This window comes from Tetrao urogallus (genome assembly GCF_951394365.1).
Source record: "Tetrao urogallus genome assembly, chromosome: 17".
Classification (NCBI taxonomy): domain Eukaryota; kingdom Metazoa; phylum Chordata; class Aves; order Galliformes; family Phasianidae; genus Tetrao; species Tetrao urogallus.
Genome location: NC_136830.1, coordinates 8,942,650 through 8,997,320, shown reverse-complemented (window position 1 = coordinate 8,997,320; position 54,671 = coordinate 8,942,650). Strand labels below are relative to the sequence as shown.

The 54,671-nt window shown below is 44.1% G+C and overlaps 4 protein-coding genes across 7 annotated transcripts in view; 1 reads left to right on the top strand and 3 right to left on the bottom strand.

The window, feature by feature from the left end:
- Positions 1–3,600: 3,600 nt before the first annotated feature.
- PIK3IP1 (phosphoinositide-3-kinase interacting protein 1) lies at positions 3,601–8,685 on the bottom strand (the record flags this gene model as incomplete). The annotated part of the gene is made up of 6 exons (XM_079543831.1): positions 3,601–3,808; positions 5,863–5,941; positions 6,076–6,261; positions 8,168–8,284; positions 8,368–8,484; positions 8,604–8,685. 6 exons carry the CDS (start codon positions 8,683–8,685, stop codon positions 3,601–3,603), a joined length of 789 nt encoding a protein of 262 aa, XP_079399957.1.
- A 12,639-nt stretch (positions 8,686–21,324) lies between these two features.
- Positions 21,325–38,231, bottom strand: PATZ1 (POZ/BTB and AT hook containing zinc finger 1; the record flags this gene model as incomplete). Of its 4 annotated transcripts, none has more annotated exons than XM_079543868.1 (6): positions 21,325–21,743; positions 23,209–23,346; positions 28,734–28,905; positions 31,250–31,321; positions 34,572–34,668; positions 36,952–38,231. In XM_079543868.1, the coding sequence occupies 6 exons, from the start codon at positions 38,229–38,231 to the stop codon at positions 21,325–21,327; spliced, it is 2,178 nt and encodes a 725-aa protein (XP_079399994.1). The 4 variants fall into 4 exon arrangements, with proteins under 4 accessions (XP_079399994.1, XP_079399995.1, XP_079399996.1 ...); XM_079543869.1 differs by having other exon boundaries at positions 34,605–34,668; XM_079543870.1 differs by lacking the exon at positions 31,250–31,321 and having other exon boundaries at positions 34,605–34,668.
- Positions 38,232–46,944: 8,713 nt separating this feature from the next.
- Positions 46,945–51,744, top strand: DRG1 (developmentally regulated GTP binding protein 1; the record flags this gene model as incomplete). Its single annotated transcript, XM_079544049.1, has 9 exons — positions 46,945–46,986; positions 47,112–47,235; positions 47,631–47,806; positions 48,198–48,267; positions 48,756–48,925; positions 49,559–49,689; positions 49,897–50,064; positions 51,042–51,164; positions 51,645–51,744. The coding sequence occupies 9 exons, from the start codon at positions 46,945–46,947 to the stop codon at positions 51,742–51,744; spliced, it is 1,104 nt and encodes a 367-aa protein (XP_079400175.1).
- A 2,840-nt stretch (positions 51,745–54,584) lies between these two features.
- Positions 54,585–54,671, bottom strand: part of EIF4ENIF1 (eukaryotic translation initiation factor 4E nuclear import factor 1) — a gene marked incomplete at both ends in the record, with an annotated part of 18,666 nt that continues 18,579 nt past the window's right edge. The window contains one exon of the mRNA XM_079543924.1: positions 54,585–54,671. This exon is cut by the window's right edge and continues 140 nt beyond it. Coding sequence (XP_079400050.1) covers positions 54,585–54,671 — 87 coding nt within the window.

The window sequence follows — 54,671 nt, the reverse complement described above, 5'->3', positions numbered from 1 at the left end:
CAAACAGGACTGTGTGTGTGTGTGTGTGTGTGTGTGTGTGTGTGTGTGTGTGCGTGTGCGTGTATATGTTTGTGCCTGTGTTTTCCAGAACAGCCCACTGACATTTGACATTGAGGATGGGAGTGTAAACAAGCCTAGGAACTGGGCAGCTCTCACGGGGAAGCATGTATGCGTTTTTGTTTTGAGGTTTTTTTTGTGGGTTTTTTCTTCCTCCGCCTTTGAATACCTCTGAAAGCCCACCTAGAAACACTAAGACTGAGCTCTACCTGCCCCACTGGATGGGCAGCCAGAAAATTAGCTTGTTAAGCATTTTCAGACTCTGACCCTGTACAGTAAGTCTGCCCGCCCAAGGACCTTACCCCAGGTGAGAGCATTTGAGCCTGAATGTGTAGAACTGCACTAGACAATGGCTGTGAGCATCCTTGGAAAGGCAAAGCTGCTGGAACTTCTCAGCCTGTGGAAATGAGGTGACAGGATGGCAGAAGGTGCTCTTCGGAAAGGTAAAGGCCTGAAGTGGCTCACACTTTGTGCATAGATGATGATAAAGTGAGACGTGGCCAAGGCTACTTAAAGGATGAACTTGTAAGTAAACAGAAGAGTGATGGAGACTGCCCCATCTCACTAGGAGTAGCAGCTGGAAAACTAATCATTCAGTTGCCATTACCTTATCCTTCCCTGCAAGTTGCTCCCTTTGAAGGTTCTTGCAACTGCTGCTGCTGCAGCACCTAGGCTGATTGTCCGAGCAGAAACTTTCCTTGGGGTCATTCCCTGCTTTGGGGAGAAAAAAAGAGCTTGGAGTCATTGAGAGGTGAAGTATTTCTTCCTTCAGATGGAGAAGGAAGAAAGCTACTGCTTCGGTGGTGGCCTAATGTGGTTGTCAGAACCAAACAAAAGGTTTGCTCAGAAGTTCTACAAACCTCTTGGTGTAACTTGATTTTTTTAGTGTGTTTCTTTCTCCCTGCACCTCCCCAACCCTTCAGTACTGAACTGTGGGATGTGAGTGTGAAGTCTTTTCTGTTAGCTTCATTTCACCCCACCCCCCTCATGTTTACCCATGAGTTCAAAATATTCTGTACAATTACATGGGACCAGTCAGCACCTGACACAAGGTGTGTGTGTTGGGGTTGTTTGTAGTCCATGGAGTGGTGTTTTAGAAACACGCAGGGCTCCTTGCACTTTGAGTCAGTGGAAGAGCCTCTCTAAACTGAGTCCAGTGGATTCAGGATTGTTAATAGGATTTGTCCTTTCCTCGCCCTCCCCCAAGGCTGGATTTGAGGGGACCTCGAAGGGAAGAGTCCTAGGTAATGTGTGGGTGAGATTTATGAACTGTGATTTGCACAGCTCCACATTCTAACTAAATTAAAGAAAAAAAACAGTACATGTATGCTGTGGAAACAAGATTGTGCTGTCTGTGTAAAAATGTAATAAAGCAGGAAACTGCATCTTGAGTTTCTCTTGTCACAGAAAGGCAAAAACAAAACGACACCGGTCAGATATTGAAAGAACTCCTTGAGCCAGGGGTTCTGCCCCACACGGGACTACTGAGATGCTGTGCAAGTGCTCAATGATAACATTCACCTGCAGTGATGCAAAGGGAAGATGCTGTCTAGCTGTTCTGTATAAGACTTGACAAGAGCCAGCAGAACAGGGAGTGTCTCCACTTTCCTGAATCAGGGGTAAAAATACAGGCCATTCTTAGAAACATCATATTCTGAAATACACAGTTCAAGAGGCATTTGTTTATGCCAGCTATGAAGTGCCAGCTTATGAAGAAGAAATTCCAGCTATGTCAGTGCCTCCTGTAACCTGCTATGCTGTCTCCTTGCTTTCCAATGCAAGGCCCCGAGGGACAGAGCTGCTGCTGAGCAGCCTCAAAACAGAACTGACCTGCGTCACTGCAGGAAGGGGCTGTAAGGGAGAGCAGTCTTCCCATGAGCCAGCCTACTTTGTCAGTCCAGTTCACACACCCACAGCTGCTTTTTAGGAACACTGCCCAGTCATGGGCTAGCTGCTGGCAGCACCGAGACATGTCCTGTGTCCCTTGTCTGTGCTGGGGAGCAGAGGCACTGCTTGTAGGGATTTACCTTTGGGCCTGACAAACTGTAATAGCATCATCCCCTCTCCTCAGTTGGAAGGCTGCAACGAACAAAAGGATGCTGCTCTGGCAGGCAAGAATATAGAGATGAGCCACAGTCCACACAGGTTTACAGAGCGTTTTTCATTGAAGCTTTAATACAAGGTAGCACAATCTGCACCTTCTCATAATGAGGTATTTAAAACATTTTACAAAGAAATGGTATTCAAAGGCATTTAAAAATAAAACATTTCCCTTTTTTGAATCAAACATTAACACTAAAACCCCTGCTGCCAAGTGCTATTCCCTGTTAGGCCCTCAGCTATAAAGCAGATGGCTAGAAAACTTACTTGAATGGCTTGATTCCCCTGAGGTGGGGATAGATGTTTCCCTGAACTGGCCTTGCCTCGGTGCCATCTGGGAGACACTGCAGCAGCTGTCCTTTCCAAAGTCCCTGGAATGCTGATAAAAGTTGTTATAAAAATCTCTCTAATAGGGCCAGGTTTGGTAAGTGAGCAGTCGTGCAGCACAAGCTGAGCGTGTGCGAAGAGGGCTGGGCCAGAAGCCATGCTGTGAATTTGGGATCTTACAAGAGCAGCAACTTTGTCCTGCCTCAGAGCAAGGGCAGCTGCACTGGGATCCACAGCTGGCTTGACCATTCCCTCCAGAGCTGGCACTGTAGAAAGTTATCTGTCCTCAGTGCTCAACCTGCTGTAGGTGATCGAAGGGCAGGGTTTTTTCCTACACTCCAGAACGATCTGCTGCTAGCCTTCTGGTCTGCTGATCTGTGTAAGTGAGCAGGAGGCAGACCACCTGGACACCTACAACTGTGGCTGTGCATGTAGCACCACAGGGGAATGGAGATGCGCCCTCAGCCCTGGAAGACCTGGATTCGTCAAGACCTTGAGAAGAGCTTTTCCAAATTTACACTGGGGCTAAACATACCGTTATTGGTCAAAGCCATCCTTCAAATACATTCTTTCTTGGGGGGGAAAAAAAAACACCACCTGTTCTAGTAGCAGGATTCTGGATAGGATTCTCCAGCTCTCAGCCATTAAAGCAAAAAAGACAGGAACTATAATCAGTGTAATTATCTAGGTCTGCCATGAAGCTCCCCTCAGTCCCTGCAGTACTGCTCCCTCCTGGGCTTCCAGGCTGAAACATAAGTAACAGTGCACACCGTTAAATAGGAAAGGAACAGAAAAACAGGAAGCCAAGACCACACTCACGGCTATTGATTCTGTGGCCAGGTGTGAACCTGGCCCGTCTTCCCCTCCAGCTCCTTGGCACTCCATGGAGATAGGTGGGAGGAAGCAGCAAGATCCACCACACCAGTCCCCAGCTGGTCATGCACTGAATGTTGCCCTCAAACAGTGATGAATAGCCCATTGCTCTGTCCCTCTGCATCACCTTCATCTGGCTTTCATCAAAAAGAAAACAAAATAGAAATGAACACACGCAACCCCCACGCTCACAGTGGGAAGCTGGAAGCTTCACTCAGCCTGGAAGTCTCCTGCCCCAGCTGCTCAGGCACCAGGAGTACCTGCCTGCCCCATGAGCGGGCCACTGCCATCATGTGTGTCCTCCACAGGTGTCTGGTTAGTGTGAACCACAATTGTGTTCTCATCTACAAGCTCACAGGCAGGATTGGTGAACGCTGAGAGTGGCAGTGTGATGCGCTGCATTTCACGCTCATAAACTTTCTGCTCGTGTTTTTCCTTCAGGTCTTTTCCCCTAGATAAGAAAAAATAAATACATACACACATGGTTTGAGTGCCATTGCTTGAAGACAGAGTCAGTAAAGGTGATATGGCAGAAAAGAAAACGCAAGACTCAGTTCTTTGTTTCATGAAAGGATGTTCCAGCCACATACAAAGTGCCCAGAAACATACCCTACCACTGGCAGAGGACCATGAGAACCTTTACAAATAGGCAGCTAAGTGAAGTCTGTCCCTTCCCCATATTGTCTTATTTACTGATTAGTTACTTATTTACAGTACTTCATCTAAATGATGACTGGAAAGCCAAACTTCTACTAACCACGGAGCTGACAAATGTTTCTCAATACCTTACAGTCCCACAGCGTGTTCTGGTGCTGGACCAAGGGAGCAGTGAGGCAGCAGAGCCCACTGCTGCACAAAAGAGCTAGCTTCACCTGACAGAAACAACTACTGAAGCTGGTGATAGATTCTGCTTTTGTTGCAACAAACAAACTCGTGTAGCAAGTGATGCCATTACTGAATTTATTCAAGCCTGTTTCAGAGCTGGCTGTGCCTGCTGCGGCTGCAGCTAACAGCTTAATACCACAAGTGGCTTCTCAAGCCTACTTAACTTTTCAGCCTGTTGCTAAGCGAGGCAACACCTCCGTAATTTGTACTGAGGAAGATCCGCATGGCTTTACAAATGGGTGGCATTAATAGCATGTTGTCTCCAGAAAAGCTACGTATACCAAAAGCTATAGAACACAGAGGTTTCTCACCACACCCACCCAAACCTGCTAGCTTGCACATACAATTTTGAGAGCAAGGCATCCAGGAAGAGAGGAAAAGCAATCCTGTGCCTGCAGCCCTGCAGTGCATATTCTGGATCTGGAAAAGCAAAGCTGCATTAGGACAAAGTTCAGTATTGCTCCTTCCTGCCAAAGAAAGGAGTGAAGTGGGGCAGGCACCACTCAACACCTCCCGAGGCTTGTGATCCCCAACAGGCAGAGCTGCTGGGGTTTCCAGTCGGCACATAAGTGTTTTGGCAGCTTTTCAAAGCTGCCTACAAGTGTGCAGCAGCGGCTGCCAATCCTGCCAGCACACGAGACAGCGTTCTCTGAAGTGACAACTCAAATCAGATTCTTCAACAAGCAGCGCTCTGTGTTTTGCCCCTTATGTAACACTCCTCCCTCTGTTTTTTTTTCTTCTGTCGGCATTTATTATAAACACTTACATAAGGACGTGTCCTAGCTTGGGAAAGGGCTCCTTCTGCTTGGCTGTGTCAGGCTGCTGTCAAACAGCCAAAACAGAACAAACCTTCCCAGAGGAGACAGCCCGGGCTTTCACTTGCTGCAGCTATACTGGTACTTGCTAATCCTGCCCTGCCTGTTACAACTAACCTGCTTCCTATTACCACAAACCCTTCTGATGCTCAGATGCTGCTGAGCTACAGAAAGGTTTCTGTGCAGCGCAGTGAAGTGGCCAAACAAGTCATAACTTACACATCAATCAAAACTGACCATAAAGCAGACAGGAGCTTTAGAAAATGGAACTTTTCCAAAGAGTGCTACCCGATATGCAGCTTCACAGAATACAACACGTGTGGCAAAGGATTCACCAGTTATTTTTCTCCTAAAGTTACCTGAACTAGGGAAAGCAGGCGAAGAGGTGCCTGCTGAAAGGACTGCTCTTCTGATTGCAAAGTAAACTTCCTGTGAGGGCACCAGGACTCTGCTCTCTACAGCTACTACCTAGAAGTCAGCTCCTCTAGAAGCACCTGAGAAAGCCACATCAAGTCACATGCATCCACATCTCAAACCAAACAAACAAAAAGAGGGCTGTTTGAAACTTTAAATGTGACAGGATACCATACAGATGTATGAAATAGAGAAGAGTGGGATTAATTCTTTCTTTTCTTGTTGTGACAAGATAAGCTCTTGTACAATTTGTGATGTTTGAAGACTTACGCATCTATTTGTCTTTTCATTAGCATCTGGTTGGGTTTGCAGACATTCAGATATTCCTGATTTGTATAATCAGGATTTTATGCCTAAAACAGCTTTAGGACAAAGGAGAATAGCCACTGACCTCTTATAGATGTATCCCACGACAATGCCGGCCCCGATGGCAATGATTATCACCATCATGATCAGCCCCAGCACATACCCTGTGAAGAGGGAAAGGAAAGAGGCAGCATTGGAAGCATTAGATCCAGTTACAGCCGCACTTTCTGAGCCTCGAAACAAGTCCATCCTGACAGAACTACAGGAATGGATCCAGCTCACAACCCTGTGTTTTTACCTAGCGTCCCTAAGTCCTTCTTTTCTCTGGAGTTCATCTGCACTCTCTGACTTATCCCAATGACGGGCTGCACAGCGGCTGCCTCACTCCGGGAGGGCAAGGTATCAGCTGGTTCAAACACCTGGTTGACCTCCTGAGAAATATTAACTTCTGCGGTAGGGACTGGGGCTGTGGTAGCAGTAGCATCTGTTGGGAGGAAAAAAGAGACGTACAAAATACGGAGCATTGATGAGTACTTCCAAATAACATACACCATGTGAGTGGGACAGATCTAGACTGCTATCACCAAACCGTCTTCAAAACCCACTGACAAACACTTATTCCCATGAATAACAAGTTACTATTTACAGTAACTTAAGCAGTTACTGCCAGAAATCCTACCAAGAGAAATGCACTCTCCCTGTTTTCCTCTGACATGAATCCTGTAAGTGTAAGGCATCACCTCAGATGAGGCAGAAGACTGAACAGAACGAAACCCAAGTTCAGAGCATGAGTCCAGGGGATGCACAATGACTTCATTTAGTCTAGAGATCGATATACAGGCTGCAGCTTCAATCATGCTGAACAGACATGAAAAAAGATGATGAGAATCTCCATCTGAAATCTCCCAGGAGTCTATTTATCTCTCTTCTGCCTCAATCTTCCTGACACAGGAAGGTTTGACGGAAGGAGACTCCAGATGGTGTGAAACAACTTAGGACATTTTTACCCAGCCCTCTTTGCAGCCCCGCAGCAAACTCCTTTAGCATGATGGACAGGCTAAGTCAGAGCAACGCTTCGGGCAGCAGAGGCATTGATTTATCTAAGTACAGCATGGCCTTCCTCAGCCAGAGCCCACAGAAAGATGCATGAGGATGGATGCTCACAGCAGACTTTTTCTCAGCACTGCAGATTTTTATCAACCACATTAACGAGATTTTCAAGACATCTCTTTCTTTCACGTCACAGTAAAAGCTATTGCAGTAGAATGTATATATTTGTTGCCTCTCTTGAATAACAACAAAAAAAACCTGCTTTTTGGAAATGCCATGCACAGTTTGCATGCACACCTGAAAACTCCCTCCATCTCTCAGCAGGTCCTAGATCTCACCCCACAGCTGTCATTAACCCCATCTGGATTTGCTATCTGCAGCCATTTTGAGTCCTCAGTGGAATGTGAAATGGAAGTACAGATGAGGAATTAGAAACAGGAAATCAGGGTGCCTGCACTGCACAGTTATGTTACTTAAGGTCAGGCCAGAGAAGCTGAACTAAGGGGAGCAGCAGGACAACTATAATAAAACGGTGCCTGCTCTGAGACAAGAATGGCCAAACCCTCTACACATACAGATGGTGTACTGGATGGAAGGTCAGTTAACTCCCCAGATCCCAAAGCTGCAAGACTGTTCTTGGCAGCAGAACATTTGTTTTGCTTTACCTTTAGGGAAAAGCAGGCAACAGACAAGCAGAGCGAAGGAAAGCAGAGGGAGTACGTGTGAGGGAAAGCTGTTTACATGCAAGGCCAGTGATCCCGAGGGACAGTGCAGTGTGTACATCTGGAAAGGCTCAGAGATCTGCAAATAGTCCAAAAAACAAGTGCCTGCTTTGGTCTCAGCCAATCCTGACATCTCCTCTCCCAGAAGCCGGCTCTGAGCTACAGCTTTCCTCCTGGCAGGCTCCCTCACAGCCTGACATGTCTTACTGACACCCTGCCTGATGTTTTGTTTTTTACTGTCCTCTCATCACATCTTGTTTTTATCGAGTTTTTCCAACCCTACCTGTATCCAAACTCACCCTGGCACTCCTTTAGCGTCATTCCGACAGCAGTAACGTGTCCTACATTAAGGTCCTACCCACTTTCCGGCGGTTTCTAGATGTGCAGACCACTGCCTTTTATAACACGGCTCAACAGCCCTACATAGACCAGCAAAACGGGTGGAGGCCTTTTCTGCTGCCAAGACTAAACCTCCAAGCACAGGCTGGAGGGGAGCCCCGGGTAAGGGGCAGTGGAGATCGCACGGGGACCCCTTCCCGGTGACCAGCCCCCAGTCCGGGCAGGGAAGGACAAAGCCGGGGAGGGCGGCAGCGGGGTCCCGGTTGGGGCCGCTCCTACCTGGGCAGGGAGGGATCTCGCAGCTTCTGCGCTCGGGAATCCCGGCGGCGCCTCGGACGTAGCACCAGGGCGCGGCGTCGCCATTCGGGTTCCGGCAGCTGTCGTGATCCTCGGCGACTGCGGGAGGGCACGAGGCGGTCAGCGCGGAGCTCCCCGCGTTCCGAGCCCCGCCGCCCCGGCCCGCCACCGCCCGCACCCACCTGCCGGGAGCGCGGCGCCGATCTCGCTTCGCACCGCCAGCCAGTTGAGGCACGGGGCGCCGCCGGAGGCCACCCGCCGGTTCCCGCGGTAGGACGCGCCGTCGCCGCGGAGGCACTCTGCAGAAACACGAGGCCGGACCATGCGGGGAGGTCCCCCTCGCCGGAGGTTCCCCCCCCAAGGCCGGCCTTTGTCCCCCGCGACAAAGCCGGGCCCCCTCGGGCGGGCCGACACTCACCCTCGGCGCCGCGGGCGGCCGCCAGCAGCAGCGAGACCAGCAGCACCGCGCCCGCCGCTCGCAGCGGGCCCCCGCGCAGCATCCTCGGCGCGGAGGGCGAGGAGCCGCCGGCTCGGCCCCGCCGCTCGGTTGCGCCGCGCTCAGCGCCGCGCCGAGACCTGCCCCGGCGCTCCCCTCCCCGGTAAACAACCGCCGGGCTGCGCTCCCCCCTCCCCGCCTCGCGGCCGCCGCCGGGTCCTAACGCTAACGCTGCCGCCGCCGCCCGCCCCCGGGCGGGTCCCGGCCCCGCGGGGAGCCCCGGGAGGGGAAGGGGTCGAGAGCCGCGGGGCAGCGCCGGGGCGGCCGGAGGGCGCCTGCGGGGAAACGGCTCCGAACCCCGCGCCCCAAAACGTGAAAAACGGCAGGGCCGGGAGAGGGGGCTGCCAGCGCGGAGCCGTGTCTGCACCCCGGGTCGGGGCCGGGATGTTGTTCATCTTCCAGCCTCCCCTCCAGAGCTTAGAACTGAATTCTCCTCCCCCGATTCCTCGTTTAGGTTCCCTCAGCTTTAGAGACTGCGCCCGGGGGCGCGCGCGATCGCATTGCTTTTTGGTGACTCCACACGCTCGAACGGCTGTGTCTGTTATAGAAAAACAAGGTAAACAGCCTCGAATGCTTTAAATGAAGGGTACTGCAGTCTTTCAGCCACAGCAAAAAAGCCTTTCTACAGACATCTGAAACGGCCATGTAGGTTACAACGGGTACTTTTTCACCAAACAGGCACTGTTTAGATTCTGCAGTGCCGGTGGCTGTATGTCACCAACAAGGCTTCCACGTGACAGAGGGAAAAACAACCTCTGAACGCCTGGACCTGTCGGTGCGGGGCTCTCAGAGGGGGCTGGGGCCAAGGTGGGTCTGCAGCCAAGGCACAGGCTGGCAGCACCAGGTGCTGCTATTTGTGGCTTTTCCACCGAGTTCCTCCTGACCTTGGCCAATCTGCCCACTTTCAGTTCTGTGCTCTTTCCCCTTTTTTTTCCCTTCTAAATGAGCGATAGTCACACTTTCCTCCCCTGAAATAGACGTAGAAGGTCTCTTCTGTTGAAGTGCTTTGAAATCACATGCAATCAGTGCCGGGAAGCTGCGTGCTGTACTGTGTTTGATGAATTGCTGTCAGCAGCAGTCCTTCCCTTCCCAGATGTTTCCATCCTGGCAGTGCTCTCTGTCAGGCTGCTACAGGTGTCACAAGCAGGCACAGAACACCGATCCAAGCCAGCTTTTACCCTTTTCCTACCAGATCATGAACACGTTTGTGCTTTACAGCCAGGCTGCCCACAGTGCAGCCACAAAAACAACAACAGATGTACCAGCATGGCAGAGAGGTAATGATGGAAACAGAGCATTCAGCAAAACTATCACTGAGCATGAAACTGTAACCTTAGTGCTTATGTGATTCATACTTAACAATACGATTTAACAGGACAGTACTTCTAGTTTAATAATGAATTTAAACAAACAAAACCTGCAGCCAGACTTGCTAGGTTGGAAAAATCCTTTGTGTGTCAGCACTGACCAACATCACAGCTATGATGTCTGCTTTGTGCTATTCAGCTCATTGTGTGCACGCTCAGTTATTGCATTCCTGATGCTCTCCAGTTTTGCCCACTGTGAAGGCACTGCTGAATGGAGCAAGCAAGAATTCTACATGAGGGCTACTGAATCAGACCTTCTGTTAGTAATAGCTCTTGCTAAGAGATTTTATGGGACAAATTCCATTCAGTCAGAAGCTGCAGGGCCACACATGCATCCAAAGGCACAGTCTGCCCAGAATTGTTTGCAGTGGGCTGCCAACCTGATTTCTTTTAGTTCATTTTGTGAGACTAACTTGGCTTCTGTGCCATGTTGCACAGAAAGCACCTCCCCCTGTACATCCCGATCCAGGAACTGCAGGCTGGGCAGTAATCTCTGTGGAAACAAACCTCAGACCTCTCTCTGCTGTTATGTAACAAGATAAATCTGCAGTTCTTATTACACCCAGCCAAGCTGCAGCAAACAGTCGGAGTTTCTAGTCCACAGAAGAACAATAGGGAATCTGGGAGAAATGCAAAACCCATCACATTAACGGCAAAGATCAAAGTCCTTTCCACAGCTGACTTCTAAGCTTTTTTTCTCTTTTATCTCCAGCTTTCGGCAGGATGAGGAAAGATTTATGCCTGGCAGTTTCACACGGTTAAGTTTAATAGGATGCCAGTAGCAGCTGTCAAAGGCAGAGTCAATTGTTCTTCCCCAGCTTTGGGAATGGGCTTGCTCTTCTTGCCACACTCTGAAGAGATTAAACCTGACATGACTTCCTAGGACTTGATTTCCAAGGACCTGCCCAAACTATCACTAAGCAAATAGCTCTGTAGCTATATCCTCACACTGCACGCATGTACAAGTCAGTACGTACATACACATACATGCACCACGGGGCACACGCACATCCACAAACACCTCACAGAAGAAAATGTATGCTATTTCTAGGAACAGGGAAGGTCAGGCACCCTCCCTGAACTCCGTGTGAACCATTTCCAACCCTGAGCTGGTACCTTCTCTGCTGTTTGCCTGATGCAGCTTTTGGAATGAACGATGTCAGCTTTCTCTGTCCTGCCTCTCAACTGGGCTCTTTTTTTTTATTTTATATTTTCCACCTGTGGAAAAAATTGAAAATGCATGGAAGACTTTCTTTGAGAAGAAACATGCAAAGAAAATAACATGTAGCACAGCATGCTACACAGGGAGGCAAAAGTTCATAGTTTCCCATTGAAGTACTAATATGCTTTATCACTTTATCTTACTAAATAAGGGGAATAAGCAAAATCACCTTTATAATCTATTATTTTCTAGACAAATGGGTTGCTTAAAAGAGAACATTGACCACTGCCTTCCTTTTAACAAGGCACATGGCACATTCCTATCAATACCTATTGCTTCCTTTTGGAATAATTATTTATATATATGTTTTCCTCAAAACTGTTTTCTTTTCTTTTTTTTTTTTTTTTTGTAAAGCCTTCTTCATTCTAATTCATCACTTCTCCCATTTTTCTGCTTACTTCATTAATTGTGATCGTTAAAATAGTAAACTTAGGCCTCCTCTACCATGAAAAGAGTATTAGAGCAAATTGTGTTTCAAGCTTAAAATTGTAACTATCAAATGCCACCAAATACTATTAAATACTAAATTTCCAACAAAAGTGCTGTGTTTTTTTTAACTCTTCTGTTGCCTCTGGATCATAAAAAGAGCTCTGGGCCTCACCTGTGAAAAGCCTTCTGTAAGCAATGACGTAGGGGTCAGAAACAGATACGTTTTATTCCTAGCCTAGAAACAATCTGCGTAGAAAAAAACACTGGGGTTGGAACAAATGGATTGGATGTTGAGTTTATGAAATCATCAGCTGAGTATAACTAAAAATCAAGACAGAAACGGACGCTACAAAGGAGTCAGTGTGGAGCAATAGAAATATCTGATTGCACTGTTGCATCCCCCTGCTGACATGTTCAAGGAGAGGCTTCCCCTCCCCCTTCCATTTGACAGCATGAGCTATTGCTAAGTAAATGCCAGCCACAGCCTCCAAGGACTAACAAGGAAGTCTGCAGAAGCAAAACAACCATATGTGATATTTGAACTGGTTCAGACTGGTTCAGGGTTTGCTCTACTTACTCAAAGTGCCTTCTCAGATGAGCTTTCTGTGTGGGCTGTAATAAAAGGAAAGAGGCCTCAGGAGGGCAATCTGGGACCTATTGTTTACTGGGGGAGCAGAGCAGCTATGCTTCTCTTGCGCTGAGATTAGCAGTAAATACTCCCAGTAATCACTGACTTAAGAAATTTCACACACTGAGTCCTCTCTAGTAGCAACACCCCTTTGTCCTTTTTGTGACAAACTGCACAGGGCCCTGTCACAATTCCCTCAGTGGTTCTGTCAGACCCAGCTGCACACAGATTTGTGTTCACAGTGGTCCATTGGGAATGTTGTAAAGGTCTTAGCTTGGATTCATGGCTCTTAGGTCTCTCCCCTAGCGCATTCTGAAATCACTGTATGGATCACAGATAGCATTTTCCCAATGAATGTATCTCAGCAAAATACCTTAAAACTGAACAGATACTGCTAGGGGTATAGAGCAGCTGAAGAGGCTTCAGATCCCACTTACACTATTGTTCCGTTTCCTACAAATGCAGGCTGCTGTTGACAGAAAACAGAGCATGTATGTTTAAGGGTAGATGAATGGAATTGGAGAATACACAGGCCTATGAGTGAAGAACAGAGGCTTTACTCTAAATTCTCATACAGATTTGTTGTTTGACCTTAGGCAAGCTTCTGCCAGTTTGCCATATTAATACTACTTAAGTCACAGAAGGCAGTTATACTTGTGTAGTGCTGACTTAGATTAAGAGCACAAATAAACATGAATGTAGAAAGAAACATGAGAATGTGCTGTGTATTTTTTCTTAAGGTATTAAAGTGCCTTTGCAGCTTTTCTGTTTCTTAATTCTGTGATGTGCATAGCAGTAACTAGCAAAGCTAAGCGGTCAGCTAAACCCACGTTCTTCTTGGTTAGAAAATACTGATGTAAGAATAACAGGTTATCTACAGGTGAGATGCATGAAAAAGGCAGAATGAGATGTATGGAGATTTTAGTCAAACGGAATGAAGATTTTTGTTTAGGTTACAGTCATTAAACTTCTAGTGAATTGGACAGAACTGTTTAAGTGCCCCTCACTCACCATGGGAACAGATTTCATAGTCAAGCACAAGTGACTGTCCAAAACTGCTGTTTAAACTTCAGTAATCGAATATTATCAAATTCAGAGTTAGCTTTCACTGTGGAAAGAACGAGGGTGCAGAGTTGCATTTAAACATACAAGAATTCCAGTTCCTTTGGAAAACACACCACGGTTAAAATGCACAGCCACTCGCTACAGGCAAGCAACTCCCATATCCCTGCCAACATAAAGGCAGGGAGGTTATAAACTCGTACACATAAAAAGAAAACAAAAATGTTTTTCTTATCTAGCTAGGGTTTTAGGACTGTGATCAGAGTAGTCTTTGTAATTCAACCTAGGAGCAAAGACCAAACCTTTCAGTAGAGCTACCAGTGTTTCTGCATAAAAGCGCAGGATTCACAGACATTTACAGTGCAGGGCTCTCACCTCTGGATTTTATTTTCCTTAGCTGACCTGAAAACAGATTAAACCCATTGGCACATAGGTACAGTGAAAGACCTCTCTCTCCACAGGTGTTTGCCTGGAGGCTGTGGGAGGGGTTGTGTTTACTTTGGGAATTTGCCCCAGTCTTCTCTGCCTAGAATGGAAAACCTCTTTATTTTCTCTGTGGGTTGCACACATGGCATTGGCATGCAAGGACAGCCTCCTTCTGGCTCTTGTAAATGCACATGGACTTTTAAAAGTCTATTTACAAAAGCAAAGATCCTGTTACTTGAATATATTTACGATATAGGGCAAATCTTTGTTGCTGTGGTCTCAAGTTTGTCGTTCTCCTAGAAAATTAGGGTTCAAACTGGCAAAACCACAAGGAGGCTAAAGGAGTAGAAAGGAACAAAGGATTAATGAAGTTTCATCCCATACTTTGCTAGTCTTTAAAATATGACAGTGTTGAGTTGGAACACTGCATTTGACTGATGACCCAGCACCTGAAATAAGCAGGTGAAAAACCCTGTATGTTTTTCACTATCTTATCTTCCACATACTAAGGACAACCCCAAGTTTCATACAGATAGTTGCTATTTCATCCACATATGCTAAAAGGATGAAAGAAATTTCATCACAAAGACCCAGAGAAAGAACTTCCTGGTCAAAAGAAGACCATCTGACACACAGTGTTGCAACCTGCCTATAACATTACCTGTTTCCATGTGGAGATCTGCCAAGGCAGAAACCGTCTCTGGAAAGAGGAAGATTCAGAGATACAAGAAATACAGGCTGTCTCTGGATACTCACGATATCTGCTCTCCATCTCCAGGAAATGAATGCATGCAGCCTGCAGAGTTTAATTCTCTTTTGGTTTATTACTATTTAAAAACCAGTTTTTGCATCCCCTTCTACAGAGGCTTCACCTTCCAACAGAACATACAAAAAAATACACACAATAGAAAAAAAAAAAGATAGGTAGGTAAGTTGCTTTATACAAACAGGTCCCTAAGAACCCAAAAGGCTAAAACAGGCTCGGTTTCAATAGAAGCAGGCCCATAAATAGGCAAGAAACTTCATTCAAGTAGGGAAAGAGTCATCCATCCTCACCTAAGATCCTTTCTTGCTCACACTGAAGATAATGGGAGGATTCCCAACAACTTCAGTAGAAGCAGGATTGAGATTCATCAGAGCCAATGGCAAACTTTTCTGCTCCTTCCCTTCCAAGGCACTGTCTTGTCCACACTGCATGCAGCCAGGGAAAAATGCCAGTCTTCCTGGCTCATCCCCACACTCGTGTTTCGGTTGTTTGCTCTACAGGACATCTGAGAACAGCCTTTTATTTTCTCTTACACTGTGTATTAACACTAATTGCTGCAAACTTTCAGATTACAACAGTACTGAAGAGAAATTCTGATCCCAAGAGCAAGGCTTGGTTGATTATTTAAGAGCCAGCAGTCAGTCTGACAGATTTGCAGAGGGCATGTAGAAGTTGCCTGGAGAAGGCACCAGTTTGTAGACACAGCAGCCAAAAAGCTATTAGCGGGAGTGAGATTGATTTATTACAGAAGCACTTACCCACACTCGCTATGTGGCTGCAGGAAGCTCGAGAGCATTTATAGCTGCCCGTGGCTGTTTGAAGTGACCCCATGGTCCACACGGAACCCAGGAGCTAGGAGGGAGTCACTGAGACACCAGTTACCTCCTTCCTTCGGCACATCTCAGCTCAGAGCGCTTCCCAGTCTCCAAAACTGCAGTACAAGTAGAGAAGCCACCCAGGAAAAGCTTCATTCACATAAACCCTGAGAGCAGATCAATAACACCAGGCAGTCTTTAAATTTATTTAGATATTTCACTTTTCGGGAAGAACATAGCCAGATGCTTAACTTTGCATCGTGCCTGGAGTCAGTGGGGCCAAATGTTTGTAGCAGTTAAGTAGCACTATTGTGCAGGACAGTTTGGCACTTGAATCATTCTTACTCAAGGTTATCATCATCTCATTTTTCATATGGGAACTAAACACAGGAAGAGGCCAGAGATGACATAAGGTGTTAATTCTTTACAAAGAGGCAGTCATTACCCACTACCACAGAGCAAACAACTGTGGTTTTCCACTAGCATGCTTTAGCCATTACAGCCATCCCCACAACTCCTTATAGCCAGGGTTCTTGCTCCTGTTCTGCAGCACTTTGTAGTTATGTCACAATTATTATTTTTTTGTTGTTCTATTTAGCCAAATAGTTCTCCAGTCTGTTTTACAGGTAGCACTGTTAATCTGTAGAACTGTGTGGATCTGAACAGGTACACACGCTGGCAAAGGAATGTATGGGGGTGAAACTATCAAGGGAGCAGGCAGAAATACATTCTGCCAAAGCTGTTGCTGCTGCTGATTCTGCAACAGTAAAGAGTGGCTTCAGGCTGCAGCCCAGCCACTGCCTCCCTCTGTCCAAGGCTCAGTGCTCCTAAACACACAGCTTTCTTAAAGGGACACAGAGCAGCAGACTGGGCTGAAAGCCACATCTGTTCCCAAAGGCTCATTCACAACGGCTGAAGGTTCTCATTTAGAAAAGTACGTACAGGATAAAAAGCCAGGCTCAATCAGGAGGCAGGGGCATCTTCCACAATCTGCTTTCTTTTTCAAATGTTTCCTTTCTCTTTTCTTTTTTTTCTTTTCTTTTTTTCCCTCTTTGCTCATTTGTTTTGTCTCTTGGGTTGGAACTGAGAGCATAAGCTCAGAGATTCAATGTGAGCTTATGTTCTATTCAATTAAAACTCATGTACTGTGCCCATGCAAAAGGTGAATGGTATAAAGCTGGCTTAATTTACATTAAGATATTCGTAATGCTGTTAAGATATATTCATAATGCTGAAAAAGCCAATGTGTTCCATGGTTTTGTTTGGCACTTGCTCTCAGAGTTTCTGCCACCCTGAACCATCACAAATATTTCTGTTTATGTGGATGATACAGAAAAGCCTTTCCTGTTTCATTACATAAAATTTTGATAGTTGTGTTTTCCTTTGTCCATTCATCTCTCATGAAACCCACAGAAAGCTCTCGCTTTCCATCTGTTCTTCCAACACTGAAGTCTGGAGTTCCTTTGAAATTTACTTTGGCATCTACTTCCTCAAGCAAGCACCTTAAAAAAAATTAAGCTGGAAGTGGGACCCCACTCCAGACTCAGGACAAAAATTCAAATATTGAATTCTAGGAACAAAGATTTTGGGAAAACAAAACAAAACAAAAACAAGACACTAAAGCTACAACAGAGCCTACAAAATCTAGGTTAGATTTCATACTATCAATTCCATTAGTTGAGTTAGGTAGACATTCAGTTACACAGCTTTTCTATTCAAGTCAAGTCATTCCTTACTGCTGATAGCAGGTAAGGGAGAAACAATAATTTCAGAGAATACTTGGGAAATAACAAACATTCCCTTAGTCACTGGCACTCAAATGGGTCTAAAACTGTGACTGGGCATTTGCAATTATTCAGAAGATAGGAATGAAGACCAACTCCTCACCATCCTACAGTTCTAGGTTTAAAAAACCAAAACAAACAAAAAAAGACCCTCTCCCCATAATACTTTGAGCTATGATAGTTAAGGCACTGGATTGAGAGAAGGAAAATCTGAGTTCAGTTTCTGGTTCTGCTATTAATTTCCCACATTATCATGGGCAAATCACTTAAGATTGAGAGCTCACATGCCATCACATTGCCATGCATCAGATAAGTCACACCAGTCAGTTTGCAGACACCTAGCATGTGGCAAATGCAAGGTGACATGACTTCATGTAATTCGGTATTGAATAAACTCATATTATATATAAATATATTATATATAAATATATAATATATTGATACATAATATATACATACATATAATACATTATATATATATAATATATATATAAACCTGGCACTTGTGGTGGACATAACTTACTTTAGGCAAAAAGAAAAGCCTAGTGGTAAGTCTGAGCCCCTGCGTTCAACACAACATTTAAGCATGCAGTTAAGAGTTTCAACTCTGTTTCATTCATTCACTTATGAAATGCTCACATCTATTCCTGCCTTGTCTATCATTAATATCTAGATTATAAAGGTTTGAAGATATTCTCATACCTAATACAGAAGGGTCTGAACCACAGTTGAGGGGTTTAAGGACTCCCATAATACAAAGAAGTACTGCTAATCTGATTATCAGAATTTGTGTTAACTGAAGTTCCTTCCTTTGCAGAGCAGTGCACTGACTTCAACATTGGACTGCAGTCCTAGCAAATAACAAAAAGGATAGTTATCATCTATACACTGACATGTTAAAAATGTAATAGAAACAATCTCAGTGAGGTTGCAGCTTGAGGCAATTTAAGTATTTCCCTTTGAACCCTGAACTGATGAAGCTGAGTTTCTGTTTGGATCTCTTTTATGATCTATAAGCAGCAGACACTCCCCAGCGTGTGGGATTTGCACATAAGTTCCTATTTAGAACTGAATAATATGCCTCCGAAACAGGAGAGAGCTCTGAAAATCCATTTCTGCTGAAGATGTTAGTACTTGTCTGCACTAATCTGCACGTTGGTGAAAATCTTTCCCATTTACACTAGAATTGTCATTTCAGGATTGTTACTGCCTAATTGCTTCCTTGTTCACTAGGCTGAGAATTAAATAGCTTTCATTCAATTCACTCCTGACAACTTAGTAAGCATTTGCTTTGACGAGCAAAACGCACCGTGTTTTAGGAGGTTTCCTTTGTAGCTGAAGGCTTTTCATTAGTTTCATCAGGCCAAAATCTGTAGCTTTCAGAATGAAATTCCAATGTGCGTGGTGCCAAAATTCAACTCACCAATAACAGTAAAGTCAGTGGAACTAAAACTAGGATAAAAATAACCTGTATTCTGGAAATGGATTTTATGACTACCCCGTGTTCTCCAAGTGCTGGGAACACTGAGGACACAAACTTCGTGTATCTTTCAGAGCACAGCCTCAGTTCTACAGAAATCTTCCCCACGGCTCACTGCTCATTACTGAACACTGGCTACCTGCAAGTCGGCATGACTGCACTTACGTTTGTTAATTCCAAGGAATTGTCATGCTGAGTGGAAAGCCCGCTCGATCTTGAATTGCTTGGCAGCTTACAGGGTTGTCTCAACATAATCCAGATTTTGTTACTTTCTAGAAACGTCCTGTTTCTACTTGTCAAATAAGCTCATCAGTACACCTTTGTTTAAAGGGGGTTTTGCTGTTTTTTTTTGTTTTTCTTTCCCTTTTAGATGAGACTCACACCTGTTCCAGGGATTCTGGGGGAAGATGACTGGAGAAGAGCGTGTCATTCAGTCTTCCAACCCAGATTAATAGCAAAATGTCAAGTCCATATTTGCATGAAATATGCAAATTTAGAAAGCACTGGTTCTATAAGGAGAAAGTCTTTGATTATTCAACCTCAGTTTAAAATACTCAAGAGCAAGCTTAAAAAAGGAGCTTCCTATAAGAGAGAAGCTGCTGGTTCTAAATCAGTAGAGTTTAGAATGGCATCCTAAAACCTTTAACCTTACAAAGGGCTCCACTTCAAACACAAAACCAAAATAGGACTGCATCCCACAAGGTCTTGTTTTAGCTGCTCAGTTTGGACTGGGAGCACTTGGGCAATGCAGAGTGCCACCAGAGCCCTTTGTGGCTGCCTTCTTATTTCATATAAACACACCTCTTAGAGAGGATGTAGATCCTGGTCTGCAGTGGTTTATCCTGAACCAGCACTACACTCATGATGGGGACAACCATTATTTCACAGAGTGCAAGTTTGGTGTGGAACTTGGGCTCTTCAAAGTGGCCTTTCTAGAAACATTCAGTGCATACATAGGAGCTTGATTTGCCAAATCACTCCTTAAACCTCTGCTCATTACCCCTCACAGCAATTAGGTGATGTAGAAAAAACTTCTCACATACAGGAAATCAAGAAATTAATTCAATGATTATGCCGTTGTCTATGCAACTTTGACCATCAATAGCAGAACCATGATTAGAACTCAGGAGTATTCCTAGCTCATAACCCTGTGTTTAGTTGATTACATAACATTTATATCTGGATTTGCTACATAAAGAACTTGAAAAAATTACACGGGAAGAGGGAGGACCAAGAAAGGACACTATTTCTGCTCAAGTGGCATATTCAGATTAAACAGAACCTCAAACAGCCTAGAAACCCTGCTTCTTCACCTTCTGTAATCAATTCTTTTTCAGAGATCTACTGTTCACATTCTCTTATAGTAGAAACCTTTCTTGGCAAATAAATGAACAAGCCTGGCTTTTGCAAACCTGACTAAAGGTAGATCAGGAAAGCAAGACTGTAGCCAAAAAGCCCAGGTCACTGAGAGTGCAGTACAATGGAGAGGGATTAACACCATATTTACTGGTTCTCATTCGCACACCTTTTGGACAGGTGGCTAAATTGTTCAAAAACCAGACCAAACAAGGGGATGTAAAGTAACATACTAACTTCTTTAATAGAGTCCAATCCAATTAAATCAAAACCACTCTGTGAACCCCTGGGTTTATTCACACTAAACAAGTCAGTGGTACATCGTGTTAACCCGATAGCTGATTGCGTTTGTACCGGCACCAGGTCCCACATGAAAAATGAGCACCAGTCAACCAGACTGCAATGGTATTTTTTCCATTTTCTTTTCCCCCATAAAACTATTTCTTTCATAGACTTAAAAACAACCAACTAGCCAAGTTATTAATTATGGTACACCTAAAAAAAAAAAAAAGAATACTAACCCTAATGTGACTGCTGCTTTAAGAGTGCTCTGTGTCTCGCCTTAGACTGGCTTTTCAGTAGCAATTCACTACAACAGGTCCTAAAATAATAATAATAGAGAATTAAAAATCCGACAGCAAGTTTAATGGTTAAAAATAACAAAAACAACCTGTTCTGAATGGTGATTTTACTCAGCAGTTATGTCCTGCTGCAGCACTCACAGCCTCACAAATGGTAGAAGGGGTTCAAATTCTCTCACCTTCTTTATTTTCTTCTTGTTTGTTTTTAAAAGGACAACTGCATTGTAATCTGCTAGGTACCATGGGACATTTTTCTTAACGTTATGTTCAGTCAATAATGGGACTGTTTTCAAAACTTACTGTGTTTTCCTGGGGTGGGTTAGGGAAGATAGGAAGAAGAGAGAAAACAGAATACAGCTCCTTGTAGCTGTAGCTCCCACGTGCCTTGGTTACTATGACTGTCTCTAATTCTCAGATCAGTGCTCGTTTTTTTTTCTAGAAGATCATGATGAAACACTGGCTGCAACTTTTATAGCTCCACTTGGTGTTTTAAATCACGTCTCCTAACCAAGGTCACCATCTTCTGTAAATCATCAGCTAAGAAGCATTTTTTCCCTCTCCCTAGTGAAGGTTTAAAGGTGGGGTAGGGCATGAGACAAAGAGGGAAGCTAAAATGAATTTAAAAAAAAATTGCAGCTATAGAACCAAATTTCATTATTTCCTCTTTCATTCACAGCATCTTATCATTATAGCCAGACTGCTGCTTTGCTTTAAGGTCAGACTGATCTCATTTTCCCTCTGGCCCCATCGGTTGCTGGTCGACCTCTGGATCCACAAGGGATGATGCAAATGCTGACTGGACGATCTGAAACCCAAATGACTCCAGAAGAGACATGTTCTGTTGGGGTGAAAAGGGGGATCCCAGAGCAGGACCAAGGTCCCCCAATGGGCCACCAAGGGCCCTGACGTGAACTTTCTGTATGTGTTTGTTCAGATAAGACTTCGATCTGAAAAAGCTGCCGCATTCAGGGCAAGGGTACTTCTTCTCTGCCTCCGTCTCCATTTTGTTTTTGCTGACTGCCATGTCACACGAGAAGGAGCCATTGGTGCTCTGTTTCTCAGGAGTCTTGAGGTCACTGGTGTCAGAGAGATCTCCATATGAATCGGAACTTTCAATCGGGTCCGAATGTGAACATTTCTGTCCTTCTATGGGAAAAAGAAAAAAGTTTTCAGAAACTCATCTGCCAAAGTACTTCTTTAACATGCACTCAAATAGCTTACACTGTTTATCACCTGATTCAGTAATGCCTGTCATGGTGGAATGATTCACATGTAACACTGAAATTCCCCAAATTCTGAAGCCTTCAAGCACAGATCCTCTACAAACCAAAGGGCTGCTATCAGAGCAACATCCAAGTTTTCGTAATGGACTTGTAGTACTGAATGCATCTATTATGTGTCTCTGGGTTTTGAATCCAAAAAGATTATATCTCAGGCACTGCAGAAGCAGTGATCTGACTGACCATAGATCTGACTGAGTTTTCAACCATACAAGTCACTCTCCACACTTCTGAAATATAGTTGATACTTTGAGCCTAGAAATCTGATCTAAGACTATTGAAAGATGTAAAGAAATCTGGAGATATTTTACTCATTCAGTCAACAAAGCAGCAGTGAGTTACTGATGTTTCAGAGGTGCAACTCCATTTAACCTCGAGAAGCTGTTTTTTAAAAGTTAAGCACAGCACTGTTAGAAGTGAACTTTATTATCTGGAGTTGATCCATCCTCAAGCAGTGTAGTGAAAAACAGGAATTTACGACACTATTTTAAGCCATTTGGATGCATATCCTGGCAAAGTCATCAGCATGTCTGGAGTGTTCCTCACTCTCCTTTGGCAATATGTCAAGAAAGTTTGTCCACACTTTTTGCTCAGTTTATTTGAATGAGCGTGGGAAAACGAGACATACTCCCTAAACAAGTGTCTGAATACAAATAAGCTGTATCAACTATTAACTCTGAAAGACCAAAGACCCACTTGGCACCACCCAAAAGACAGATTTGCTCGGGACTCAGTATTATGAACCAAGCAGGATACGCATGAAATCAATACAGCACTGAGCTGGAGTAAATCTCTTGTTAAATCAGCACGCCACCCAGAACCAAAGGGCTTCTGTAGTAACTCTGCAGGGACTTCAATAGCAAAAAAAAAAAACCCAACAAAAAACCCACAACTGGAGCTTTCCATTGGCACAGACTTTGTTTAACCCAGCATGCTGTTTTTTCCTGGGCAAGAAAACAACCATGGTTTCATGGTTGCATTCTCGGGCTCTCTCTCTGCCTTCACTAGAAATCAGAAGCATGGTTTGGTTGACACAAGATGCAAGTGTAGTGGACTATGGACTTGCCAAGGATCTGCATCTCTCGGGTAAAATGCAAACACTGCTCCAAGGTCAAGATGAACTAACACAGCTTTTCCCCAGACTTATTAAATCACCTAAGTGACGACAAATGTTGCATGCTATGTGATTTCTCTGCATGTTCCTCAGATTCTTCCCAGTATCTTTCCTGTCCTTCCTCCCTCCTTCCCTCCCCTTTCTCATGCCCAGCCCAACATCCCACAACACCAGGTTCTGCACAGAGAAGCAAGGTGCAGGGCAGGAAGTCTCTTGCCTTTGATGCCATAGGTTCTGACGCAGTGGAATGCTGCTCCCCCATTCGGGATGGACTCCTGGTGCCTGGAGACCTGGGGAAGGGGAACACCGTGGTGGGTTTTAACATGGACCTTTAAGTAGGAGGCAGAGGAGAAACCTAAACAAGATAAAAGGAGATGAGATCCTACCATCAGCAAAGACACACATCTGTCTTCCCTGTTCCTTACATCTTTTTCTTGCTCTTATTCCCTATTTACAAGGTTACCATCATACCAGCTTGATTTCTGGTTACCTACAACATGTTCAAGTACATCCCTAGACATAATCAAACAATGCACACAATACATATCTTTCATTAGACATCATTTGCTTATTGGAGGTCATGATGAAAGATCAACAGCCTCCTTGAGAAACAAATCCTATACAACCCTAGCAGGAGACATGACACAAAAAGGCACCCACATATCTTCACCTTTTTTTATTTAATTTAAAATTCTTTTTATACTTTGCGAGACATTTCAGAGTATTTTACTTTTGCAGTTAAGACCTGAAGGAGTACAATTTAGTAACACAGCTCTTCAGAATTTACTTTGCCTTCCCTTAGTTTCCAGCATCTATAGTCACTCCCAGAAGACAGAAAGCTGAACCTATTCAGATTTTAAGAAACACAGTTTTGTTGTATAGTAATTTTCGAAGACTATTTTCCCCATTCAGCTCATCCTGAGTTTTGAAGACCATACTGAAAGTCATATTTTGTCTGCAGTTAACAGAAAAATATATATATATATCAAAATGAAATCTCAATATTTCTATTAGCTGCTTAGACCACGAAAATTAAAAACACATATTTAAAACAGTTCTAAATAAAACATTGTTTTAAATTTGCTCATGAGCTACTTTTTCTATTTCTTAACTCTCACAAACAAGAACTTTTTCTTTAATGTAATAAATTACCTAACAAATACTTTGAAACATTTTAAAATTCAGATTTTAATAAACTCGTAGGTAGTTCTAGAAGCATTTGGACCACACATGAGGCACGTGGAGGACAGAGTTCTGGACAATTTTTATGCAGGTAAGCCCACCAATAACCATGTTATAACACTTTCATGTTGGAAACATTTTCCTTTAAGAACAGACAGCAAACCACACGTTCCACAGTCACAGAGATCCAGGTTCCTCTTCTGCAAACAGGCAACCTGAGACTTGGATTAATTCTTTTTAAACCAATACAGCATTTGCAGCACCAGCCCTTGAAACAGAACTTTCATATCAGTGCTTCAGTTTATGACCAGACATACCATCGTACAGCCACTTTTACATTGACGCAACTGCACTGACATTTGCTGAGATATAATAATAATATATTAGGATAGATGCAAAATCAATGCTGGCTCACATGTTGGGTGCTGAATGCAATAACAAATAAGGAGAATTCCCTCTGCCTACCCAACAGAATACTCACTGCACAGCCATGATCAAAGACTGTTCAGCAGTTAAGAATTACATGCACAGGACATGCAGAGCAAGACAGAACTCCACAGCAACTTGCTGGACAAAAAAGGGGCAGGGAGCTGAGAATGAACAAGAGATAATTGCTGCGGATCCCTGAGTTGAAAATGAAAGTAAGGAAAATATATAAGATACAGCATATATATATATATATATAAGATACAGCAAGAAAACCATAGCAGAAGAAATTGCGAACAAAACTTGGAATCATCTCGGAAAAATCATCCAGGGAGCTAATGTAAGGGGATTTCCTTCTGAAGTAAGGCAAGCCTTATGCTCAGGCACAGAACGCTGCACTAATGTGTCACTGGGCTGCAAGAGAATCTGTTTTTCCAACAAAAATGAAAAACACACTGCAGACATGGATAGAACTGGTGTGTGACTGCTAGAGAAAAGGACCAATGTCCAGGGGTAACGGTGATATATGCAACTCAAGGTGTTTCCCTTATTTCCTACATGTCCAATGACTGCATGCATGCTGAGATGAGTTTCTGTAGCAATACATTAAAATCCTACTGCTAACCATTAACAAAGGACAACACAGTTATTCAGTGTGTTTCTATACTACAACTGACACAGGGAAATCTAGAGTTGTAATCTCTGCTATACAGTCATTTTTCTGAACTCTGCAATTCTATTTGTAGAATACATTGTTTTATATAATGAAAGCTGCCTGCAAAGTGTGTTAGCTCCCCTTTCTGTACTTGGCAGATGAACATGTGAGTCATCAGCTTCTATCAAGGCAGGAAGAATGCCAGCTACTTCATAAGAAGCTGTTTGAAATGAGATTTTTTTGGCTTTATTCTATTTTTTTCTGAAGCACTCAGTACTGCTTTTTTTTTTTTTTTCCCATTAGGCCTTAATTAGGAATAGCTGTCCTAGGAAGATGGGGGTGAATTCACAATCAATAATCCTTTACTTTTTAAAATCTCTTTAAAAACAAGACCAAGCTAATGCAGAGCACAAAGTGGCAGTACGTTTCAAATAGAAGTATTTATTGCTTTACCCATACACAGCTCACAGCTTTGCGGAGCAGATTATTTCTTCACTCCAGACTAATCAACATTAAAAACATGCACTAAAAAAATCCCAATGTTCCTTCATTTCTCAGGTAACATCCACAGGGAGACAAGTACAGAAGTAGCTGTAGGATGCTCCTTTTTCAAAAATTCTGATTTGGACTTAGCCAGAACATTTGGAGAATGCTTCTAGCTTCAGTCAGCTTAGTCAGCTCTGTATCCAGCATTAAAAATACAGTAATTCACTTTATTGTAAAAGTAATAATAATAATCTAACTTGTGATTAGAACATGCACTCATCCCCAAACTCCTCTGATTTCTGTGGAACAAACAATGCCTGTGTCTGAACTAGAATGTGGCTGTTCAACTTGAACCTGACAACAAAGCATCAGCTTCAGACTTGCTGAAGTCATGAAGCTTGAAGTTCTTTGAAAAACCCTCACAAGCAAATGAAGTTCCTAGGAAGGGTAAGAGGATGTTATGTAACAACTAAGCAGGAGCAAGGCTTCTGGATTTAAACTGATTTTAAAAGTCTTTAAAAGTGAGGATTAAGTTTCCATAAGCACATTTTCCATTACTTTTTAAAAACAAAACAAACAAATCACTAAATCTCAGAAAAGAACACTGCACAGCTCCCTTGATTAGAGAAGATTTAATTGCTTACATAATTACTCTAAGCAAAAAGACCCTTAGTAAGAAAATAACCTGAAGAAAATCAACTCACAGATGGTAATTTTTGGACATTATAGTGCCACTTTGGTAAAGTACATAAAATTAGCAAAAGGGCACATGAGTGACACGGTAAACAACTGCAGCCACTTTCAGTCAGACACTGAGATTCTTTTCTCCTAAACCCACCATGCCTTTAGGAGAACACAAGACACTTGATTAACTTCTACAGAAAAGCCTTCAGCCTGATAGGATGAAGTGAGGATTCTGAGTTGATTCTGACTCTGATTTTGACACTAGGATGAGTTCAGCAGTACAAGTCACCTTTTTATCCACTTCTTTTATTGCTTTTTTTGGTGGGCCAGCATCCTACTTCCCTTTACAAGCAGCTCTTAACATTTTTCATCATCTTGCTTGACAATTATTATATCCAGCACTTCAATTCTAATTAAAAAACACAGCAGCACATCAGCAGGAGGAAGGATAAAACTGCAGTGTAGCTCTAGCAGCCACAGCTGGGGGCAGCGTGCAGCTTCTGACTGTGCCAATGCCCATCAAATAGAGGTTTCCAATGCATACATTTTCCACTGTACTTCTGTACGCCTTCAGCCTCTACAATTTAAGATATCTATTTTAAACAATGAACATTCTAATTTGATTCTAGAAAGCTCTGGATTAAAAAAATCTCAATATCATGGATCATAAAACAGTAATCAAAATTCATGGCATGTAACAATGCCCATAATACAGTTGGTTGACAAGGCCAGTCTATAATTTCCCTTCCCTATGAATTTTAACACAAGATAAATATTTAGCAACAATTCAACAGTTTTGTTACGGTTTGTAAGTGCTGATGTATAATGGAATTCACTGCAACACATTTGCAGTACATAAACCATAAGAACAAAGTAGCAGCGAATAGTTTGCTGTACAAAACCCCTCTATTTTACTTAAATTCCTACTGTATATCTAGGCCTGTAAGATGTGAATACTCCATTTAATCACTTCATTGTTTAATCACCAGATCTGTCTTTGTCATGCTGGCTTAATGGTAAAGGAGCCGCAGTGACATCTGGTGGTAGTCGAGTTGAAACTCAAGTTTATAAGCCCTGGAAACGTGACAATTTCTCCCAACTTACACGTGTTTGTTTAGCACTGTGTACCCCTGAGGGAGAGCAGGACAGCACCTTGCATAGCATCCTGAGTGTTGTTTCAACAGAAAGAACAGAATAAGCTTAAGCAGCGTTTCAGAAGAGAGGCCTTTATCTGAAGAGGAAGCCAGAATCTGAAGATTTTCAACACAGATACCATATCTAGTCAAAACGTTAGTGTCATTTTCAGGACCTAACATATGGCTACAGCACTGGAGACACCTCCCTCACAAGCCAATGTCTCTCATTACTCACCATCTCCTCATCATCTCAAACCTCCTACAGCCCTCTCATTATTCGACACAATTCTCTCACAAGATTTGATTTCATCTCCCTTAAAATAGGAATGGGAGCACACATTACCAAAAAACACCTCATCAGAAAAAAGAGATCCCCAAATACAGCAGCAACATGTTGCCATACTCACTAGGTTTGTACACGAGTGTGAGCCAGCAATACATTCTGAAGTTGACTATTAATCATTCAAAAAAATGCAAGCAAACAGGTATTAGCAAGTCTAAATTATTTTTTCTTCTTTCCAAAGTTTGCCCAGCTTGCCTGACATCCCGCAAAGCCTAAGTCTACAACTGTCTCTCCAACTTGGCAGTACTAAAAACAGATGGAAAAAGTTGAAAAGCTGTATTTACACAAATAAAAGTAAAGCACATTTTTAGTGCTTTACTCTCTTTAAGAGACTTGTTTCAGAAATATATATTAATACAAAGCAATTTCTTGGGAGAAGTGGGAGAAGCAGTTTGACTCTACTGCTGCACCCAGAGCTGAACAAGATAATAAAATGTACATTCTTTATGTACAGTATATAATTCTCAACTTCATGTGTATCTCAAATATTCTTCTTCCAGACTGTACACAGGAACCACCAAAAAATGTGCGTGATGAACAAGGCAATGTATCATGGTTATTTGGTAGTAATCTGGATACTTAGCAAATAAAATTCTTTAAATTGTCTAAGAATAATCTGCTTCAGACTCAAAGTTCTTTAGGAACTATTAACTATGTAAGAGCAGACCTATGGCACCACCAGTTTCAAAGTTAAGAATTCAATAGGAAAAGCAAAGAATATGTACACATCTATGGTATTTATATGCCTCCTGTTGCAGTCACACAGCCTTACAGCTTCCTTCGAGCATTCTCCCAGCCCACTGAAATGAAAAAAGTTGTTTCTTCATTACCTCGGTTACAGATAGTGCAGAAATTGCTTGGTCCTTCACTGTGTTTCTTCAAATGATCTGCCATATATGCTGCCCGCAAGTACTTCCCACACACCTGGCACGGAACTTTGTCTTCATGACACGCCAGGTGTGAGCGCAGTCGATCACGTGTGGCAAAGGAAGCATTACAAGTCTGCAGGTACAACGAGAACCATGTGACTCAACAGCCCTGCTACAAGCACCGACACTCAAATCTATTTAGCATTCTTTAGAGTAAATACCTCAGACCCTGCATATACAGATCACATGACACACAAGCCATTTCCCCACAGTTAACAATTCAGACCACCCACATATCACACAAGATGTGGTTACTACTTGAAAGAATTAAGAAAGCAAGAAAACAGCTCTAACGTACTACAGATAATAATACTTCAATATAGATTAGAGTTCTAAGGCCTTAGCTCCTCACTGAGCAAGAAGATATTAATACCAAGAAATATTTAATAACAGAAGTAGCATTACAGTAAATTCTGCCACTTCACTGAGCCATTAACATCACTTCAGACCACTCAAAATGTCCTCTTTGACATTTTCCTAAATTTTGTCCTCTGATACAATCTGACTTGTACAGAGGATTTCTCCTTTGGACTAAGAAGACACGTAATAAAGCATCAGAGAATTGCCTGGGATGAAAAAAACAAGACAGTAAAAGAGCCATCCTGGTACTCCCAGCAGCAGTGCATACAAAGTGCAGAAGAGAAGCCTCAGAAGTGAGCAGGTATCAAAACAACTGCATAGCAGTGTAGGCTGTTTAAAACTTACCCCTGATCAAGCTATCATATCTCACTTATTACCATGAAACAAGCTTGATCTGCCATGAGATAATATTGGTTCTACGTGCCCACTTCTCAGAGGTAATCTGTATGACAGATGAGAGACAGTTCCCTCCCATGTTCATAATCACAGCAAGTGGCAGCTGAGCAGACTATGTATATGCCTACTACAACAGCCTGTCAGTTCTGAAAGGCTTGCTGTATTTCTAGCGTGAAGGAAAATAGTAAACCATCAGTAACACACTGTACAAGTTATTATTGTCCAAAACCACTGCTCACAAGTGCAAGAAGAGAAACAAAAGCAGGTATGTGTTAGAATGACCAGACCAAGTGGGCAACAGTGACATCCCAGAGTGCACAGTGTTTGGTTTATACCACACCTTCATGTAAAATAATGCAGGTTTAAGTTGTACAACCAGAGTCCCCTAAGAAATAATATAAGAAAATTAAGTGACTTGGGAACTGGATACATTCTGTCATTTCAAGTATCAGGGTGCAGTTAAACAGCTCCTTCACCAGAGATAGGCTTGTTAAATTAACAATCTTAGTAAAACTACAAAATTACAACTTCAGATAAACAAAATCGATAAATACAGGTAAGGGTAACCTACACAATTTTGTGTAATTTAGTGAATCAACAGCTTGACCTACAAAACACTACAGGCAGCTGAAAAGTACCTATCCATTTCAACAGGCTTCAGTTCACTTGACCCTGTGAGATGCTTAAGTAAATAAATTCCCATGGAGCTTAGGCTACTTGGCAGCAAGCACAAGACTTAGCACCTCACCGGATCAGGACTTAATGTACTTAAAAAAGCAACAGTAAAATTATCTGAATTTCCATGAGACACAGAGTTTAGCTAAGCTCACCAGACAAAGAATCATAAATCACAAGCAGTGAAGATTAAGAGGCAAATTCTTAAAAATGAAAACTTTCTCTATTTGAAATCTCAGGACACAGCGCTGAGCAAAAGAGGTGCAGCTTTCTCTTACTTAAATGTTATTTGAGGTAAACGCTCAGTTAAGTTAGGATTCCAGCTCTGATGCTAATCAATCTGTTGGATATAAACTAAAAGTATATAACCAGATAATCAGGGATGACAGCCAAAAGACCCATCATCAATTACTCTAGCAATATTGAGCCACAGTAAGTGTCCATACAAAAGCATTGGGAGTGCATTAGTTTACAAAGCAGACCAGAGACAAACCACATAAATACACGGACGCCAGAAGTAAAATTGTATCTGTCCCATACTGAAACGACCAAGTTGAAAGCTTAGAGAAAGGCAATATAATCATTTCTGTGTTGCTGCTGAGTTTTGTAAAGTTCACCTTTGGATAAGCTGTATAGCAAATACATCTGTGAAGAAGCTTTGAAAAAATAATCAGTCCAGTGGAGAAAGCAAGAACCAATTTAGCTGAATCATAACGATGGGAGATAGGACTATAATTAAGGAAAACCCCAAAGTTAATATTCAAATAGTTAATATTTATAAAAGTATAGAGCAAAAAAAAAAACAAAAAAGCAAAAAGTTTTATTTTATAAAAGATGTGAAGTGCTAAACGAGTACTAAGGATTTATCATTAATTGTTAATCATAGAAGAAAACTCCAGTGCTCTCCTATCAAACATTGCAAAGGTATATAAAGAGACCAAAAAGAATATATATATAAAGTTTAAAAAACATTGTTGAAGAAATACCTCTTGAAGTTTCAACTTTTCTATGGCTGTGGATGTCTCTGAGCTTATTCCATGGTGGCTGCCATTTTCCTGCTAATAGGCAGGAAGTAAGAGAAATTAGGACAGGAAGAAACTCATTCTGCATTGAAATCAATGGGAAAAGCACTGGACTTGGGATGCCAATTTTAGGTTTATTTAAATAGGTATCTTTCTTTAACAAAAGCTCTGCTTTAACTTAACCTGTATTTTTCTTTTCTTTTCTTTTTTTTAACTTCAGTTGCCAGAGGAACAACCTTTCTCTTGTCTCACAGAAGGAACAAACTTCTTGTTCCTCCCCTTTTTTATTTCTTGTCCACAGAACCACAGCCTAACTTCTATACCAATCACACTCAAAAACCAACAATACATCCTTACATCTTCCCATGGTGAGCCAGCAAACCGACCTGTCCCTTATGGCCATAGCACTGACTTACCCCTTCTCCTTTATCTGGAACTCAAATGTAAGTTTAAAGAAAGAAAAAACCAAAAACACAAAAAAGAAGAAAAAAAAAATCATCAGTGCAACAATACAAGGGAAATATAGCCAGAGTGCTACTTGGTGTCTGGTCTGGACACCAGTGCAACTTCTTGGATCAGTTTCCTGAGATGCCCTGGTCTGTGGAGGTCCTCCCCTTTTTGCACCTATTTTAACAAAAAAGCTGGAATCAGGCCTGTGTGTGGCGTGGGTGCTACAAGGGCTGGAAGTTAGGAGAGTTTTTCAAAGGTCTGTGAAGCCCAACTATTACTGCAGGGAGACTGAGCGCAGGATTGTGTGCCGAGCACTCTAAGCTGTAGCTGTTGCAGTCACATTCAGCTTACAACCATCCTGCTTCTCATAGTTTCATTTTATTTGCTTTAAAGTTGGGTTGACACCCTCCTTCGTTTTGTAGTCCAAAATATACCATGATGCCATACGAACAAAACATCAGATATCCACTGGTGTGTAAAGATACACAAGGGTTCAGGGAAACAGCCAGTGGATTTTGTTTAAATTACAGCATCAATTACTTCCAAGAACGTCAATAGGACAGAGGATTCTGAAAGGCTTTTCTGTTTACCTAAAGAATACTCTTTTGCTGTAAACATTAACAAAGCATGACAATAACAGGAATTTTCAACAGGAACTCGACAGATTCAAAAAGGATGCTCAATACTGCTTGGCCTACTCTCACAGGGGCTGGCTTGCCAAATGAAACCAATGAAAATGAGAATGAAAATCTGGAAAAAAGCAAGCCAATATTCAGCTATTTTCCTTATTGGTGGCCAGGTACTCTGCTCTGATACATGTCACAGAACAAAAGTGTTCCTGGTTATGAGATAACCAGAAGGAGAACTTTATCAATTTACGTACGAGCTTTTAGATTCGAATCAATTTTCAGTGCATGGCATCCCTTTGTATGGTTTGTATAACATATCAAATCCAGGCATATTCAAGGTTTTCTTCATTTGACAGCATATTGTTAAGTCTTTTTTCAAAGACACACAGCAGCTCTTTAACAAACATTCTACATGTTGTTTAAGATTAATGAATTATTAACTTTGCAGAGTTAAGCATTCAAAAATGAAGAACAAATCAAGCTTGAAATGACAATCTCAATTCTGCCCTCGTGCTTGTAATCTGTAGATTATAGCTTCTAACTGAAATAAACAATGCATATAATGTCACAGGGCTTTAAACAGCAAATACATGAGAAAGACAGTTCTTAGAAATGCTATCACAGAATACATGTGTGCAAGGAGATAAGAGTTGAGCTTGGCTGCACAATCTTAGTTTCTGTATTTCTTGACTTTCCAGCTCTTAGTGTATCCTCTGATTCACACTTGCACAGTTTATATTTAGTCCTCTTAAATTGATACGAAAACTATTAAGTATCAGCTGGTAAAGGACAGTTCAAGCTCCTCAGTGTTATTCATCAATTGCATATATTCAGTAACCTTGATACCAACTAGCAAAAGAATCAAGAGTTTCTGGTTATGTTGAGACCTAGGTATTACTTTCACACCTGCAAACAAACATACGCTTAGGGACAACATTTTCAGTTATCTTCAGTTTATCCACTCAGACCCCTTGCTATCCATCCCCAAAGTGTGAGATCTTTTTTGCAAGCAGAATTTTCCAATTTATATGAATCTATACCCCTGAATCATCTTAGTAAGTTCAAACCAATCTAAGGTTTTTATAAAGAGCAAAATCACCATGAAGGCTCTATGGCCTGATTTACAAAGGTGCTGAGCTCCTGCAGACTTTACTGAGGGCAACAGAAACCTTTAGATGGCTCTGTACTTCCAAAAATCTGTTTAAGGGAGTATTAAAATTACAAAAACCTTTCAAAATTCTCACAGTTTGGAGGAGACATAGCAAAGGTGTGTCAAGAGATGGAAATAAGTGCAGATGAGGAGGCAGCAATCATGTGGGATTGATGAGGTTTGTAAAACATTAAAAACTTCAGAAGGAAAAAAAATCTAACTTTTCTGTCTTCAAAGAAAATGAAGTTATCATGCTCAATCTTTCTTAAAATAAATAACCAAGCCTTTCTTCAGAGAACAACCATGCAGACTGCTAGCCCAACAAATGTCTTAGAAGTTTGCCTAACAAATTTGTGAAGACAGTGGGTGATAATGGAAGCTGGTTCTCAACTTTGGTTTTAATTAACACTTCCAGGCACCTTTTAAATCTCTACACAAATGAATTACAAAATATCTTTCTTGATTTGTTCATTCAAACCTCAATGAATGATTAATTTACTGTAAATATACGTATATGTATATACTACTTTGTGACATCATATTACAAAGATACTGAAAGAATCCTGTGCCCATATTATCTATGCTCTCACTGGGAGGAAAAAAAAAAGCTTCCAATTTTGCTCAGTGCAATGTTCTGAATGCTATGTGATAAAAAGAGCACCCTGGCAAGTGACAATAATTTATGAATTTTATTTGAAATTATTCTAAAAACAACAAACCAAGTCAACATTGGAGCCTTCTGTTGGTAACTGCAACAGAGTGGGAAAGAGGAGGGTGGGAAAAAGAGGGCCTTCTCTGTGACATTGGCTTAAGCTCTGTGAGTGGGTAAGAGATCTGGGGAGGGTCAGCAGCAGGGAAGAACAGTGGAGCAGTAGGGAAGAACACGGTGCAGAAGCAGAGGGAAGCAGGAGGACCAGAGCAGCAAAGGGACTGGAGGACAGGAGGAATGTTAAGCAGCTATGGTGTACTGATCCAATTCACACACAGGTGGTATTTTTTTGGATACTTTGTAATTCTCTGCACATTTACAAATCTAACACCTTAAAATAAAGATAACCCATATGCCAGTGTAAGCCCCGCCAGCTCCTACCTGACACTTGTGAGGTCTCTCTGAGGTATGCACCTGTTTGATGTGTCCATTCAAGTGGTCTGGCCTTCAAAGAAAATACACATATGCACACTTGTAACAAATACTAAAAGTAAATGTCCAATTTTAACAAAAAAAAAAAAAAAAAAAAAAAGACAATCCCTGTGGTGGATCTATTACAGATGTTGTGACATTTAACTTTCCAAGACCCAGATCACCAACAACTGGGACTCTACTTTAAGTACTCTCTCCAACTTGCTAAAAGAGCAGCATTTTTCTTGCAAAGAAGCTCTGACTGAACAAACAAAGCAAACAGGAAATACAAGCTACAATTTTCAAACCTGCAGGTCCCCTTCCAAACTATTCAGACCTTGACCATCAGGGTGGTCGGGTTTACTGTTGCCAAATATTTGAAAATCAGCCCCTTCTGATTTATGTCCCAAACATAAATGTAAGAAGCCAACTTTAAGCACCTTTGTGCAAAAAGACTGACTCTACACTCTGTTGCTGTGACTTTCTCCATCAGCAAGACAAAAAAAAACACAAAACTGTCCTAACTCACAACGTTGTGGAGAGACTATTAATCCAAATAAAGTGCTCTGAAGGTCCCAACTAGAAGGTGCAATGGAAGAGCAAATTATTACTGAAAAAAGTTAGACCATTCTTTGCAATTGGTAAAGCCTACTTTGAGAAGACTGAATAGCTGCAGATTTTCCTGATGGGAGTTTCTCTTAGTGGGAAGAAAGCTTTTCATTGTATGAGCCCAAAACTGCTTGGAAACAAGTTCTCCACCCTCTCCTCCCCCAGCTCTCCAGCTGCGCCAATGGGAGCGCGCAGGGTGGAATTCACGCACTGCGGACAGCAGAGCCCGAGCTGTGCTGCTGGAGCCGGCGCTGCGGTGGGCTGGGGCCGTGCAACCAGACAGACAGACGGACCGGGGTCCTCCCAGGTGCTGCCAGCCTGGCGGCCGCGCTGCTGCACTACTCGCTGGAGGAAAGGGCACTAAAGTCGGGCATCACGCTTCCAGCTTTCCTCTGACAGCTCCTGTAACTGAATACTGCATCTTAAGAAAGGTTCTCTACTTTCCATGCTTCGATTTTAAAAAGACAGATAGATCTTTTTGTGGTTTATTTTCTTAACGGTGTACCTGCTTGCTCACGTTTTAAGTCATTGGAAACAAGGAGAACTCAACACGTATTTTTCACCTCCCCTTGTTGACAAAAATCTCTCATACAGCAACAGTAAATTTTTAATCTTGAACAAAAATGATAAAAATTGGCAGTGATCACACGTAGCGCTGTAGTAAAAAGCATAATTTGCTTTTAGCTCACATTTTCAGTTTATGACTTCTCGTCACTAAATTTGCAGTCCTGAACAAGAAGCATCCCCCTAATTATTGCTGATTTTAAAAAAGGGGAAAAAGAAGAAATCTGTGTTGCCTTAATTTCTCCCAGGAACAAAAAGCTCTACTCTACCAACAGGAGAGCTAGCAGGCACGCACTTCCCACGTGTACAGCTGGGAAAACTCTACCCCTGTCAGCTTTTGATTCATTGTCCTGTGTCAGATCCCTCTCTCCTGCTGAGTCAACAACTGCAGACAGAAGCAGAGTGCAGCTACGAGGGGAACACGGCATGGATGCACCCCCCACCCCCCAAGCTCCTAGCCTCAAACTTATATTAACTCCCACAAACAGTGACAACAAAAAAAGCAGCAACATTAAATGCACAGATCTTACGTATGTTGCAGGGCAGAAACAGGATCCCCTTCAGAAGGATGTAAACCCAAAGGACACAAAGATCATGTATTAAAAGATACTTGATGCTGCAGCCTTTGAAATCTCACCTCTTCCTTCACATTTGGGTGATAAAAAACATTACGAACTAAGAGAAATGAAGGGAAGTTAAGAAAAAAGAAAATTTAAAATGGATACGAGAAAAATCATAAACTTGAGATGTACTAATATTTTGCACTTCAACAGCACCTTCCAACTACCTACGAATCAGGAGTCTCCAGACACTACAGTGAGACAGGCAGCTACTAGGGAGACCCACTTGTCAGAACTGTCATCTGAGGGAGGGACTGCCTGACGTGTACATGGGTCTGGGACAGAGCTGGGGATGTTTACCCAGGAGCCAACTGACTCCCGGATCTGTGTCTTAATTACTCTTAGATCCTTTTGAGAGACTCAGTACAGCCTCCCAGCGGAAATGATGAAAGTCTCATTTCTCGAGACATTTTAAATTGGAACAGCCAAACTACCCTATGTACAAATTGTTCTGGTTTCCCAAGGGATGGGAAAGACAACTTCCTAGGTCTCTGTGTCTACGATCCTTGGAAGTTCTCTCTTACCTGGAAAAGCCTTTCCCGCAGCTCTGGCAGATGTAGGGCTTTCCCACTGAGCCATCGTGGGATCGAACATGATAGGACATCCTGTCTTTCCGCTTGAACCGTAACCCGCACACTGGACAAGAGTAAGGCTTCTCACCAGAGTGCGACAGCTTGTGCCGATTCAGGTGGTACACGTCCCGAAAGATCTTGCCACAGATGTCACATGCCACCTGTTTCCTTGTCCTGCTTCTTTTTCTGGGCGCATCGGGGTCGTCCTGGCCAGGGATGCCATTTTCACCCAGTCTGGGGGGTGGGATGTCTATGTAACCCAGCTGCAAGCTCGTCACCCCATGCTGAGCCTCGTGCTGACGAAGCCGATTGGCATCAGTGAAAACCTTTCCGCAGAGGCCACATGGCAGGATGCCAGCCTCCCGCAGTCCACCCGGGGCCCCGAACATCATGGAGTCCAAGAGGTTGGCTTTACGGGGACGGCCTCTGCCCCGCTTGGTACCTAAGGTGGGGGCACTAGCAGCAACATTCTGGAAGGGTGAGGCCAGCAGCGGTGGGGAGAGGGGTCCTGCCACCATGGGCAGGCGGTCCACACCCTGCAGCACAGGCAGGGAGGACTGTGCCGCGGTGAGCGCAGCCCGCGTGGCCTCGTCTTCGGGCATGCCTGCAATGCCATTGCCATTGGGCGCCAACGTGGCACCGTTGGTCATGTCGAGAGGGAAGCCGAGGTCAGCGGCTCCCGGGCGGAACAGCATGATGTCGGGGCGCGTGGGGGGCACGAGGATCTGCACGTTGGACTGCTTGATGACCTCCTGGCAGATGTCGATGACAGAGCGCATCAGCAGGAACTTGGCGGCCGTCATGAGCTCCGGGAAGCTCTCCAGCCGCACCACGATGCGCGAGGTATAGGCGAAGTCCAGGATGTCCCCGAACACCTTGGAGCTGATGGTGTGCATCTCCAGCTCCCGCCCCCCCCCGGGGGACCCGCCGCCTGCCGCCGAAGCTCCGCCGGCCGCCGCCGCCTCCGCCGAGCCCCCTTCTCCACCGCCGGCCGCTCCGTCGCCCGGCTGAGCGCTGAACACCGACTCGAAGTACTCGCTGCAGGCTGCCAGCACCGCCCGGTGCGCCGGGAAGCTCTCGTCGCCCACGCGCAGGAGCACGTCGCAGAAGCGGCCGCCGTTCTTGCGCTGCTGGTTGAGGCTGTGCAGCATGTCGGCGCTGTGCCGGCTCACCTGGTACGTGTAGCAGCCCGACGAGGGGCCGCAGGCGGCGGCCTCGCTCACCCGCTCCATGGGGCTGCGCCGCCCCGCTGGCGCCCGCAGGGGGCGCGCGCTCTCACGCCCGGCGGCGCGCGCCGCCTCCTGCTCCCCGCCCCTGTCCGGGCCGACGGCGGCGGCGCGCGCTGCGCTCCCTGCACAGCGCGAAGGGATGGCGGAGGGGGGGCGAGACAAAAGGCTCGGGCGGCGGAGGGGCGCGCGCCGCGCGGGGCCGCCGCGGCCGCCGGCGCGGAAGCTCCGCCCGGGTCCGGCCGCCACGAGGCGCTGCGGCCGCGGAGGCCGCCGCGGGAAGGGGCGTGCGCGGCGCGGCGGCGGCGAGCGGGGAGGGAGGGGGCTCGGGCGGCCGCGGCTCCGGGCTGCCGGCTCCGTCCGTCCCTGTGTGTTTGGAGCGGAGGAAAGATGGCAGCGGCTGCACTTCCTCTTGCACTTTCACCCCTGGGGGGAGGAGAAGGAGGGGGCGATACCACCCCCCCTACAAAAATCCAGCGGGGGCCCCCCGGCCGCTGCTCCCCGACCGAGCGCCGCCGCCGCCGGCCCCGCGCCGGGCCCCGCCCGCTTCGCCGCACCCTCACCACCGGCGCCGCAAACTTTCCTCTCTCCTTCGGTCGAGAAGCCCCCCACCCTATTCGCGGAGACCCCCCCCTCCGGCCGCTCGGGCTCCCCCTGCCCCCCCGCTTCCTGCCCCCCTCCCTCCCCGCATCCGCCAATGCACGAGCAGCCAGCGCCAGCAGGCCGGCCCCCACCCCGCCCGCCCGCGGGGCCGGGGGCTGCAGCCTCCCCCTTCCCCGGCGCCTCTCCTCCAATGCCGAGCCGGCAGCCGGGCCCCCACCGCGACGCGGGGGGGCCGCGTTCGCCCCCTCCCCCAAATATCCGGGCCGCGCTCGCCCCCCGGGCCCCCTCCCACCGGGGAGAGGAGGGGCCGGGGGTGGGGGCGGTGGGGGTGCCGCGGGCGGCCTCCCCCTCCCCGGACCGATGAGAACCCGCCCGTAGCCGCAGAGCCGCGCGGCGGCCCCCCCCCTCCCCCGCTCGCCCCACAGCCGCTCCGTGAGGGGCCGGGGGCTGCGGGGCGGCCCGACCTCCCCCCGCGCCCTCGTTGCCCTCGCGCTCCCTGTACCGGGACCCGCTCCCGGCACGACCCGGGGCAGGGAAGGGGCCGGAGGCGATCCCCGCGCTGCAGAAATGCCCCTCTCGGAGGGACCCGCGCTGGGGGCCGAGCCCCGGTCTGCCGGGGACCGCGGGGCGCGATCCCGGAGGCACCGCCGCGAGCGGGCTGTCCGGTGCTGAACCTCCCCGGGAGCGGCGCGAAGGGCTGCCGTGCCAGCATCAGCACCGTGTTCGCGTCCTGCCGAAATGCTCTTTCTATCTCCGAAGAATTTTTGCTTGCTTTTGAGGAAATACTCCCCCACCCCATCTCTGCACACACACTTAGAGAGTTCTTTGCTTTGTTACAGACGGCGCATTTCTAAAGCTTTCACGGGCACCTTTTAGCCTTTATAACATCGAGGCTAATTAAGAATCCTCGGATGACCTATTCACGATCCTGTACTGTCGCTTAAACTACTCACTGGAAAACACTGAACTTAGCACACACAGGAGCATCTCGAGCTGTAGTGCGTTCCAAGGGCTCCGACCTCGCACTGCAATCAAATGGTGGTGGGACTGAAAAAGTCTTCTGGTACTGATGTGCAAATGAGCACAATGAGCTTCCAAAGGGCAGCTTTTTTTCACATTAACACTTAAGGCCACGCAATGCCCTCAGTTTCTGCGCTGGATTTCTCTTGCTTTTGATGGAAGCCAGCTACACTGCAGGCACCTCCAGTGGCTCTTTATTGCTGCACTATGGATGCACACTCTGAGATACAAACGTGTTTTTGGAAATTGGAGGTTGTCTCAGTGCTAGCGATGCAGGGGAGCAGAGCTCACATACACTGCCTTACACAGATAATGCAGTGCTCTCATCCTGCAAGCCTGCCCATGTGTCAGGGGAACAGAGTTGTACTTGCCATAGTGAAGAAAATGATTACATTTCAGCTTGCTGGCCAGGCTGCATGTACACACGGTCAGAGCAGCTAAAGGAGCTGGAATTTGCTGATCTCTCCTAGTGGCTCTCCGATCAGTTGTGTGCCTTCCCCTGATGGCTCATACCAGCTTATTAATTTGCTTTCTTTTAGTCCCCAGCCCCCTGCCACGGTTCCTGCTTCCTATTTCAGCTCCCCCCTTGCCTGCTCTTTGTCTCCGCGCTAGGCAGGGGGAGGGGGGCCCTGCCGCCCTCACTGCACTCACAACTTTCTCCAGTTGCCAGAGAATGTTCTGGTTTCAGCTTCCAGCCCTCCCGTTTAAAAAGCCTCATCCAACACACTCTGCCTGCTTCCTCAGGTTAATGCTGTTTACCCCAAAGCACGCGATTTTCCCCAAGGGACCCGCCCACACTCCCGTCGGAGTGCTGGAGCAGCGTGCCAGGAGCTCACACTGCGTCCATGCAGGGTGCAGTGAGGGATGACCCCAACGCTCCCTGATTTCCTCCCCAGCAAACACAGGAGAGCAGCACAGCCACCAACCCCAGCACTTCACTGCTCTCGGACAGTAAGGGCTGCATCTTTAGGTTCTTTCACATTTACCATGCTGCTCTCCCCCGCCCTTATGGCTTCACCCACTTGTCTGAACTTTTCCCAAGCTACTCCTGCCCCAGGACATGAGCCTATCAAAGCAATCATTCAGTTGGTACTTGCTACAGTGTAGCCAGATTTCTTCTATTTACAAGTAACCGTACAATTTCTGCTTCACTAAGACAAAATGTGTACAAAAAGACTGGGAGGATGAAGTTCCCTAAGTGCGATGTGATGACTAAACGCCATTTCCCCACACTTAGCTATGCAAGCAGACAGGTGTGAGTGCCCATGGCCTCATCTGTCACCAAAACTAACCAGTTAATATCTTGAAGAGCAAGTTCTGGACAGTGAAAAGGAGTCTTACATGTGAAGAAAAAAATTACATTTTCACTATAAAGAATTCCTTCCCCTTTCCAGATGATTCCTAACCTACTTTCTCTCACATCTGCTGCACCTGGACCTGTTGAACTTCTTCTGAATTCCTCTCCTTAAAGAAAGGCATCTCCCTCGGCTACTTTATTCAGCTTCTCGCTGCTTCCTGTCTCTCTTCAGCTCGTGGCTGAGCTGTCCCTAAATGTCTTGCAGCTGTTTGGTCCCTGCTGAAGTGCTCTGACTGGTATCTCAGCAGCACTAGAAATCCTTTCTCTCTGAACACGTGTGTACCACTTGGGTACACCATGCACTCACTGTTCACTTTGCTGCAGATCAGTTGCTGCTGCCCTTACTTGGAAGCACTGACCTAAAAGTACGAAGGCTGCTCTGAAAGTAACGCCTCCTATTTCATTTTGTTGGCCCACAATGCTAGGTGTGGGTGTTGGTGGTACAGCAGTAGAGACAGAACCTTCCCACCAATATTCCATTGCATCCTGTTGCTGTGTGACAGACGGCAGCAGAGGGGCAATCTGACAGAATGCCATCTGACATGGAGGTGCGCATGAAGCAAAGGTGTGTAACTGAATTCCTCCATGCAGAAACAAATGCACCCACTGACACCCACCAATGCTTGCTGAGACTTTCTGGAGACCAGAAGGCAGCTGTGAGCACAGTGAGGGGTGGGTGGTGCATTTCGGCACTGGTGACAGTGGCACTGGGTGTAGATTTTTACAAGCGTGGCATGCAGGCTCATGTGAAAACAAGCAGCTAATAGCAGTGACTGTGTTAACAAATAACATTTTTGTAGCTGAAAACTTGCTCTATAAAACAGTGTGATTGTGCATTCTGTATCTGTTGTTGTTTCCATGGAAATAAATAGGAGGCATTACTTTCAGAGCAACCTATGTAATTTGATCTACAAATATGGAGAAGAAAAGAAAGATTTTGGGACTGCTGCTATCTTTCAGAATAGTCTAAGGATATTCTTTAAGAAAGCTAATCACTATTCAACACTGCTTGTGATACTAAGATAGAAAATAGTATGTAACAGCACTTGTGCCAGCTAATTCAGCCATACCAATCATTTCCTTTTTGTGTATGCCACAGAAATATATCACGTTGGGCATTTCATGGCACACCTGCAAATTTCAGCCAGTAGCTGTCATTTTTTCCTGAGCTTTCACTTCAATTTTAATTAACTGAGACAGACTTAACAAGCAATTAATTCATTCAGTACTTGCTGATTATTCTTCTATTTAGTTTTTAAAATTCACTCCTTTTTTTTTTTTACTAGGAATCGTCCCATGAGAACACTCACTCCAGCAGCACGGACTCAGCCTTGGAGGCAGCACAGTTTCCTCTGCAATCCAGATATGGGCTAGCGATTTGCCAGCCTTCTTCAAAAGCAAACAACCCTTGTTTAAAAATACCTGACATTTCACAAAAACTACAGCAACTGCTAGCAGAGAGGGATATGATGCTATGAAAAGTATGCAGTGAGAGTTATTCTGAAAAGGGGAAATCGCACTCTTTGCTTTTCCTCTTTTTGCTCACTCTCCTCATGGCACTGGGTGTTGTTTAATCCATCTGTTGCATGGCATTCCATGACAAAGTCTAAGGAGCTGATGCTAAACTGCAGAACGTTTTGTTGTTAATCTCATTTAAAGCAGCCTTTGAAGCCAACCTTTGCTACTTAATCTCTCTTTTGTTCCCCTCATTTCTTCACTCTGCCCATCTTAGCCTACTCTAGACTGTCTGGAACCAACCTGAGCCATTCAAAGACTGCTTCTCTGAGGATCTGGTCAAAATGGAAATACAACCTGGGCTTCCTGTTGGTCTAACAACTCCCCATGCATCAGGCATCCATGTGCAGCGACTTTCTCATGTAAAACATACTTTACAATGCAAACCCAAGCATGCAATGCAAGTAGTGAATGTTTGGTATTTACAGACTACTAGCTAAGTTACTGTGCTGCTCTGAGGACAACTTCTACATAAAAACCAAGTAAACCGGCATAAAAAAGTTAGTTTAGGGAGACAACTGAGAACCAATACCCCGTGTTTCTTACAGGATTCAAAATATAACTCTCAGTCTATTGCCTCGAGATTCAAAGTGTAAATTGCATCATTTTCCAAAGACCCTTCCCCTCAGGCAGTGAACATAATGGTTCCATTCAGGACTCCCCACTCCGTACCCAGGTCTCAAAATCATACCTTCTGACAGGAGCTGCTCAAAATCTCATTCCTCCAGTTCATCACCACCAGCCCGAAATGGTTTATCTCCTCTTCAGCACCATCAGTTCTTCTGTGAAGCATAATAACAGTGTTGGTTAGTCACCAGTTCTCAAATCAGAGTACAATTCACACACACACACAAAACTTCAGTTTTGTGAAACTGCAGAAATTGCAGGAGGAAAGAAGGAAGAAAAAACAACAACAAAAACAAAATCTTAAAATTAACAGGTATCCCTCACCTATCAGCCACTCTTTTTTTCCAAAGGGAACACCAGCAGGTTGGCTGCAGTCTCAAACTCATAATTTTTAAAATCCTAAGTACTGAGGTCAAAGTTACCATTTGATACAGATTTTTTTTTGTTTTTTTCAGAAGGCTGCTGAAAATTGCTGATTAGATGTGAAATTTCAAGAGCCTGTTTCACCTGCACTCACGATTGAATTTCCTCCCTGCCACCTCCCTGCCACTTCTTAAATCCTGCAGAAAATGCACATTATCCCCACCACTCAGCTGGAAATGGAGTCCCCCAAAGCCCACAAACACATGCAGCCTTAGCACAGCTGTTTCCAAGCACATGAAACCTACAGTTTCTGTCCTAAGGTGAATTACCAAAACCAGGGTGGCAGTTCAGCTAAAAGGAGTTTCTCACTGTGCTGTGAGTAGACATCCTATCTATAAGTCACCAGAACAGGAGTTGGAAAAAATACAAATACCTAAAATATCTAATTCTAAGTAATCTTTATCAAAGTAAAATCTGTGCTATTTTAATGGCATACTCATGACACAGGAGGTAACACAATTAATTTTAAACTCAGTTTTTACTGTGTACTTTACAATAAGACCTACAAGCCAAATCTGACAATGCCTGTTTTGTATCCCACCTAAATAGAGCTCTCACCCAAGCTAAGATGATAGCTGTTCCAGAAATAGTGTCAGAATTTGGCTGAAGAAACTTATTTAAGGTTTGACAGAAAACACACTGAATAGATTTACTACTCAGCTCTCCTGCTGCACTGATCTACAGTTACACTTGCAGGGCAGAGCTCTGGAAACATTAACGTTTCAATCATTTTATGGCAATTGCACATTCCTGTTGTCCTGTTGTTCCTGCAAAAAATAAAACTGAGGTACAAATAAAGGAAGTGTCTTTTCAAAATTAATGAGTCAGCAGGACCGAGCGTGTAGAATATGGATTTCCGAAACCCATTTTTACTACATCCTCCATCTTTCAGATCTTGCTAATGAGGTATGTGCCATTTCAGTCACATCCCTGCCACTGTAGCTCAGTGAAACACTCATTCCTAGTTCTTCTCTATTCCTGATTCCACACAGGGTCACGTTTCTTAATTGTTTGAGACAGCTTTTATTTCACATGTAGCTCTCCTGAATTTTCTGAGCACCCTGGGGAATACTGCTTCATCTTACTAAAAATATTATTAGAGCAGCACTTAAGTTATATACTTTAAGTTTATCAGTTAGAAATTCATGTGACTCCTTGATCATTCGTTTTTTTCCACCACAAATCTGAACCTTTTTGCTGCATTGCCTCACACAGCAGGCAGGCAAACACCCAGAGCTGGACTGCACAGCTGCGATGCAATGTGCAGCCTTGGGAGATGGACATCCTCTTTCACTTCGACTAGATTTTCTAAATACAATTATCTCAATTAAAACAAAACAAAACAAAACAAACAAACAAAAAAGCCAGATTATGTACTCCATCTTGCATCAGTGCCCACTACTAAGCTCAATTGACCTTTCAAGTAGATCTCAGTCTCTCGTAGCTCTTTCCATTTTCTCTCAGGCTCTGTTGGGGATGTTTTTCCTCTTCTGGCATTAAATCCTATTTCATATTACTATTTTCCTTGATTTTCACTTTCCTGACTGAATTTTATAACAAACTCTTATAATTTGCAGCCCATTTTCCAGTTTTGACTGGTACCCTCAGAGGATGCCATTCATCCACTCCCAGTAGCCTCATTTCCAGTTGTCACATCCAACTTCCCACGTTCTCCAGAGAATGAAATAACATAAAACACCTTATATTCAAAAAATCATGAGAGTCATCACAGTAAATCTGTTAACGACTTGGAACCAAGCTCTCCAGATGTCCCTTCCAGCCCCTAAAACTGCATAAGCCTTTCTGAAGCTTAATAGAGGGTGCTCTTATAAACAAAAATACTTCAAGTACTGAACCACTTCAAATGTTCAGACCAGTTAGACACAGTTTTTTTGGCTGGAAAAATAATTGGGCAAATGATCTCAATTGAACTTTTATTCCTTTCAACACTGAAAGAAGTTTGTGAGTGCCTCAGGTCTTTAGAGGACCTTTGCTTGAGTAGCTCTCTGGAAAAAGAAAGGATTTAAGGCTATATACCAAGCAGTTTTGTCTTAAGAACATTATTTATTGACGTCTTTGCTCATTCATCCCACACTTCTAAAATTAATTTAGTTAGTTACAATATATGAGATCTGCAGTTAGACTGTGAACACAACTAATACAATTGCCAATATCTTCTGCAAATGCAGAGCTCGATTAAGCATCCCACACTCTCACTTTTCTCCATGTTTTTCCTGTTACCAAACAGGACTACAAATGTGAGGGACTTAAAGCTGAACACGGCTGTGGATCAAACAAATCAAATTCCACCTGAAGTGAGAAGGAAAAAATTAACACCAGTACTGAACCTGCTGTGTCCTGTGTTAAAAACCAATATTGTTCACAAGGAATAATTAGAATCCCATGAACAAACACATGGCCGTAGGTGCACTCCTATTTACCCTAGCTTACCTGAGCCAACATTACCAGGAGCTGTAATCCCATTTTATTTGAGATTCTATTTCAGTAAGCTCTACATAAGCTCATATTAATGACGGTTCCTACTGTAATGGAGCTGATGACATGAAAGATGGCTTTTTTGATTGAGACGAGACGGAAAAATGGAGAGGAAGAATGATAACAAAGAGCTGTGCAAAGAGCTCTCTCGGCTTTTCTTCTTACCGTAGGTCAAGCGATGTGTAACAATTCCACAAGCAAAGTTGTGGCAAGGTTAAATTCTGGATCCTGCAATGCTCAGAATCCTGGCTGGTGGAGCAGGAGGTTCTGCAAGCATCCTTTTAAATGCGTCTATATAGTGCTTGGCAGAGGTTATTTTCTCATTAAAAGCCACGTTCAATTTTACATGTAGATTTTTACAAGCGAGTGCAAACATCGACTCCCTCTCCTCTTTCTCCCCCACCCTCACACACGTTCCCGCCTTTTCCCTCAGCGCTGCACGAGGCGCCACAGGGCGCGCTGCAGCGCCTCCGGCTCGGCTCGGCTCGGCTCGGCTCGCCTCAGCGAGCTTGCAGGCACGCTGCCCGGATAGCACGCGCCGCCGTCCGTTTCCCGCCCACCGCTTCTCGCGAGATCCGCTCTCCCTCCCACGAGAAGCCGTTGTGCGCCTGCGCGCTGCCAGGCCGGGCCCAAGAAGCGGCGTTGCGGTGAGGCGGCAGGCGGGGGTGCATCGCCACGATGAGCGGGACTTTGGCGAAGATCGCGGAGATTGAGGCTGAGGTAACGCGCCGGCCTTCTGCCCGGCCGGGCGGCGCGGGGTCCGGCACCGAGCCGCTCCGTCAGACGGCGGGGAGGGCCTTCGGGGCCCGCCCGGCGGCTGAGCGCTCGCTCCCGCGCTGTTGCAGATGGCCCGCACGCAGAAGAACAAGGCCACGGCGCATCACCTGGGGCTGCTGAAGGCGCGACTGGCCAAGCTGCGCCGGGAGCTCATCACACCCAAGGGAGGCGGCGGTGGCGGCCCGGGGGAAGGTGCGTGGGCCGGGCCGCGTTGTGCCTTTAGCTGGGGGTTGTGGCCCTGCGAGGGGCATTGAGGTGAATCTGGAGACTAAATAAAAATTCTGCTTTTCGGCGGGTATAACGGTGCGTTTGCAGATCTCGAGGGGTTTGCGCGAAGCGGACGCCTGTCTCTGTATGTAAAGGTGTATCTGGGGGAAGCTGTGCTCAGGGCAGCCGGCTGAGGTGCGGTGGTGAAGGTGGATTGTGAGGGCTGGGTCCTGCTTTTAGCCTGGCAGGAAAACTTTGCCGTCTTTCACTCCTCACTCCGGCAGTATTAAAACTAACGGTGGGATTGCACTGCAGAGCCGTAGGAGATGAGGAGATGGTCAGCTTTAGGTGCTTTTTCAATTTTTGTTACTTACTTGCAGGTTTTGATGTTGCAAAGACGGGTGATGCCCGCATTGGGTTTGTGGGTTTTCCATCAGTGGGAAAATCTACTTTGCTCAGTAATCTTGCTGGTGTCTACTCTGAAGTGGCAGCATATGAGTTCACTACACTAACTACTGTGCCTGGAGTCATTAGATACAAAGGAGCGAAGATACAGGTGAGATCTTCTGATGTCTGTGAAGATAAGACTGTATACATAGATGTAATGGTATCAGGGCAGAATAGCCTCGTTTGGTGTTAGCAGGTTGGAATTTACCTGTAAAAGTGCTTGAGAATACATTGGAAATGTTTCCATGAGGTCCTAATTTTATTCTGCTTTTTTTCCTGGAGAAAAGTTCCAGTGGTGGTTCTCATACTCTGAAATGATCTGTTCCAGCCTACAAATAGTGATAACGCTGTATGTAAGAATTAAAGTGGAAAGAATTTTGCTGTTTGTCCTGTTAAGGTTTGCAGTGAAGTCAGCAGCATAAGAAGAAAAGTAAAAGTAGAATCTATGTTAAAAATAAACATTTTCTTCTCATAAGTTCCCTTCCTTTCCTGATCAACAGCTACTTGATCTGCCAGGAATTATTGAAGGTGCCAAGGATGGTAAAGGCAGAGGACGGCAAGTCATTGCAGGTGAGTTTATTGGAGCTTGGAGACAGTATCCAATACTGGTTCAGTTAATGTGCCTTATGAGAATGAAGTTGCTGTTTCTGACAGATTTATGAAGCTGGATTGTATGCTGGAATTTGGTTGCTCAGTGTGAAGCAGTAGCCGTTGTCTTTTTGCTTTGTTTCAGTTAAACTCAGCAAACATGAAATCATATGTTGACACTGCCTTGAAAGTCTGCTACCAATTTTAAAGGCAGATGAGAATCCTTATTAAACACAGATGCTGCTTTGTCATCTTTATGTAGCTTATTGTCATCCTTGTGTGTCTGAATGTAGATAAAAAGGAAAGTTTTTCCAGCATTTTTTATTGCACTGTGCAAGAAATCTTACACCAAACTTAAATAACCACAATGACCTGGGTTTTATATTCTCAGTCCACTGAGCTGTCTTGTGTGCTGCTTCATGCCAGTGTGTGAGCATACTTTTTTGAGGGTTAACTTTTTTGATTCTCAGTTGCTCGAACCTGTAATCTCATTCTGATTGTTCTGGATGTGCTGAAACCCCTTGGTCACAAGAAAATCATTGAGAATGAACTGGAGGGATTTGGAATACGTCTGAATAGCAAGCCCCCCAATATCGGCTTTAAGAAAAAGGATAAAGGAGGCATTAATCTTACAGCCACAGTAAGTTGGAACGTTTCTTTAAGCAATAAGTGCTTGAAAACGCTCTTCTGGAGAAGAGATGAAGAAAGCTCAGTGTTCCAGGCCTTGAAGCCTTGACGGCTCTTGATTTTCCAGTTAATTGAATATTTAAAAGCATAGAAGCAGCCATAGGTGTAAGAAGCCAGAACTCTGCTGTGGGATTCAGGTACTCTTAGTTGGCTGAGTTTGGAATTAGTATTCAGGCAAGTTTCTGTTGAAATGTCCGTCTGCAGCCATCAGTGCTTATCAGATGCTAATAAGGCTGCTATGGTTTAAATCTCTTTTTTTTCCTGTCCTGAGACTAACTATGGCAAAATAGTTTGGAGACATCCCTGCAGGCATTCAAGGCCAGGCTGGATGTGGCTCTGGGCGGCCTGGTCTGCTGGTTGGTGACCTGCACACAGCAGGGGGTTGGAACTGGATGAGCATCGTGGGCCTTTTGAACCCAGGCCATTCTGTGATTCTATGATTCTGTGATTGAAAATCAGTCAAGTCCAATAACTTACAATGCAGCTGTTATTTCTAGTAACCTATATGCTAAGTGCTAGTATTATTAATTGTAAGACTCAATTTGATGGTAAGTTCTCCATTTGTTCACACTGTCTGTACATTCAGTGTCCTCAGAGCGAGCTGGATGCTGAAACAGTGAAGAGCATCTTAGCAGAGTACAAAATTCACAATGCTGATGTCACACTGCGCAGCGATGCCACTGCTGATGACCTCATTGATGTTGTTGAAGGAAACAGGTACTGTTGAGACCCTGCATTTGGTATAGTAGCAGTTAATATTCCAAAGAAAATTGCTTATGGATTTTCTTTCTGCAGAAGCTAAGCTAGCAACAACTGATGTGTAGCACCTTACTGTCCTTTTCAAAAATGATGCTTTTTGTTTCCAGTGATGGCAGTAGTGTTTTGCTGCTAGGCTGCTGTAGCACTGTATCCTTCTCTTTGCAGGGTTTACATCCCATGCATTTACGTCCTAAATAAAATTGACCAGATTTCCATTGAGGAGCTAGATATTATTTACAAAGTACCCCATTGTGTACCAATATCTGCCCATCATCGCTGGAACTTCGATGATCTGCTGGAGAAAATTTGGGACTACTTGAAGCTAGTACGAATGTGAGTCCTAATTGCTGCACTCTGTGTAAGGCTGGGGTTGAATAACATCTTAAGAAAGGGTGAAAGATGATCATTCTGATATGCTTTTCCACTAACTTAGAGCTCTAGCTTTCAAATGATTCTTTTGTCACTGAAAAGTGTTTAATCTGTAAGTCAGAGATCATGCTGCCCTTTGCTGTTGTGTGATTGAGTTTCCTATCAGTCACAAGTGCTTTGAACTTCTTGTATAGGGATTAAATGAAGATCTCTGAAACTCCCAGATACGTTTTAAAAATCCTGAAAAAATGGACTGTGTGTCAAATTTGATGCAAAGTTGTTAATATTAGAGGTATTCCTCTTTTCCTGAGTGACCGTGAGCTGTCTCTGAACAGACCTGAATTGAGTTAATCTAGCATTCTGGATATTTTGACTATAAAATATTATAGGCTTACCTCACTGTTAATGCATCTCTTCAGGTGAATTTGTGAATGAATTGATTACTGCTCATAGTACAGCAATTGTAATCTTCTGAATATATCCATGTTCTTGTGACAAGATGAAAAAAAAGATACTGTAAAAAGGAATTTAATATGCCAGGTGTCTGGGCTATAGACAGTAAGCTTTCATTCTAATATACATTGAGCTGTTTGCCAAAAATAAACCCCAGAGCCACAAATTACAACCATCAAACTGTAGGTAACCTCTTCAGCTACCCAGGTTTTGTCACCTTCTAAGCAACGATGGAAAATTCACCAGTGATGGGAAATTCACCAGTGATAAGATGACCATTTGCAGTTAGAAGGGAGAACCTGCTTACAGGCATTGGCTACTCAGATGCATTTTCAGCTTACAGACACCAGCAGACAGCATGTCTGTTGTCACCATGAGCTTGGTGAACTCTGCCCAAGCACCTGGTACAGCAGTGCCCATAACCTAGGAAATTTCATGGAGATTTGCAAGAGGAGGTTTTGGCATTGACCGACTGCTCTGTGTTTCAGCTACACCAAACCTAAAGGGCAGCTCCCAGACTACACCTCTCCTGTAGTGCTGCCTTACTGCAAGACAACAGTGGAGGACTTCTGTATGAAGATCCACAAAAATCTTATTAAAGACTTTAAATAGTAAGTATTTTGTGAAGGAATGATTGCTGGCAAGTAGAAAGCAATTAGCCTGATGCTGTGTTCTTCCATTTGTTTATAAGTCAGAAATAAAAATGGAATTTAATTTGGAATGTAGAAAGCAATAGATCTCCCTGTAACTAAATCTAATATATAAGTTGTTATATTTGATATTTCTCTGCCCTTTCCTGGACAAATTTCCTCTCTGGTGAAAATGCTTTTATTTAGACTAGAAAGTAGCAGTAGATGCAGTGTTATGGGCTGCTGTCCTATATACCCGAGTGTTTTGGATGACTTCATACTTTGTTTTGATCTGCTTGTCTCTGGTTCACATAGACCACTCATCCAGGTACTTATAGGAGAATAAAAATAGCTCTTAGCATTGCTTTCTGTATTAGTGATGGGACAGAAATAACTGCTGTTAGGCTCTGCAGATCATACTTCTAAGTCTCCTTAATTTGATTTTTCTTCCCCCTCTTTCAGTGCACTGGTCTGGGGTTCTTCTGTTAAACACAACCCCCAGAAAGTGGGCAAGGACCACACTCTTGAAGATGAGGATGTCATTCAGATTGTGAAGAAATAAAACTGCTCTCCCACGCTTTGTCACTGTGCCTGACTTTTCATTTTCCAAATGGCAAGGAACAGACTACTTCTATTAAACAGAGAAAAGGATATTGCTCTTTGTGGTAGTAAATTAGTGCATGGGAAAAAAAATGTTTCTGATGAGCCTGTAGTGCAGTGTTCCGTTCTAGCAGAGCTGAGAGATGAAGAACTTTTAAGTACTTCTTATAATAGCAAAAGAAGCTTTGATGCCTGTGATGACTTCAAATTGGAAGAGTTCACACAGCTGAAATTACTCTGCTCTAATTTAGAACAAACCAAAAAGCAGAGGCTGGAGAACCATATCTTACAAGGCAGAACTCAAGGACAGAAAATATGAGCTTTGGCTGCCTTTATCTCAGATGTTCTTGATGGAATTCTTCAAGGTTAGTAGTCCTGCAGTTGTGGAGAAGATGCTAGGTTTTGATCTTGAGTAGGCACTTCTTCAATTGTTTCTGTCAGTGGAAACAAGCTCGATGCCTGTACTTTGTTAGTGACTGGAAGCTTTTGAGTTTTCTTAAAAGAATTTCCTGCTTACTTGACTTCTCCAAACTTAATTGTGCAAGGAAAGTTGGCAGCTCTTAAAGCAGTACTTTTGTTTCACAATAGAAGTGAACAAAGTTAAGCTTTTTGTTTCAGTTAGAGCTCTATCACAGTTGCAGCACTCCTACAAAAATGGAAGTAGGGATGTTGAAGTGTAGAAAAAACTGTTCTCACACCAGAGGTTGCTACTAAGCTTTGATTGTGGTTTAGTTCAAGCACTTAAATTTTCTTTAACAACTACATGACTGGAAGGCAGTACAGCAGAGGGTGGAAGCTATTATGAACAGAGGCTCATCCACCCTTCCTCTAGGTGCTGCTTAGTGGCAGAGCAGGGTTCAGCAGCTGCTGCGTGTGCATCTGGTACATCAGTATTTCATTCCTTACTCTTAAACCCTGGCGCTGTCAAGATCAGCCTTTAAACTACTCACTGCTGGTACAGTCAAACTGCTGCACTGAGATAACAGGACCTGCCCTAGAGCTGGTAACATCCTAAAACAAAACCAGATCCATCATTCACATGGAAGAACGTGGAAGCTGAAACCTCCTGGGGATTCAGCTCAAATCATGGTTCTAATGGTAAGCCACCCATACACTGAAATGAGTTCCAGAGCAGTTGATACAGACAGCTGGTAGAATCAACTTTATTTACAGAATGTTACTGGGAAAGTGTCAAGTTAAAAAAGTATGAAAACAATCTTACAAGGACAAGCTGGTGATTGCATGTTTTACAGAGATTGTTTTATGAACAACCACTAGAAATATGGGTGACCCCCAACAGATTCCATATCTAATATCAGCTTGCTATTTCCATACAACATTGTCTCTGCTAGACTGAAACAAACCCACCACAGCATGCTGACAATTGTTCTATTAGTCAAGTGTTTGTTTTTTTTTTTTCTCTCTTTCTGCTGCTGGTTTTGCATTCAGTGAGACTTTGAAAGAGCAAGTCTGTGACAATTCTGGTTCTGCTTTCACTTTTTTTTTTTTTAAAAAGCACACTGGCCTAAGCTAGATAGAAGACATGACAGCAGTACTAGACTTAACACAAGTGAGAAAGTGAAGTGAAGAACCATGCAGTAAAGGATGGAAAAAACACTGAACTGTTCAGGAAAGTGAAACAGGCTTAAAAGGAACATAGTATTTTAAAAACCAAATATACACAGTAAGATCACAAAACTACCCCCTCCTCCCCCTTTCAAACCGCAGAACAAGACTCCAAAAGCAAGTTTCACAGTAATTGCATCAGTAGATGCACACCAGACTTAGGACAGTTCTTGGGACTCCCTTCTGTGCATAGAAGGGAAGGCAGTATAGAACATACCACACCTATGACTGAGGAGTTGAAGGGTGAGGATTTAAAGGCTCCATTTTGATGACCTTCAGTAACTTGTTTGGAAGATTAAAACAAGGAAAATACTGCAGCTAAACAAGGACCAGCACCAGCCCTCTTGGAAGAACTATGACCAGTAGGTACCAACAGTCTCTTTGCTTGTGACAGATGAAGATTTGGCTTAATATCACTGTACCTCAATGCCATTTGAAGACTAGACAATTCTCTCACTTGATGGCAAGAGTCATACACACAAGGAATCGGACTTCTGTTACGCAGACAGCAAGGTGTGGGCTTTTTCACTTTGATGCTAGCTACACTGAGTGCACAGTACTTGACAGATGTGTTTGAGGGAGACCTACAGGAGATGAGCAGCAAGAAAAGGCAAAGCAACTTTATCCTGTTCACTCACACTTAGGATATGCAACTTTAATCTTAAACTCCCACATGTACAATGGAGAAAGATCCAAACCATAGGCACAACTAAAGCTTAACTGTCATCAGCTACTCTTATGTACAGCTGTATAGATTCAAAAAAGCTATTCTATGTGTATATATACAAAAGATTGTTTATACACAAGTCTGTACACAAGGGTCTATACATTTAGTTCTCTGCAGGAGGAATTTATAGCTGCTACCCCTACACTAGAGAATATCAGCACTTCATTCACATATCTTACAAAACCAAAAAATAGACACTTCCAGGATTAAACTGGCTTTGTCTTGCATCTAAATTTCTTCAGGCTTCACTATTCAAGCCATAATGGATCCCTTAGTCTTGATGCAGACATGAGACCAGAACAGGTGCCATGTGCTTTAGTCTTTCAAAAGAAATCTTGCACAGAGTGCTAAAAATAAAAGCCCCAAAAAAAACAAAGAGGTGAAGTCCTGACTATGGACATCTTTATCCAGTCTAAAGAATCACAAGTGTCCCACCCAGTGGTCACTGTTCACTGCCGATATTCCAGTTCATCTACACTGATGACTTTGGATGGCATGGAAGGGAGAGGCTGCTGCAAGACATCTGAACCAAACCA